This window comes from Saccostrea cucullata, unplaced genomic scaffold, assembly GCF_032062105.1.
Source record: "Saccostrea cucullata isolate Sc308-1 unplaced genomic scaffold, CSIRO_AGI_Scuc_v1 ctg1361, whole genome shotgun sequence".
In the NCBI taxonomy this organism is placed as follows: Eukaryota; Metazoa; Mollusca; class Bivalvia; order Ostreida; family Ostreidae; genus Saccostrea; species Saccostrea cuccullata.
Window position 1 is genome coordinate 261 of NW_026921704.1, and position 72,089 is coordinate 72,349.

At 34.2% G+C, this 72,089-nt stretch overlaps 2 protein-coding genes and 1 long non-coding RNA gene across 3 annotated transcripts; 2 read left to right on the forward strand and 1 right to left on the reverse strand.

Annotated features, from left to right (window-relative positions):
• Nucleotides 1-1,561: 1,561 nt before the first annotated feature.
• LOC134260602 (transient receptor potential cation channel subfamily A member 1-like) lies at nucleotides 1,562-23,210 on the forward strand (the record flags this gene model as incomplete). Its single annotated transcript, XM_062743152.1, has 29 exons — nucleotides 1,562-1,663; nucleotides 8,281-8,434; nucleotides 8,691-8,847; nucleotides 9,200-9,378; nucleotides 9,973-10,088; nucleotides 10,230-10,330; nucleotides 10,436-10,539; nucleotides 15,093-15,140; nucleotides 15,267-15,391; nucleotides 15,582-15,630; nucleotides 15,713-15,907; nucleotides 16,021-16,104; nucleotides 16,263-16,345; nucleotides 16,428-16,589; nucleotides 16,786-16,897; nucleotides 17,222-17,391; nucleotides 17,472-17,556; nucleotides 17,653-17,790; nucleotides 18,076-18,146; nucleotides 18,340-18,529; nucleotides 18,766-18,882; nucleotides 19,584-19,750; nucleotides 21,362-21,422; nucleotides 21,538-21,606; nucleotides 21,703-21,876; nucleotides 22,045-22,113; nucleotides 22,258-22,371; nucleotides 22,449-22,570; nucleotides 22,839-23,210. Coding segments are annotated over 29 exons (3,466 nt in total), but the record flags the coding sequence as incomplete, so codon positions are not given.
• Nucleotides 23,211-28,107: 4,897 nt separating this feature from the next.
• On the forward strand, nucleotides 28,108-30,341 carry LOC134260604 (dnaJ homolog subfamily B member 1-like). The gene is made up of 2 exons (XM_062743153.1): nucleotides 28,108-29,054; nucleotides 29,743-30,341. Exons 1-2 carry the CDS (start codon nucleotides 28,209-28,211, stop codon nucleotides 29,974-29,976), a joined length of 1,080 nt encoding a protein of 359 aa, XP_062599137.1. The 5' UTR covers nucleotides 28,108-28,208; the 3' UTR covers nucleotides 29,977-30,341.
• Nucleotides 30,342-47,360: 17,019 nt separating this feature from the next.
• Nucleotides 47,361-52,174, reverse strand: LOC134260601 (uncharacterized). Its single transcript, XR_009990577.1, has 3 exons — nucleotides 51,848-52,174; nucleotides 51,412-51,596; nucleotides 47,361-47,620 (listed from the first exon to the last, which is right to left on the reverse strand). It is a non-coding gene; the product is annotated as an uncharacterized LOC134260601 (long non-coding RNA).
• Nucleotides 52,175-72,089: the final 19,915 nt, after the last annotated feature.

Genomic DNA, 72,089 nt, shown 5'->3' on the forward strand with positions numbered 1-72,089 from the left:
CAAAATCTTACGCGTGAAAAGAAGAAAACACTTGCTGTGGCCTTCAACTCAACATTTGATATATCGACGACGTATTGTCAATTAACAATGGTACATGTACTAGTCTAGTAAATTCCATTCCTATGTCGATACGATATATCCTGGTGAGCTTGAGATAAAAGACACCACAGAGTCTGACATATCTGTTTCATACTTGGATATTTTACTTGAAAAAGACATTAATGGAAATCTAACAACGAAGCTCTATATGATAAATGTGATGACTTTTAACTTTTCTATCGTTAACTTCCCTTACTTATGCAGCAATATACCTTCATCACCTGCATACGGCGTTTATATATCTCAGTTGATTCGATACACAAGAGCATGCTCTACGTATGAACATTATCTAAAACGAGGTAAATTATTGACAAGCAAGTTGATGAAACAAGAATATCAGCAGTCTCGTTAAAAGTCATCATTTCGAAAGTTCTATGGTCGATACAATGACTTTGTCAGCAAATACAAGTTATCATTGAGTCAAATGCTGACTGACGTTTTTCATACCAATTGTTAGTCCATTATTATACACTGAATTGACGACGGATTTTTCCGTTATTTCCCGATCATGACAAGGAGCACACGACGGGTGTGACCGGACGGCAGGGGATGCTCACTCCTCCATGGCACCTGATCCCACCTCTGATGTTTTGGAGGTCCGTCTTTGCTCTGCTCCTCTTTTGTTTTATCTTATGGATTTTGATATTGAATACTGTTCGTTATCTCCATATCTTCATGCTGGAGTATCTTACATTTCCTGGATGAGTGTTTATTATAATAGTTTTTATTTTTTCGGTAATGAAGTTCATTCCAAAGTAACCGCAAGCCCTTTCATACCACTGAAAAGTGCAAAGGTGTTTTATCTAGGGATGCACATCACTATATTAACGGTTTAGCGTGAGACTTTGCCTTGCTTAAAAACAATGTTCAATCAGATGAGCGCTGAATCCGAATCCGAGTCGATAAGATACTTTAATTTGGTTTCCTCCTCATGTGCACTCATGAACCATTTTCACACTGTACTTTAAAGGGTATACTTGTATACTAGTTATGTTGCTTCTGCAAAGACTCTACATATCTGTAATGATAATTTAAATGACCAATCAATAATCATTCACCCCTATCCTCCATGTTTAAATTTATAATACTGGCACTAAATGTTTAATGCTAAGAAAGGAGGCTTTTACCTGATGGTGTATTGACATTAATTTCGAAATCTCGTCGAGCACTGGCCATTTAAAATGATATGGCCCATTAAGGTTAATCAAGGTTTATATCATGTTGTGATTTCCACACGCTGATTTCAAAACATTAACAATACCATGGCGCGCGCGTGTCCATAAAACTGGATTAATTTCTAAAATGACTTAGTCGGATAAGGTCACAAAACAGACCGAAAAAATGACCTGAAAGTTGGAGGAATATTTCTTTTTTGGAAATTTTTTAGGAATTTTCGGAAACTATTTATTAAAATTCTTGGTTGACCTAAATCGAAATATGGAGATGTCTGATGTGGAAACAGGAGGCTCGCCTGTGATGTCAGAATAACGGTCAACGACGAGAATACAGGGGAGGAAGACACGGCCATCAGGAGTAACCAAGGGTCACCGACCTCCTCACCAAGGTAAGATACAATATGCAACCTTTCATTTTTCGCTAAACGTCCCCATTAGGGAGAATTCATTTCTTTTGCGAATAAGGAAAAAGAATCTCTGAATAGTTGTTGAACAAAAAGTGCTCAAAATCCTAAGAGCTTTAAGATGAAATCCAGAAAAAGGGGCTGGACACACAAATAAGGGGCCAAGAGGGGCTAAAAGTCTTTTTTCGATAACTCTTTAACAGTCAATAATTTGTAATACATTACTGAAGTAAAAATGTTTATCTCAACAATCTACAACTGTATATTATGATTTTTGTGTCGTATATTACATAATTAGGGGCCACAAGGGGCCAGAAGGCTAAATCTTTGACGCTTTGTATCTCAAAAGTGAGAAATATTTTGATAAGTAATATTGAACAAAAGATGTTCAAAATGATGTTCTGAACAATATGAAACCTTTCATTTTTCGCCTTAGATAGATGTTATGAAGAAAAAGGGCGATCCCTAATATTAGGGGCCGTGAACGTAACCTTATTAGGGTCTTCCGTCTTCAGCGGAGGGGCCATTCGATTTGCTTCAAATTTTCACAGTCGATGCGTTGTCATCTGAAGGTACTTCCGGTCGGGAGTTATCGTACAGATCAAGCTAGAAAGCTGAAATTTTTAGTGATGATAGGAGTTTGCAAACGATATTTTCCGGAAGTGCCTAAGTACTGGAAGGGAGGGGTCAAGACACGTTTTATGGGATGAGACATTTTCTATCATATCTTTTAAATTATAAATATTTCTTTTGCGAATAACTCGAAAACGAAAAAGAATCTTGAAAGGGGCCAACAGTTGTTATAACTCAAAAAGTTCATAATCCTGAGAGATTTAAAATGTTATGAAGAAAAAAGGGCTGATCCCTAATATTAGGGGCCGTGAGGGGCCAAAAGTCGATTTTAGAAGTCTTTATTGTTCAATGTCTTTTTACAGAATATGGAAAATCATTACTTAAGAATGAGAATCTCAATCAAAATCTGATCTATCTCAGTTAATATTTTGTAATACATTACTAAAGCAAAGATCTTTATCTCAACTCGTTAAGTCTCGCAACGAGATCGTATCTAGTTATTATTATTATATGTTCTGAAAGGTCTTTCGTCTTCACGGAAGGAATAAGAATTTCTATTGTTTCTTATTAGGGTCTTCCGTCTTCAGCGGAAGACCCTTAATATTTAGTTCATTCTGAAGGTTTTTTTTTACCTATATATTATTATTATTATTTTTATTCTTTTTTCTTCTTACAAAAATTTGTGCAGAGTAGAGAAGGGTTGCTAATTATATCTTTTGCTTTTAGCTCAAAAACGAATAAGAATTTGCAGTTGTTCAAATTTTCACAGTCGATGCGTTGTCATCTGAAGTTAATTCCGGCATAATTATTTTTTGGAAATTCACTTCCTAGTTACCTTTGATCAAAATTTAGAGGACCTCCTTGTCTGTGATGGAACTCAAAAACTGATCAAGCTAGTAAAAGCTGAAATTTTTAGTGATGTAAATCATTATAGAGGACATACACGAATTAACAGTTATTCTTATTATATTTTCCGGAAGTGCCTAGTATGGAAGCTCGAAGGTAGGGGTCACAAGTTTAAAAGGACACGTTTTATGAGTGATTTTTTGAGACATTTTCTATCATATCTTTTAAATTATAAATATTTTGGAGCAACCAAGTTTATGGAGGCAGCTGATTCATTCTCAATATGATATCAAGAAAAATGTGCTAACTCATCAGATTAAGGGCTGAAAGGGGCCAACAGTTTTTATTCGATAACTCTTTTAATGTCAATATTTTGCTATACATTACAAAGATCATTAGCTTATCACAACCGTCTAAACAACTATATATTATGATTATTTATGTCGTATGGTACATAATTCACGAGTATAGTGAGGGGCCAGAGTGCTATAATATTTGACGCTTTATAGTATAAGGTAGAAATATTTTGATAAGCAATATTGAACAAAAGTTGTTCAAAATCATGTTCTGAACAATATGCAACCTTTCATTTTTTGCTAAACGTCCCCGTTAAGGAGTTGAAGGGTTGGCCCCTAATTATATCTTTTGCTTATAGCTCAAAAACGAAAAAGAATTTCTGAACAGTTGTTGAACAAACGATGTAGTTGTGCAATGTTCAAATACGAGAATACTGTAAGATGAGACGAGTGTTCTCCGAAAAGGGGCTGGGCACTCGTATTTAAAATTTTCATAAAGGGCCAATCAGGGGCCAAATGTCTCAGGCAATCGTTTTGAAACTCAATGTTTATTATCAAGTGTAATACTTTCAAAATAATTGTAATCACATAGAAAGCAAAAAAAAAGATCAGATGTACACATGTGTTCTCCAACCGTCTACAATAAAAGTTCTTTTCACAAGGATTACATAAGGTACTTACCGTTCAAACGTTATGGTACATAATTAAGGAAGCACACAGCCAAGTAGAATACAGAGATATAACATATACAACTTACAGTCATGTGATATTTTGCCATCATTCATCTTCTGATGTCTCTTGAATTTTATATATTCTATATAAAAAAAAAATAACGATTGTCAGAGCATTTAATACTTGTATATAAGTATATTATTCATTTCATTAGATTGTATAAATTAAAAAAAGGGGGTATACAAAACATTCTTTCGAAAATGTTTTTGCTGAGAAAGTTCAACATGATTTATTATCTCATAACACCCAGCTCTCTGCAATGGCCTAATTGAAAAGAGGGAAATATCAGAGTTCTTGCTTACAATACACAAAATAAGATCTTCTCATAAATTAATTTCCCAAGCTTTTATCATAGGAAAGAATGCCAATTAACAAGTATGAACAGTTCAGTACATCTGCCAGATTTCTTTTATTCAAAAATGTTAAAAATCTCCTACCGATTCTAAAAAATAATGAGTGGGATGTACCGAATTAAGGTCTTCCGTTTCCAAGGAAAGGACTGGTTAGCTTATGGACTCTACATATGCTATTGCTTGCAATAGCAGACCTAGTTATTATTATTTTTCTTCTTCTGGGTACTTTTTTGTCCGGGAAGATCTTGTAAATCCGAGGTATAAAACCTTTTTAGGGTAAGTAGACATGTTATGCAGATTTGCGGAATCAATATTTTTACATTACCAATATAATGAACAAAGATAAAATTTTATCATAATGTAAGGATACAACAAGATGGCATGGTCAAAATACAATCTATATATTATGGCTTTCTTATCTTTCTTGTTTCGTCATAATCTTTTGAAATTTTGAACATGATTAGGATCTACAGCATGTAAAAGCACATGCGCGTGTGCTGTAATCTGATTGGCTAAAACTTTAAATGGCTATAATCCTTTGTTTTTTGACGAAATATGCATTACGATATCCTAAAAAGATATAGAAAATATTCATGAGAAACAATAAGCAATTTTCAAAAGATGAACTTGGATAAATAAAATGATGTAGTCATAATGAACAGTATGCGAAAGTGCATTTTTTAATACTTTTGGATTTCTTTGATATTATTAAAATTTTAGATAGTGTAGACATTTAATTTTTATTTAAATTTCATTTGAATGGTATATATAATTTGAACCGACAATGTCTTTGCAGTTCTGATACCGTTATTCATCATATCTTGCTGAACTGTTTTCTCTTCAAAATTAAAATTTTAATTAACATGCGCAAAATTGACACAAATCAAAGATTCAACATGAAATAAAAATCAAACATTGAGTATTTACATACATGTCGTTAAGAAGAACAAAAAGGTGTTTTATTTGGATTATGAAGCATAAACATATTGGTATACTGTACAAGTAACAGAAAAATTTGTCATTGCATTTAGTATTTTAATTTATAATCAATTTTTCAACTGAGCAGGAATATTTTATAAAAGATTATTTAAAGAAAAATTCAAAATATGTAGAGTTCTTATATTGACGACCAAATCATAATTTTTAATTTTAAGACAAAATCATCTAAAGAGAGAAAAGTGGTCAATATAGGTCATTTTATTTTGAATTTTTCTTTCAATATTCATTATAGAAATGTCTGGTTCAAAAATGCATGCTTTGGGAGAATCAATTTCATATTGTATAAACAAAACAACTCACAAGGTAAATCATAATGTTAGATATCAGATTTTGTCAACAGACTACAATCATGCTGAACAGTTCCGTTAATGAATTTCTAGAAATGCTTCATTATCGTCGCAGAAGGGATGTATCGATTTCATAGCTATTATAATGTTCAGAACTGTACAAACTTTTGAAGATGAGCCCGAATAAATAAAACTAATTGAAATCAAATTACGGTATTTGAATAAAGACTTAATTTTCACGAATTGCGATCTCCTTTGTGTGTTGTCAGAAGTGGTTTTGGAGAAAATAATTTTTTTTGGACACAAACATTAACTGCAATAGACAAGTATGAGAAAAATAATTAATTCAAGGTAGTCCCATCCCCAGGGTCTGAAAATCAGCAGTTAATAATTGAAATCATTTATACTCCTTAACGAAGTAATGTGTATTTACCCATACTATTGCTTCAAAGTTAGTTTATTAATGATAATCATATTATAAAAAGAATATAATCAAATCTGAAAGATATTTTCGCGAAACACAAATATAAGCACCAACTTCGCAGTTTCTCATTGATCAACAAAAACAAGTTAATCTAAAAAAATATATAGAGAATAATACATACCCTTTTCCATATCACACCCTGTATCAACCCGAGACACCAATATCAGCCAGAGGGCCGAAGGCCCGAGGACTGATATTGGTCGAGGGCTGATACAGGATGTGATGTGGAAAAGCGTATGTATTATTATGTTTATTACATACTTAGTAATAAAATACAGAACACAGTTGTTCACTTAAGTTAATAATCATGCACAGACTTCTAACAATGTATGTTTGTCTCATAGGGTTTGGGTTTGTAAATTCTACGGTCATGTACTTTATTTCAAATGTCCCCTATCCGCAATCTGAAAAAAAATCTACTATTATTTGTTTGTTACATTATCCTAACATTCAAAAAGTTAATATTTAGAGAATTATGTAACCCTCAAAATATGTGTATGATCACAAGCACTGTTTTTTTAGGTTTAATTTTCTAAGGGTGTGATTTTGATCCGTATCAGCCCTGCAAATCCATGTCAGCCCCGCAAATCCATATCAGCCCTGCAGGTCTGATACGGCTATTGTGACGTCAGCCATATCGCATATGCAAAAACCCTGTATTTATTACTAAGAATGTAATAAATAGGTATAAAGGCTTACGGAGAACATCTTTAAAAATATACAGTAAGAAGTTCTTTACTTCGTTTTTGTTTTTTAAATTGTCCAAAAAAGTTTTAAAAAAAGCATGAATCATACTGAGATAAATGAAATGAAAATTGTTGTACAAAAAGATTTCAATTTTAAGCTCATCTTGAAACTTTTAAATCAAAGTTATTTTTCCTGGCTGAGGAGCGGATATCCTCAAAGGAAATGTACATATAGCTAAAAAAAAAAGATAATGATTATAAACTAGGCTGCAGACGTAAATAAGAATGGAATAATGTAGTGAGTCTAATTAAATAAACAGGTATGGGATAATTGAAACACTTAACAATATACTGCTATTTTGATGCCAAATTCTCTAAATCGGCGTCGACACTTAACACTACTATCAAGTAACCGAAATGTAATGGTCATCACTTTAAATATTAATATTCTAACACCCTGTCTTGATATAAAATTTGCAAATGTTAGGACAGTTAAATGGAAATTGAAGTGTATTTAACAATTTAGAGTTGGGATGCCATTTGCTTCTGAAGTGAAAACCAAGCCTCAGAAATCAAACAATACGAAAATCATTAACAAATTAATCATTAATGCAAATGTAATCTATAAAATGGTCCACCACCTGTAAAGACTAGCACTCAATCTCTCATTTAATAGCATGTTTGGTTTTATAAGTGGACTTTATAATCCATTCATTTTCTTACACAGGCTTGTATATAAACATGCGTCAGTGAGTAATTCAGATTAGTGTTAGTCCACCTATTATCATATCATTGAGTCTTTTGTCAAATATAAATGCTTCCTGAAATGTCATAGAGTTTGTGAAAATGTTTCAGGTCGTATAAAAACGTTTATTGGCATAACCCAGGGCAAAATACAAATGAAATGATTGTTTACATAACCCTAGAGATGAGGTTCTCCCAAAGAAAAACATAATCGCTAATGGCTTTTAACAGTCATATTCGTTATGAATGATCAACATCCAGAAATTGAAATGCCTTCCAAACATTGCTATCAGCAGAGTTATTAACGCCTTAGAGCCTTGGAAATTAATATTTAAGTGTATATCAAATATTAAATGTTACAAGGGTTCCTGCTATAGAATACTGACATAAATTAAACAGTTTAGAAGAAATACAATCGAGATCTTATTGTTGGTACATGCACATTATCATCTCATTGCACTGATATATAGTCTTATTATGGTGTCATTCCTCTACAAACTTTCAGTTTATCTATATCTCCTGTAGAAACAGAAGTTACTTATCATCAATCAAATGTAATAAATACCTAAATTATGGAACCAGTAATCTTGTCTTTTTTCCAGAACGAATGGATATGTTCATATAGAGGGTCCCCAGATGGAATCGCCATCTAAGAGTCGACTACGTCAGGTGGTGGGGGCGTCCACTATTTACCCCGCCTACAAGAGAGGAGAGAGCGTGACGGGCGAAATGTTGACAGATATGTCTGTCTGGCAGGTACAGACACACGGACAAACCAAAATATCAAAGGGTTCTATTATATCATAGGATAGATAATTATGCATAGATCATAAGTTAATATGTTTTTATTTCACAAAAAATAAAATAAGATAAGAAAAAAATACACACAAAAGGACAATGAATTTTACAATTCTTTTTCTTTATCTAATACAACCACTGCATTCATTGTTAAGATTGATTAACCCTCGTAAAATACAATTTCATTCTGATCACTCAGCTTATTTTCGTTTAGGCAATACGAGATAGTAGCACCAAGGCTCTGGACTGGATACTGACGACAAAACCGGAAGTGAAGGGAGAACGAGATTACCACGGGAACACTCTCCTCCTAATTGCTGCTAAGTACAACCTGATTGAGTCGGCGCGTGTGTTGATATCCCACGGAGCCGGTAAGTGGTCGGAGAATCATTGAGCCTTTAAAATTCTACTGCCATAATCCATAAGCAAGATGGATCCATCCAGCCTTTAATGACACATAATAAAATTTCAGAATAAATTTTGCACAAAAAACTGTGGTAATTTAAATGTCAATGGAACTTATTTGAAAATTTAGAAAAAATACTCCAATAATTTTAAGTGATGTTAAAAATACAGAAATTAAAAAAAATTCTTTTAATACCCTTTCCTACCCCTATCAATCTGTTTACTTTTATTTAGAAAAAATGATCCCTGTCCCTGTTACAATATATACTCGTATAGTCTTCTAATTCTCGTATTTCTATACCTGCATATATTTTGTAGACATAAACGAGAAAAATCGAGATAGTGGAATATCTCCCCTTCATGAAGCAGCCAAGTATAATTCTTTGGACGTTGGTCGACTATTATTAGAATCAGGATGTGACGTCATGATACGTGACATCGACGAAAAGACTCCATTACATCACTCCGCGAGAAGAGGCCGCGATAAAATGTTGGAGGTAAATTGCAGCATAATCATCGAGAGGGAAAAATAACTTTTTCATATTTAACAGAATGTGCAGTAAGAATAAAATTTATTTTCGACAAATATTTTTTCCGATCACTTGTACACGCTTTAATGCCGAAATTAACGTTTCTGAATGAAGAAAACAAATTAAACATTTTCACACATCTGTGATCAAAATTGTTTTAATGCCTTTTAAAGCATTAATAAAAAGAAATTAATTTAAATAGATGAAACACATTATGAATAGTTATATTAAAAAATGAAAAAAAAAATATTGGGTAAAATGTTCAAACTCCGAGGAAAAAATATCGTTCCTGTGGATTTGATTTTGTGGGTAAAAATTGAAGAGCTATGTATCTAAAATTTTGCATTTCGTTGATGGTATGAATCCGTGTGTCTCTTCAAACAAAAAACTACAAAAAATGAACTCCTATAAAAATCAATTATTTAACAATAGTCGTCACGTAAAATGTGTACGCATAAGTGAAACAAATAATTTAAAATTTATAAATTAACAAAACAAAACAAAAGATCAATATAACCATTATGTATATACATGTATACAATGATTATGCTTCTGTTTTAGCTTCTTTTAAATACTGGAATGACAGATATAAATGCCAGGGACGAAGACAAAATGACTCCCTTACACGAGGCCATCATTCAGAAACATGAATCCACAGCTACACTGCTGGTAAAAGCGTAATTCTAATAGATTTATATGAAAAAAACTCATACAGTGTATCTTAAATAGAAACGTTTGTATTGGATGAAAGTATCTCAAAAAATTATGAATATGCATTTACTCGTATTTAAAATAATTTCACATCAATAGATGAACAGCGGGGCTGATGTCACGGCGATGGTTATAAATGGTCTCACACCGTACATGTTTGCGTCTGCAGTAGAATTAATTGATATTATGAACCAGATTTGGAAAATAGGTATCAAAAGTTTAACAATTTTTCCACTATTAAAAACTCGTTGTTCTGTTTATAAGTTCCTCTTGTGTTAACTTTTCACGTGTCTATATTATGTATTTTTGATAGTAATGAAGAAAAGCGGCAAAGCAAGTGCTCAGGCAATGGTGAATCAAAGGGACCTGTGGGGTGGTACAGCGCTACATATTGCTGTCGACAACATGACTGTGAAGGTACTGAAAGTCAGAATCAAACCACAGCCTGACACCAAATATTAAAACCATACTTCATTCTAACTCCATACTTCTGTAATCACTCTCCCTTAAGATTCCAAAATCCCATGGCAATTCCCTGCCTCTCCCTGAAATTCTCTTACATGTAATCCATGCGTGCCATCAGGCTTTACAAGATGCAGTTAACTCATTTATTTCTGCAGAATTTTCTTCAGATTCACATGCATTTCTTTACTGTTAGATTAATCTGAAATGCTAAGAATCTTAAACAATCACTGCAAAACATAAAAAGTACAAAGAAATTGCAAAGTACTTCAAAGAAAATGTTTTGGGTAACTAATGCCTTAATTTCTTTTTTCACGAAACCTTAAATGGCAACAAAAACATATATATTTAACATCCTTTTCCAAAGAGAAATATCATGGGAAGCCAGGGACTTTGTCAAGGGACATTAGAAAGTAAACAGAGACGATAGGAATGGTGGGAATGGCAGGGGAGGTCAGGGAGTGGACAAGGTAGACAGGGACAATGACAGGGGAGGTCAGGGAGTAGACAGTGTAGTCAGGGACAATGACAGGGGAGGTCAGGTGTAGACAGTGTAGTCAGGGACAATGACAGGGGAGGTTAGAAGTAGACAAGGTAGTCAGGGACAATGTCAGGGGAGGTCAGGGAGTACCAGTGTAGTCAGGGACAATGGCAGGGGAGGTCAGGGAGTAGACAGTGTAGTCAGGAACAATGACAGGGGAGGTCAGGGAGTACCAGTGTAGTCAGGGACAATGACAGGGGAGGTTAGGAGTAGACAGTGTAGTCAGTGACAATGACAGGGGAGGTCATGGAGTAGACAAGGTAGTCAGGGACAATGACAGGGGAGGTCAGGGAGTAGACAAGGTAGTCAGGGACAATGACAGGGGAGGTCAGGGAGTAGACAGTGTAGTCAAGGAAAATGACAGGGGAGGTCATGGAGTAGACAGGGTAGTCAGGGACAATGACAGGGGAGGTTAGGAGTAGACAGTGTAGTCAGGGACAATGACAGGGGAGGTCATGGAGTAGACAAGGTAGTCAGGGACAATGACAGGGGACTACAGGGAGTGGACAGGGTAGTCAGGGACAATGACAGGGAAGGTCATGGAGTAGACAAGGTAGTCAGGGACAATGACAGGGGAGGTCAGGGAGTAGAGAAGGTAGTCAGGGACAATGACAGGGGAGGTCAGGGAGTAGACAGTGTAGTCAGGGACAATGACAGGGGAGGTTAGGAGTAGACAGTGTAGTCAGGGACAATGACAGGGGAGGTCATGGAGTAGACAAGGTAGTCAGGAACAATGACAGGGGAGGTTAGGGAGTAGACAAGGTAGTCAGGGACAATGACAGGGGAGGTCATGGAGTAGACGAGGTAGTCAGGGACAATGACAGGGGAGTTCAAGGAGTAGACAAGGTAGTCAGGGACAATGCAGGGGAGGTCATGGAGTAGACAAGGTAGTCAGGGACAATGAGAGGGGAGGTCATGGAGTAGACAAGGTAGTCAGGGACAATGAGAGGGGAGGTCATGGAGTAGACAAGGTAGTCAGGGACAATGACAGGGGAGGTCAGGGAGTAGGCAGTGTAGTCAGGGACAAGGACAGGGGAGCTTAGGTAGACAAGGTAGTCAGGGACAATGACAGGGGAGGTCATGGAGTAGACAAGGTAGTCAGGGACAATGACAGGGGAGGTCAGGGAGTAGACAAGGTAGTCAGGGACAATGACAGGGGAGGTAAGGGAGTAGGCAGTGTAGTCAGGGACTAGGACAGGGGAGGTTAGGGAGTAGACAGTGTAGTCAGGGACAATGACAGGGGAGGTCAGGGAGTACCAGTGTAGTCAGGGACAATGACAGGGGAAGTTAGGGAGTAGACAAGGTAGTCAGGGACAATGACAGGTTAGGTAGTAGACAGGGTAGTCAAGGACAATGACAGGGGAGGTCAGGGAGTAGACAGTAGTAGTCAGGGACAATGGCAGGGGAGGGCAAGAATAAACAGTGTAGTCAGGGACAATGACAGGGGAGGTTAGAGAGTAGACAAGGTAGTCAGGGACAATGACAGGGGAGGTCAGGGAGTAGAAAAGGTAGTCAGGGACAATGACAGGGGAGGTCATGGAGTAGACGAGGTAGTCAGGGACAATGACAGGGGAGGTTAGAGAGTAGACAAGGTAGTCAGGGACAATGACAGGGGAGGTCAGGGAGTAGACAAGGTAGTCAGGGACAATGACAGGGGAGGTCATGGAGTAGACAAGGTAGTCAGGGACAATGACAGGGGAGGTCATGGAGTAGACAAGGTAGTCAGGGAAAATGACAGGGGAGGTAAGGGAGTAGGCAGTGTAGTCAGGGACTAGGACAGGGGAGGTTAGGGAGTAGACAGTGTAGTCAGGGACAATGACAGGGGAGGTCAGGGAGTACCAGTGTAGTCAGTGACAATGACAGGGGAGGTTAGGGAGTAGACAGTGTAGTCAGGGACAATGACAGGTTAGGTAGTAGACAGGGTAGTTAAGGACAATGACAGGGGAGGTCAGGGAGTAGACAGTGTAGTCAGGGACAATGGCAGGGGAGGGCAAGAATAAACAGTGTAGTCAGGGACAATGACAGGGGAGGTTAGAGAGTAGACAAGGTAGTCAGGGACAATGACATGGGAGGTCAGGGAGTAGAAAAGGTAGTCAGGGACAATGACAGGGGAGGTCTAGGGCTGTATCAATATATCGATATATCGATACGTATCGATATTCAAGAAAAATATCGTATGGAAAAATAACTTCCAATACGTATCGGACAGACAGTTTTTCTTCTAATTCTGTGAAAAAGAAGGGAATTTCAATCACCAAAGATTATATTTTACTTTTTTGAATTAAAACTGTTCAATAATGATATAATTTGTAAGGAAATAACACAGTTTTTATAATTATAATAAGATACAAAGAGAAAATTATTTGAACATGTTGCTTTTACTGTCATCAAAAGTTTTAGTTTGAAATGTTATTTGTAAAGACAATGAGACGAAAACTTTAAAATGGGTAATAAAACACTTAATTGTTATGAAATTTATGCATTAAAATGATTTAGAAGCTCTTTCTGATGGACTTGTCTTAGAATCCAATATATCGCATATCGCTTTTAAAAATATTGTATCGTATCGTATCGAAATTTTTGGCTCAATACACAGCCCTAGGGAGACAATAACAGGGGAGGTCAGGGAGTAGACATTGTAGTCAGGGACATTTGAAGGAAAGGGCAGGAGTAGACAGTGTAGTCAGGGACAATGGCAGGGGAGGTTAGGGAGTAGACAGTGTAGTCAGGAACTATAGCAGGGGAAGTCAGTAGACAGTGTAGTCAGGGACAATGACAGGGGAGGTCAGGGAGTAGACAGTTTAGTCAGGGACAATGGCAGGTGAGGTCAGGAGTAGACAGTGTAGTCAGTGTAGTCAGGAACTATGGCAGGGGAGGTCAGAAGTAGACAGTGTAGTCAGGGACAATGACAGGGGAGGTTAGGGAGTAGACAGTGTAGTCGGGGACAATTGCGGGGGGGGGGGGGGTCAGGGATTAGGCAGTGTAGTCAGGGACAATGGCAGGGGAGGTCAGGAATGGACAGAGGCATCGACAAGGGACTTCAGGGAGTGGACAGGGTAGTCAGGGTCAACGACAGGGGAGGTCAGGAGTAGACAGAGGCATCGACGGGGGACTTCAGGGATTGGACTGGGTAGTCAGGGAATAGACAGAATGGTCAGGGTCAACGACAGGGGGCGTCAGAGAGTAGACATGGTAGTCAGGGACAACAACAGGGGACGTCAGAGAGTGGACAGAGTAGTCAGGGAGTAAACAGGATAGTCAGGGAGTGGACAGAGTAGTCAGGAAGTAAACAGGATAGTCAGGGAGTGGACAGAGTAGTCAGGGAGTAAACAGGATAGTCAGGGAATGGACAGACTAGTCAGGGAGTAAACAGGATAGTCAGGGAATGGACAGGGTAGTCAGGGAGTAAACAGGATAGTCAGGGAGTGGACAGAGTAGTCAGGGAGTAAACAGGATAGTCAGGGAGTGGACAGAGTAGTCAGGGAGTAAACAGGGTAGTCAGGGAGTGGACAGAGTAGTCAGGGAGTAAACAGGATAGTCAGGGAGTGGACAGGATAGTCAGGGAGTGGACAGAGTAGTCAGGGAGTAAACAGGATAGTCAGGGAGTGGACAGGGTAGTCAGGGAGTAAACAGGATAGTCAGGGAGTGGACAGAGAAGTTAGGGAGTAAACAGGATAGTCAGGGAGTGGACAAGGTAGTCAGGGAGTGGACAAGGTAGTCAGGGAGTAAACAGGATAGTCAGGGAGTGGATAGAGTAGTCAGAGAGTAAACAGGATAGTCAGGGAGTGGATAGAGTAGTCAGGGACAACGACAGGGGACGTCAGGGAGTGGACAGGGACAACGAAAACTTTATCATTCCTCATATTATTTTCAGCATAATTAAGTGCTTGCTAATATACTTGTGTACATGTCCTTTGACTATTGTAGAATTAACAATGGAAACTAAGATAAATTGACTTTTTTGCAGTCAGTACAAGAAATCATCAGACATGGTGGAGAGCCCGATCCCAAAAACGTAAGTCATTTACAATATACCAAAGATGGAAGCATTGATTCAATTTTGCTGTGTAAAACAGACGATTGTGATTGAAGACAAATTGAAAAAAGAATGCCAGTCAGTAAAACGTGTATCTGGTTTTAGGAGACCGGACAAACCCCTCTTCATTTGGCCGCCATCAATGGTCATCTGCAGATAACAGAGGCGTTACTGACCCACGGGGCAGCGGTTGGGCCCCGGGATAAGGATTCCTTTACTCCCATTCATAGGTACATGTACTACAAAGGTTTGAAAACAAATAATATATCCAAAACAGGGGAAAAAACAGTATTTCTTTGAAAAATAATTGGTAGATGGGAAAATAATAATATAAATGGAATAGCTCAACCAAGAATTTTCGAAATGCTAAAGATGTGCTTGCTACTTAAAATTTAATTTTTATTTAATTTTCCATTATAGAGCCTGTTTGTATAATCGTTACCTGGTGGTCTCCGCGATAATGAACAAGGTACATCTCAATGATCTCAATGATTAAGCAGGTATTCTGAGACAAAACAATGTTAAACATATGCCAGTTTTTTTTTCCTTAGGGCGGGGACATCAACCAGAAAACCAAAGAATCCCTGACACCGTTGATTCTTGCCTGCTGGAAAGGTCACCTTGAGACGGTGGAGTTCCTGCTGACCAATGGTGCTCAGATAACAGCGGTAGACAATCTGATGAAGAATGCGCTCCACTGGACAGTAGAAAACGCCCACCTTCAGGTCCTGTTGTACCTTTTAAAGGTGAGAATTATAACATATCTTTCATAGGTGAAATAACATTGTAATGTTATAGTTTTGAGAGGAGAAAGTTGGTTAACGTTAAATGGATGAGTTTGTCGTTTTTTGCTCTTTAGAAATGCGACTGTGTCATGATCGAAGCTTTGGATTTCGCAGAGCAGACGATTACGCACTATGCTGCCAAACTTGGAAATATAGCGGTACTAGCATGAGTTATACAAATCATTTAAGATGCGACCTAAAAGTTATAAAGTTATTGCTGGCTTAAAGAATATTTTTCTTTTCGAATTTTGAAAGATGCATGTTTAGGTGTTTAGGCTTCACCATGTATGCCAACATTTCTATTGACATTTTACAGATTTTACAAGCCTTGATACATAATAAATGTAAACTAGACGTCCGTGACATGGACGGAAAAACTCCCATCCATATAGCAGCAGAGTAAGTTATCAAGAAAATCATTCAATGTCAGAAAAAAATTGACGCGTTGCAATTATTTTCGTAACTTCCTGTGCATTTTTAGAAACGATAACGAGGCTGCCGTGGAGGCGCTGTACAGCGCCAGCAGTTCTGAACTGAATGATGGCGACTCGGACGGACAGACGCCTCTGATGCTGGCTGTCAAGGAAGGACAATACAGCACAGTCAAACTTCTGCTATCTTTAGGGGCCGATATCTCACACAGGTTTACATATTACAGGATCAAATCACTAACAATACTGATGGTGGTGAAGGTTAATTACTATATATACAAAGAATTGACAGTATTTTGAAAAAAAATACGTTTAATTTCAAATGGAAGATTCTTACATCGCTGTAAAGCTTGGTATATATCATTGTGATTACATCGATTACATGCATGACGACCTTTGACCTTTCAGGGACGAGAACCTGTGCACCGTATTAGGTACTGCTGCCCGTGAAGGTCATGTGAAGATAATGAAACTTCTGTTGGATCATTATGCTGATATGAACGCTGCGGATAAAGCAAAGGTGACCATCCAAAATTGGTTTAACATTTACATATATCAGTACTGAAAAAGAAAAAGAAAACGTTACAAACGATACAAATGTCCTCTACAAAAAATTTGAAATTGAAAATTTCAAATTTTTGTAGAGGACACAAATGTTCAACCTTATTGTTCCTTAAACATTAAAAGGAAATTATTCTCTTGTGCAGAGTATTACCTTTTTTGAAAAATCAACAATTACAGATGATACAATATCATTTTATTACTCTTTTGATTTGTTATTGATAGAACAGAACATTTATATCTCTGCAATTTCGTCATCATTTGTTTTATTTTTCTTGGTTAGAATACTCCATTACACATAGCATCTAGCAAAGGCCATGTTGAATGTGTTCAACTTCTACTGGACAGGAAGTCAGACGTATTATCCAGGAATAGTAACGAGAAATCCCCGCTCGATTTAGCCTTAGAAAACAGACACCCCGAAGTAGCTGTAGCCTTTATGAAATCAAAACGGTTAGCCATACTGTAATATATTATCACTTCTTTATTATTCTGATCAAATTTAGAGAATTAATGTAACTTTTTTGACATAGATGGGTGGACATCGTTGGTCTAAGGGACTCTTGTGGTAAAACACCGGTGGACGCAATGATTCAGAAATGTCCTGACTCATTTTTGGTAAATCATACGTACACAAATCGACAAGAGATTGTAAATTTTAATATAAAAGACTTGATATCAATTTCTGTCTTTATGTGTGTCATTGTATTACAGATTGTTATGGAGAATTGTATACAATCTACCGGAGATTTCCCGGATAGCATAGACTTTACACAAAAACTCGACTTCCGGTTTATTGACCCAGGACCGGAAGACGTAATGTGTAAAGAGCGAAGATATTTTGCATACGAGGTAAGTAAGGAAAATTTGATTTTTAGAAAATAGCGTCTGATCGAATTAATTATCAAAATTATTTTCTTTGTTGAGTGAAAATTTATTGCATGCGTTTAAAAGACATATTTGCATTTCTAAAGAGAACATTTCAGACTAATTTTATAAGATAAATAAGACCCAATAACGCAAAACTTCGGCAGTGTATGTTAGTAAATAAAAGTATATTATACTTCGGCAGTGTATCTTAGTAAATAAAAGTACTTTTTGAAATAGGATAATATACATGGCTGTTGTACTTTGCAGACCATGGTGAAACATGGCCGAGAGGAGTTATTGACACATCCTTTAGTTCAACAGTGCCTATTGTTAAAATGGTAAACTAAATTGAGGTTTGAATCTGTCCTACTAGTAACGTCAAATTAGATGCCGCTTATTTCTTCAGCAGCTCTCGCTCTCTCCCACATTCCTGAAAAATGAAAAGAACACGGAAAAATAGTAGACAGATTTTGACATTTTTGTTAGAATTATGAGCTTAAAATTTATACTTACCTGTAATGATTTACTTAGGAAGAAGTTTGGTCGGCCCGTGTACTACCTGAACGTCCTGCTGTTCGTGGTCTATCTAACCCTCATCAATGTCTACTGCATCACCATGCCAAAAATCACCACCAATCTACTGGACAGTGTCCGACGGTGTCCGATCTATCTAAACGCTACACAGTTAGCGAACCAGACCCTGGTCAACTATTATATTCAGGTGTGAAACGTTAGAACAGAAATATTACGGGGCAAATTCATATTGAACTGCTGAGCAGAATTGGTTATATAATTTGAAATACACATGTATTGTTCAAATGAATAAAAGATATTATATTTTATTAAAAGTAAAGATCTACTTAAATTACCTTTAACTTCTATAGAAGATTTTCAAAACAATTAAGGTGGTGAAGTGAGATGTCCACATTGTATAACAAGATCTGTTTTTATTTTCAGTATGGCCAGATTTCCAACATCTACATAGAAGACGAGGGTCTCACGATCGTGTTGTCCTTGCTTTTCGCCATAATGCTCTTCTTTTATATAAGGGAGGCAATCAGTATCTACGCAAGGGTAACGTATCATATTAATTAATCTAAATATTCTTTTATGCTATAGTCAGTCAAAACAAACAACCATGTACCAATCTTATATTCACTTGAATATCAAGTTTCAGAGTTACGGCCACTACATGATTTTCATACTTTAGTACTCAGGTGTCCAGTAAACTTTGACATTTCAAAAAATGCCCTTGAGCAAAAAACATGATTTTGGATCAGTTGCAAAAATAGTTAAAATACGATATGATTTTTCTTTTCTCCATTTCTTTTTCTGAATACATATACAATTAAATTCTGTTGTGATTTCATTTTTTAACGAAAGGTGTATGTTTATTTTTATAAACTTTAAGCCCAACAGTAATTTATTTTTTCCCACTTACTATAGAATCACATATTTTCGTGGGGTCAAATTTACGAGGTTTGAGAAGAAATATTGACGTATGGGGATTTGATTGTGTGGTTTGAGGAGTGTTGAGAAGTAAAACATTATATGTTTCAAATTAGGTGCTGATCATGAATTCATGCATGGGTCTCTTTTGACCTCGAAAACAGCGAAAATTAGTTACGAATATTAAACGCCAATGAAAATTATTTGTAGTCATTTTACAGTATATTCTAAATGTGATTATTATTTTTCTCGACTCTGTTGTGTAGCGTTTACGGTACTTCCTGATTCTAAATGTGATTATTATTTTTCATGACTCTGTTGTGTAGCGGTTACGGTACTTCCTGATTCCGTTTAACTACGTGACCTGGGTTATGCTGATGGGGACTACAGCGTCCTTGAACCCCCTGAACTACGTCCCGTGTGAGAGTCAGTGGAGGGCGGCCTGGATTGCTACTCTGTCGGCCTGGGTCTGCCTAATCTCCATCCTCAGGGCGTAAGTCGTCATTTTTAATTAAAAAAAAAAACAAGATGTGTTTGTGAAAAAGGATGCCCCCATATGACAGCTCACAGCGAAGGAAAAAGTTACTCAGATGCAAGCCAAACTCCAAGGTCAAGCGTAAGAGTAAAAAAGTTAAATATTTTCAAATAAATAAATGTGAAATATGGCATATCCCCAGCACCAACTCTTCAAAGGTTCTTAACATATGCTAAGTTACTGGTTTCGACTAGAAACATTACATCCATCTTTTGTTCTACTCAAAGAAGCATACTCGGTCTCAAAAAGCCTCTTTTTAGAAAATAAACCATCATGGTTTGCATCCATTGAGACAATTTTGGGTCATTTAACTGCTTTCAAAAATATTGACTTATCAAAATATAGTACTTGTTCATGTAAAAAGTCATCATGTATTATAAGACAATATTTTATAAACCAATGGTATAGAGAAAATAGGCAGCAAAATGATGGTAAACTAAGAACTTATTCCATCTTCAAAACCAATTTTGGAAGAGAACACTATCTCCACATTGTCAATAACTATGATCAGAGGAAAAATATAACTAAACTTCGCATTTCTGCACATCAATTAAATAGTGGAAAGGGGAAGATATGCAGGACTTCCCCCTGAATCTAGAAAGTGTTCTCAATGTAATATACAGGAAGTTGAAGATGAACAACATTTTTTGCTCATTTGTCCAAAATGCAGCAATGAAAGGTTGCAATTAATGGAAACAATATCAAAAATCAACCCAAACTTCTCTTCTTTGACACCTGCTGAAAAACTTATATGGATATTGAATAATGAAAATAAAGAAATTTTATGCTTACTTGGAAAATTTATTTCTGAAAATGGTAAAAGAACCAATGTATAATTACATAGATTCTGTCATCATGTTTATGCATGCTAAGCCATTTAAATTTATACATGTATAGCATCACATTTTTGTATTGTTTTGTGATCATTGACATTCCTCTGGACACTTGTATTATGTATGATCATTGACACTGAGAACAATGTTATTATGTAACTTGGTCATTTATATAACTGTTAAAAAAAAATTATATTGTTAAAAAAAAGAAAAAGAATGTTTAAATTGAAATGCCTCTCGGGGCCCTTGATTGGTAAATAAAAATAATATCTTGTATTTATTTTTAACCAAGGAAAGTTCTTATCACAAGAAATATACATAGTGTTTAAACAATAAATGACTAACACTAGCCGTTCAAAGATATGTCCAAGGTTTCAAGTTTGGTGAAGTTTTGCATCAGTGGGTCAAACGGGAAGGTCAAGAGATCAAATACGTTGGTGCCAAAGAAAAGGCATTACCACAAGGAATACACATGTGGAATAAGAAAGCCGTACAGCTCAAATCACTGACAGATAGACGGATGGACTGAGCAAAAATCTTCCTTTACGGGGACATAACTAGGGCAGGATATGCAGTGTGAAAAAAATCTCCACACTTTGCGAAAAAAAAGAAACAGAGAAATAGAATTTGTTAAATCTTTTAAAATTAGCCTTCAAGTCTAACATTAACTCAGGTGAGTGTTTTTGTCTGAGGTTCCTTGTAAGACTGTTGACATATTTTTTTTCTGTCCTTGTAGACTTGACGTGGTGGGGATATACTTCGTCATGTTGGAACAGGTGTTCCATTCTCTACTCAAGGTACAAATCAAAAAGCATCGGTTCTGTCCATTTTATTGTCGGTAAAGTATTATTCCTCTTTAGTTGATGAAAAAAGATATAAAAGCAATAAGGATGTAGACTCATTCTCTTTCAGGTGTGTGTGGTATTGGTGCTATTTTTACTGGCCTTCTCTCAGGCGTTTTTTATCACAATGGCACAAACGGTAAGAGAAAAACCAGAACTCAAGTTGGAATAAAATTAACAGTAAAAAGATTTAGAAAAAAACAAACTTACGTCACTCTATAAATCTTTTTTACAGTCGGGCTTTAAGAATGACCAGCCCTACCCCCTGACTGTTCTCTCCATGACCTTGGGGGAGATTAACTATATTGACAACTTTATGAGTGGTGCTGATGCTGCCTTCTATGTGGACAACCTTATTCTATTCCTTCTCTTCGCTCTCATCATGCCGATATCACTGATGAACTTGTTGGTATGTCACAGACTTTTGCTGGATTCCAAAGACTGCTTATATTAATGATTCGTGCTAAGCAGGTTTTATCTAATTAAAATAAAAAAAAAATACTGTGATGCAAAGACTTTCATGAAGATTAAAAGATTGTTAAGTTATATATACAGACAATAAGTTTTTCTGATACAGATAGGTATAGCTGTAGGGGACATAGAGGCTGTACAGAAGAAAGCGTACATAACCAGACTCTCAATACAGGTATCACAATGTCAAACAAAACAAAATATACACAATAATAAACCTGTATCATCAGAACAGTGCATGTTGATCAAAGTCTTTATTAATGGCTGTATTACAATGTTTCACAGATCTGAAATTGACATGAATATTTTCCTATTTCAGATTGACTTTTTATGCAACACGGAAATCACTTTTCCCAGATATTTTCAAAAAAAGTTTTATAAAAGGAACCTGACAGTCATACCAAATAAAAATATTAACTCAAGATTTAATAGGGTAAGAATTTATTTCATTTCTCTTATATCAGATATAATTTTAAGGTACCATACATTTTAATTACTTTGATTTTTCAGTTCTATAAATTTCTGTTCGGTGAACCACATAACAGCCACACCTTTATAAAAGAAGAGAAACCAGATTATATTAAAGAGACTGTACAAAAACTACAGGAGGATGTCAGAAAAACAAAGCAACAGTGAGTCACGTGATCATTCTAAACCTACTGAAACAATTGTTGGTTGTCGTAACAGTGACAATGTTTGTCAATTGTCGTTAAACTATAACAAAATAATTCTTCCATTTAATGCAAAATAAAGACTCAGATTTACATTTTGGTTTTAATGACCATAATATTTATAGCCAGCACTTTTTTTCGTACAAGTAAATTATACATCTGAAATGCTTTAAATACAGTGGTTTTACGGATCAAATTACGAATGCCAGTTTTTATTTCTGTTGTGTAGACTGGCACAAGCGACTTCGATGCAGAAGCAGTCTCTGGAGTTACTGAAGCAGATGTGTGACCAGCTTAATGTCCATTATAAACTGGACAATATCTCACTGGTAGAATCTCACAAGACGGACATACACAGCAGACTGGACTTCCATTAGTCACTTCACAAACTCCAGATAGTCACAGTAGACTAGACTACAGATAGTCACAGTGGACTAGTCTACAGATAGTCATAGAAGACTAGACTACAGGTAGTCACAGATGAGACTACAGATAGTCACAGTAGAATCTCACAAGACAGACATAGACAACAGACGGGACTTTCATTAGTCACCATTCAAACTTCAGAGACTAGACTATAGGTACACCGTATTCACAGAAGTTTGGACAACAGCTATATAGTCAAAGAAGACTGTTCTACACCTTGTAAAATTAAAGTAGACAAAAGTAGACTATACAGAAATATTCACAGGGCACGGGATTATAGACAATCACAGATCACAGTACACTAGACTAAGATAGTCACAGTAATCTGAACTTCTATTATAACTACTGTACTATGGACGTCAGACAGGCAAAAATGCTCAGTTGTTGCACATTATTTATTCAACTTTTTTCCTTTTTTTTTTTTATTATTTATTAATTGTTATTTGCTTTAAACATTACATAGTTGTTTAATATGTATCTGTATCAGGTGATGAAATAAAAATCTTATTACAATTCAAAATTTGTTGTCTTTTATACTCTAAGTGACGTAAGAGTTTTCAGTTTTCTTTCCCTCTTTGGATTTTATGCATTAAGTCAAATGCTGATTTACGTTTTTCGTACTGATTGTTAGTTCATTATTTATACACTGAATTGACGACGGATTTACCTGATTGTGACAAGGAGCACACGCGACGGGTGTGACTGGTCGGCAGGGGTTGCTCACTCCTCTATGGCAACTGATCCCATGCACTTGTTATGTTTTAGAAGTCCATGTTTGCTCTGCTTCTATTTTGTATTGTTTCATGGTGTTTTGATCTTGAATACTGCTCTTTATCTCCATATATGCTTCACTTAGGTTTTTCCATCGTTAATGTTCCTTCTTTACGTAGGTCTAATACCCTTACCTTCTTATAAAGTATATTCTCTTCTCCAGAGCATACTCCAAGTATGATCACTATTTAAACCGTTGCAGCTACTTGTGTAAACGTTCATGTTACAGGGATTTCAACAACCTTGTTTAAAGTTAGGAATTCGTAAATTCCATTGCTGTTCAACAGCAGCTACAATGACCTTGTTAGGAAAATATAATCTATAACTGGGTCGAATTTTGGTTGATTTGTTTCATACCAATGCTAAGACCTTTGTTTTATAGCTGAATTGACTGCGGAATCCTCTGTCTACCTGATCGATACGTAGAGCTCACGGCGGGTGTGACCGGTCGACAGGGTATGCTCACTCCTCCTTGGCACCTGATCCCACCTCTGGAAGTTCCTAAATAAATGCCAATTCATAGATTGGTATTGTATGATGTTTTATGAGATCATTATTCGTTATCCTTTACTATTTTCTTTTGGTTGAATCCACCTTTTACTTATATTACATTTTTCTTGTGTCTTAAACACTTTTGCAATATTCAGTTCTCAAAATTATGATCTCAATGTTTTGTAATGTAAGAATGCACTTTCAGATCGTTTTAGTTCCAGTGCAAAATTCTGAATTGGTGTACTTTAAAGAAAATGATAAAACAAAATAAAGCACTATTAGCTGAAACATTTATACAACATTTGGGCGTAAATTAAACAACCCTATACTGTAATGTCGATCATAAGTGTGTAATACAAGAAAACTGAAGAGAACTAATTTGCTGACTTCAAATAAAATTTGATAAGATAAATAAATTACTATGACTCACATTTAAATGTCGAAAACTACATCTGTAAGTAATCTTCAATTAACCTACTTTAATTTAAACATAAAACAGGGGCGTAGCAACCGGGGGGCCTGCCCCCCCCCCCCACTTTTTTTTCCCAACCTTACTTATACTATACGAAATGTTAATTGAAAGCCTGGTTGGCCCCCCTACTTTTAGTGATGTACCGAAAATGTAGGTTTAGAATTGGTACTAAAAGTAGTTGACAATGAGAAAAAGTTAACCTAACACAACACCCCCCCCCCCCCCTACGGCGTAGCATCGTTTTTGAAAGTGACAGTGACTGGTACTCCAGTATATTATTCTACTGTGAAAAACTTAATATTAATTTGTCCCTTTGTAAAAAACTAAGTGAAAACAAATTTAAATTGTACATGAAAAGACAACTCAATAATAGTTTTTTAAACACTTGGAACGATATTCGTACCAATTATTTGGAAGGCTTTGGTAAATTAAATACATATTTTAAGTATAAAAGGTCTTTTTATTTTGAAAAATACTTGAATATGAAAAACCGAGACAATCGGGTAATTCTCACAAAATTCAGAATTAGTAATCATTGTTTAAGGGTAGAAACGGGTAGATATGAAAGGAAACTTAATAAATGTGGTAAAAATGAAATTCTTCCCAGGTGTGAGAGAATCTGTCGTTACTGCACCTCAAGTCCAACTGAGGATGAATTGCATTTTTTGCTAGAATGTCCACTTTATAATGACTCAAGAAGAGAGTTTTTAGATAAAATCTTTAAAACCTTTCCTAATTTGATACTGCTTAACAATGTTGACCTGTTTACATGGATTATGTCAAATGGAGATTCTGAGTTTGTTGTTTTATTATGCCAACTTTTAAATGCAAATTTTAATAAGAGAAAATAACATAGTTCAATATAGGCATATTGCAGATATTATACATAGGCCACTTATAATGTACATTCTATACATCCTAAAAGAAGATAACTAACTCTCTGTTCATTATACAATGTTTGTTTTGTTCTGTTTTGTATATGTATAACTGTGATGATTTTGGACACTGTTCTGTATGCTCCACTGTGGGCCCAAATTGGTTGAATAAATATTCTATATTCTATATTCTGAAAGTGGGGGGGGGGGGCCAGCCAGAGAAAAAAAAATTACTTACCTGAAAAAGTTGACAAGCAAAAAAGAAAAAAAAAGTTGCCCAAAAAGTCGAAAATCGGGGGGGTGGGGGGGGGGGTGGGGGGTGGGGTGTTGTGTTAGGTTAACTTTTTCTCATTGTCAACTACTTTTAGTACCAATTCTAATACTACATTTTCGGTACATCGCTGAAAGTCTAAAAGTGGGGGGGGGGGGCCAACCAGGCTTTCAATTAACATTTCGTATAGTATAAGTAAGGTTGGGAAAAAAGTGGGGGGGCCAGGCCCCCCCCCCCCCCCCCCCCCCCCCCGGTTGCTACGCCCCTGTAAATGTACGCTTCTCTCCCATTCTGGAGAGAGCTACATGCGGACTCTGAACCGTGGCTTGAGACGATGCACTTGGACCGATTGGAATCAAACCAAAGCTGCTGGAGATGAATTAGCAAAATTTCACAAGTTCTTTTATTGCAGCCCGGAGGACCGGGTTGCTCTATACATATAAGTTTAAGTGTTGGTGTATGGAGATTCAGGTGGGAGAAGTTATTCAGAATTAAAGGTTTTCTAAACATTAAAAAGATTGTTAATTAGAATGTTCTTTCTCTTTATAAATTACGAGATACATGATATATATACTTCCATAAAGTGAATCTGTAAAAATATATATGTTTTATATTTAATAAAAAACTTTAAAACACTTTTCAAATATTTTATTGTATTGACAAAAAGAGACTTTGGATTTTTATATTTAATATATAAAGTTACTTATCATTTACCATCGAAAAAACGATCGACAGGTCCCTTTTTTAGAACATCGAATTTTACTTATCGTATAAAAACGTACTTTAGACAGTTCGTGTTTTATATTCTTACAATTTATATTTTATGCAGCCAATATTTACTTGAGGAATTGATAAAGTTTAAGAGGGTATCGTTTTGTTCGATTTTCATCCGACTTTAATTAAGTTTTCAAAACATTCTCGACTATCGATCTATCATTGAGACGCATGTCTTTTCCACACATGTCGAAGCGGTTTGATGATCAAGACTCATTTCCATTGTTTACTTAATTTATTTCCCGGGGGCGACAATACTGATGGTTACATCAATGTTTTCTTGTTTTTGTACTAAATACTGATCTTCCCTTTTTCATATGAAGAAGTTTGAGACATCCAGCAAAATACGTCAAATAGATTACTATCAAAAGGAATAGGGAGGATTCATGGAGCAAGTAGTCCCTTATCAAGTCATCATCTCTGGATAAAAAATAGTGGACAATTTTATTTATTTATTTTTTTTTGAAAAAGGGGAGCTAGACAGAAAAAAAAAATATTGACTACTTACCTGTTTTTAACCCTCTGGCAATCGTTTATCAGTTTTATTGATTGGGATTACATAAAAAAAATAATTGAAAATATCTTGATATGATAATTAGAATTTATGCAAATTGTATATATATATAAAGAACTTCTTCATAGTTTTGTTGATATACCGCAAATGGATTAATTTCACTGTACACATTTCTGTAAAAGACGCGCACTAAGCGTAGAGCAGAAAATCGCGCAAAATAATGTCAAAGAAATTGTGACGTCGTTTTAATCTCGCAGTGACGTTATAATTTCTGTACACTGACGTCGCAGCCAGAGGGTTAATAAAACTTGGTGAATCGGGGAAGGGGTTAGGATCCAAATTCTTTTCATCATGCACACATTTATCTATACCATGATTAAAAGTCATATATGGCGTATTTCGAAAAGTTCAGTTAAGTTTAACAAAAATGTACCCAGATTGTCCAATGCATTGTTTTAAACTTCTTGATGATGTGGAAGTGCGGGTACATTTTTGAAATTACTTATTATGTTAGTTTTTCCATAGACCGAAAGTGCATAATTTTCTTCAATATCCGAAAAAGTAAAAATTTTGACCAAAAAAAGATTAAAGAAAGATGTTCTTAGTACAAGTTAGGAGCGGATCAACATCTATTTATAAACTATTTATATCAGTTGAATAAAAAAAAATCATCTTGCTATTATATGAATAATATTTTAATCCTATATATAGCCTACATGATTGTATATATTATATACATCCATAAAACACGTAAAAGTTTGATCCATGCATGAGCCGAGCTATAGTGCTACTGATTGTTTTTATCGGTGACTCCGTTACCTTGTCTATTTTATTTTTAGATCAGGGATCTGACGTCATATTCTAGTAAATTCTAGGTCGTCCGAGAATTAGCGAGACTTGTCATGGGAAGTTACTAAACGCTCTGCAGGTTGACGATCAAGATCAGTTTTATAGAGCAGCGAGTTTGTTAAGAAGGGATTTTTTGTGAAGTGCATTAGTGAAAAATGGGGAAAGACTACTACAAAATCCTCGGAATTACTAAAGGTGCATCGGAAGATGAAATTAAGAAGGGCTACAGGAAAATGGCGCTGAAATATCACCCAGATAAAAACAAATCGCCGGGAGCCGAAGAAAAATTCAAGGAAATTGCAGAAGCATATGACGTACTGAGTGACCCAAACAAGAAAGAGATTTACGATAAGTATGGCGAGGAGGGACTGAAAAACGGACCCCCTCCCGACAGTGGTTTCCAAGGATCCGCGCCTGGTGGTGGCAACTTCCACTATGAATTCCAAGGGAATCCGAGAGACACATTCCGTATGTTCTTTGGAGGGGACGATCCATTCGCAAGCTTTTTCGGAGGCGGTGGTGGCGGACCTGGACGTGGATTTGGTGGTCCCGGTGGTGGTGGCGGACCACGTATGTTTCATTTCGGTGGCCCCCAGGGTCAGGAGGACATGGATGTTGACGATAACCCGTTCGGGGGCATGGGCGGTATGGGGGGCATGGGTGGAGGGCGACCACAAAGAAAAAGACAGGACTCCGCAGTGGTGCGCGAACTACCAGTGGCGCTAGAGGACATTTATAAAGGTGCCACGAAAAAGCTCAAAATTACTCGTAAAGTGCTAAATAATGATGGACGTACAACGAGAACAGAAGATAAGATCTTGACAATTGATATAAAACCCGGATGGAAAGCAGGAACAAAGATTACATTCCCAAAAGAGGGTGATCAAACCCCCAACAACATACCAGCTGATGTTGTCTTTGTTATAAAAGACAAACCACATAGTATATTCACAAGGGAAGGCAGTGACATTCGCTACAAAGCCAAATTATCGCTCAAAGATGTAAGTAAACTTTCACAATATTAAAAGCTGAATACTTGAAGTCTGTAAATATATTTCATTTATAAATAAAAGCTGTTTTTCAAAATCTTACTGGAGTAAAATATTGATTTTAAAATCTTGTTAAAGATTGAGTAAAGTATAATTTGAAGAAGGTATATGTACAGTGGCTCTACACAAGAAAGTATACTTACATTTAAGAAATAAGGTATCATTTTTTGAGTTTTATTGAGATGTAAAACGGGTTGGTCACGTGATCAAATCCCATAAAGCCCGAAGGGCTTTATGGAAGATTTGATCATGTGCCAACCCATTTTACATCTCAATAAAACTCAAAAAATGATACCTTATTACTTATATTTACATTTGTGTCTTATTCATACTTTATATTTGCCTGATTGTTACTTTTAACGCGTGAAATGCGGTAATTTTTCAAACCCAACGGCATGTATGTAATCCACTAAACACGCGTCGACCCTTTATGACGTCACAGAGAAATTACGTCGAACGTTTATCCAAACGCACATCTATGACCTCTTGACCCCATACCTGTATTTACACAGTTATAAAAACGCTTGCTTTCAGTAGTGTTATATAAAGGAAAACACTTGCAAATGTAAATATTATGTAATTATAATTGAATTAGAAAATTCATTTTCTCTATGATTAATGCTGATATATTATTTTGTAGGCTTTATGTGGAACTACTCTACAAGTCCCAACAATAGATGGCAGGAAAATCCCCCTACGTTTACGAGAAGTTGTGAAGCCTCATTCGGTCAAGCGGATACAAGGCGAGGGATTACCTATACCAAAACAGCCAGGAAAACGTGGTGACTTAATAATCGAATTCGACGTTGTGTTCCCAAACCAGATCACGAACACTGCAAAAGAAATTCTGGCGGACTGCCTGCCGTCGTCGTGAATGTAAAGAACACATATCATAAAATTTTATGAATATTGTTTAAATGTGTATGTATGTAGAAGGAAAGGTGGAAACCCCCAGACAATGTGAGAGTATTATGTAGACCTACACAAACTCGTTAACATAAGACACTGATAAACCATTGTGGTGTATCAAGACATTGTGTATGTGATATATTGCTGCAGGGATTGTGTGCTATATTCAGGAGTGCCAGTGTATGCACTGCATCTTATGCTTGAGTTGTTCTATAAGTGCTGATGAGTGTTTATTTATGGCTGTGGGTGTTCACATTGCCTTGAGATGCTCTGTTTTGTTTTTAAGAACCAATTATTATGATGAGAAAATGTATAAAAATGTTTCTGGTAGCATGTCTTGTTTTCTTTTTTTCTTGAGGTGAGCACAGATGTGAAGTGCTTGAAGTGTCAGAAATGCCTATAATCAGATATGTAGAATTTTTCTTCAGTGATAAAGGACAGGACTGGCATGCAAGATATTATTTCTGAGTAGTTCACTAGTTGTACTTTTTGCTCAGTTTTGGCTCTCCAGACTATCAGATGCATGTAATGAACTTGTATTGAAATGTAGAAGTCAACCATGAAAATATTTAAAATTGCAAACAAAGGACGAAGTGTTACATGCAAATATCATACATGGTTTTCATTGACTTCCGAAATGAACACATTTTAAATCTGACATCTATAGATTCTGCTATTTTGGTTGATCAGCTGTATTGGATAAAAGTTAAGGGATCTGTTTTCCTATGCTACAGTACATCATTGTTGTCAAACTGATTCAGGCCATTTGGATAGGTCATTCCTACAGTAATTACTACCAAGATGATTTGAAAGAAGTCTGATCACTATGGAATGGGGCGAGACAATAGAAACTCATACTTGACCATACTGCTTAAGATGGTGGTCCATGACAATCTAATTTAGTCATCTTTGCAAGTTCAAGATTATCTTCACAAGTTCAAGGACACTGACAGGTAATATGATAGTGACTGTGTTCTAAGGAGAGATAATATTAAAAAAGTCCGAGATATTGCTTACGATTTGGAGGTGTATTCTGACCTTCACTTCGGAAAGTAAAATGTAAGAATTATTGTCCAGTTCACATTAGTAGTTTTGTAACTGAAATACTTAAGATCCTTTTTTACACGTTGCTTACAAATTAAGGATGCATGCGAGTGGTGACCTGGCTCAAGTCTATTAGCTTAGAACATGAAGATAAGTTATAATTTTGACTTGAGGTCATTTTGGCGCGTTCAAGGACACTGATGGTTAAGGTGTAAAATCTATTAAAAACCCAATTTGAAGCAGGATTAATCAAAATCTTCTACATGAAAAAGAGTCTCCTGCTGTGGCCCTCAATTTGACATTTAGATGTATACATGTCTGTATATTGAACAAGTTTTAATAACCATACCTTCATTAGTGTTTTCATTCCTAAATCTGTTCAGTGTATGTCCCTTTAAACTCAAAACAAGCAAAGTCAAAGAGTTTTGGTTCCCTGCTTTTGGTGTTCACAAGTAATCACCAAAGCATTTTTTTTAAATTAGGTCAAATATTATTAAGGCCAAGTTCCTAAACATCTTGTCTCAGGTAATGCAAATGTCAAATATGATAGCCCTATCTCTTCTCAATTAAACATTAAAAGCAAAGATAAGATTTTTAAAAGAAGGTCAAACTTTATGATAAACGTGATAACTAAATTATTTCAATTGTCAACCCCCATAGTTATGTAGCTGTATATACTTTTATCATCTGTATAGAAATTTTGTGTCTCAGTTGAGCTGCATAGGAACAATTTCTATAACAAAGCAATTGACAAATAAGTTGATGAAACAAGGCCATGGACCTTCGTACAAGCATAAATTTATCATTACCGACAGAATGAAGTGTTCGTAGTTTGTAGGTAGGATTTTGAAGTTAAAAACTTCAAAAAAGCTTATTCTTGACATATAGGTTATCGATGATTTAATTATGTGTGTGGTTTGGTGAAACCACAATGATTGGGTGTGTACAATTCCTTGTGTACAGTATATCTGACTTGCAACTGTGTATTTTCACAACCAAGAGCCATAATGTAAGCATTGGCATAGTGCGGCCATTAGGATATAGACAATTATTTGTTTTGAAGGTTAAGCAATATTTAAAGCCTTTTGTCCAAGAAGCCAGGCAGACGCATCCGACTTTATGCTTTTTCTTATTATGCTTTCAGTTATGTGATTTCAGTTACAATGTCTAGTGTAGGAATAGCTTGTTATTTTTACTTACATACTAAAATACATCATAAACTGAAGTAGATAAACAGTTTTCCTGCTCTGTGATTAAGTATAAAATTATGTCATGTTCTCATCACTAGAAATCGGTAATAGCAGGAAATAAAGGGAATGCATTAACACCATACCAAATTATGAATTCCCTACGCATTTGAGGCATTTTCAAGTATTATGAATTCTTTGAGCATTTGAAAATTATGAATTCTCTAGGTATCTTTTACAGGGGTGAAGAAACTTTTATTCAAAGACGAATACACTGCAGCGGCCGTTAGGAAACCTAGTTTCCCGATAGAAGACAGAAGTTCACGTGTCAGAAATAAATATTTAGGTTAGAGTTATAATAATCCAAAGAGGTTGATGTCTTCTCATAAGATGATAAGGGTGATATTTTATGATTAGAGAAATAACCTGACGACGAATGATAAGTATCTTAGCATTCATATACTGACTAGATCGAGTTTTCTGATACATGTGTTTATGATAGGTAGTGGCTATACTGAACCTTTTGAAATTAAAAAGAAACTGTATTGGTCTGGATAATTTTCGAGCAAAATTTTACAAGATCTGTCCTCATGGAGACGAGAAGGCGCGATTTGTTAAGACGTGATGAACTGTTGCTTCTGTCTAATGAAATAAAACGTTTTCGGGACCCCGAGGATATTACATGTACAATACATGGATTCCCGCCAACTGAAGAGCAGACGATGAGTGACAAGCGGGGAACCTGGGGATGACTCACGCGCAGATGATATCTTTTTTCATCTTTAAAATTCATTTTTGTACATCTGTGACTTCATAGGAAATAGAAAATTTAAGGGTTTTTTTCGCCCAGCGTTTAATGTTGCAAACACAAAGAATGTTTTTATCCCCTCCACAATTCTATAGGATGGTTTACAAGAACTCACACTTAATAAAAGTATTATATCATAAGAAAACAAACTATCATTTTTTACTCATCAAAACATGTTTTCGCACTGCCTTTTGCCAAGTGCAACTTCTTCAAAACACTCAGTATACTTCAATATTATACTCAGTATAAGAATTTTTAACTTGATTTGTCAGCATGATTCAATCTCAGAATACTCGAAAAAAAAATTTTTGAATTAATTTAAAGAAATCACGAAATCACTAAAGGATGTAAAAGATATAAAACTCTTTGTGTCTAAGAATAGAAAGTATATTCACTGCCAGTGAAGTCATCTCCGTGAGTGATTAGCGGGGGAGATCAGAGTTAAAGCACGTGCCAGTTGCAATATTTATTTCCTGACGCGCGTGTGAAGTCATGCAGTGTACATTATCGTTATGATGACGTTTGTCGGTAAACGCTTCACGAACCGTGTTCGATATAGTGGGATCGAACATGTATGCACTCTAAGTTTTGTTTTTCTTTGTTTACTTTCTTCACCCAGACTCTATATCTACTGTAACGATCAACTGACCTATACAGATTTCTGACGTATCCTTTTTGTACGTAGTGCTGCATGGCAAAGTTCACACAGGTTGGCCAATTCTTTGGGTAAAAAAGAAATTGTTTTCAATGTTCACTGACGAAATCAAGCGATAATATATCGTTCAAAAAAGTACCTCTTACAAACAAGGAATACTATACATATGTAGTTATCTTTTGCAAAGGTAAATATATAATTTCATGTCTTTAAATCATAACCATTTGTTTCCTATTGTCTTGGTCTGTAGGACAGAGCTGACACCCCTTAATGGTCACAATAATTTTTCCTAGTAAGATACACAAATATTTCACACATTTGTGAAACCTCATTGTTGAAACAAGTGACTTTGCACGTATTTGGTTGACGTTGATGAATACCTGGTCACTTATTAGATAGCCGCTCCGTGGTTCGTTCAGTGCGGTCACTTTTGCCGGAACTTGCGACTCTGGAATTTTTATAAAATAGTTCATTGATGCTCCCCCTCATCAATTAAGGTACCCTAATGAATATTCCCCCGCACCTAGCTGAGTCTGTCTTAGGACCTTCCATAACATTATGATAAGCTGCCATAGGGAGGCATCAGTGTTTTACAAACACGTCTTGATTTCAACTGTTTTGATTATAACTTAGACTGTACGTTAGGGTTATGAATACCTAAATTATTTCAATTTATTTAGAAAATGTAAATCAATCTATGTAGATGATAGAATTTTTTAAGATAAAATAGACCGGAATCATTCACCTCAAAGAACCGATATACTAATGTAGTAGATAGATCCCCTGTTTCACAGAATGAAAAATGTGTTTGTGAAACATCAATGCCCCGTATGGCAACACAGCGAAGATTAATCTTTTCTAAATGCAATTTAAATATGATAACACCCAAAGTAAGGTCTTCTCACAAGAAATACAATTGTGAAATATGAAAACCCTAGCACCATCTTTTCAGAGGGGAAAGTTTTAGAAAGGTAGGTCAAGCTAGTAGGATACCATGCATCTTACATTACTACATTATCCCCCTCCAGAGAATGAGGTGTCCTCATCTATTTTGGAGTGCTGACACTCGTGGGGTGAAGTTCTAGGGGCAATCCCTCTCACGCGCCAGAGAACACCAGGGTCCCAACGTGGTCGCCAAATGAAATAGAGACAATTTTGCGACTCTGCTGGAGATCGAACCCGGGGCCTCTGGCTTGCCAGTCCTGTGCTCTACCAATTGAGCTAAAGGGTTAACATTCTAGCCCAAGCTAGGTCTTGTCGCAAGGAATAACACAAGTGAAATATGAAAGTCATAGCTCTACTAATTAAAAAAATATAGGCATGGTTAATGTTATGGCGGACAAACAGACAGATAGATAGACAGACTGACAAACAGACAGACGGATGGATAAGACAAAACTAAATACCCCTGAATATTCGAACGGGGCATAAAAATAAATATGTTCCTATCTTACTTTTTATAAAAATTAAGCAGGAAATTAATATGCATATAATGAAAGTACAAAAACTTACACATAATTAAATTCTGCTGAGGTGGGAAAGGTGTTAATATGCAATTAAATAATTATCACTCTCACACTGAACTGTGATTAGATTGAAAGTGAAATTATTTCAGCTAATACAATAAGAGAACGTGACCTGTTAATCAATTCAACATTATCACAATTATCACTCATTGCTTATTAATAAAACTTAACGAATCAAATAAATATTAGATACATTTACTAACAAGCAAATTCAAAGAATTGTGGCCCCCCGCTTTCAGTGTCTTTGTGGGTGAGATGCCATTTTTTTTAAATGAAAAATAGTTTCAAATATGAACGCCCTATCATATGTCATTTAGCAGTTATCATCGAAATGATTTTCTTTTTGAAATAAGAAAAGTCAGAAATCATACCATGCTTGAATATATCTTGTCACAGGTAATGTACATGTCAAATATGAAAGCCCTATCTCTTCTATGTCTAAAGTTATAAGGAAAAAATAACATTTTTGAAAAAGTAGGTCAAACGTAAAGATCAAGGTAACAGGATCAAACATAGTGTATTTAGAAAGGTCTTATCACAGGTAATATGCATATTGTATATGAAAGCCCTATCCTTTCTTATTCAAAAGTTATGGCCAATTCAAAGTAATGTTTCATTTTTTTAAAAGTAGGTGAATATTCAAGGTCAAGGCATCAAAACTCATAGTGTATTTTTAAAGATCATGTCACGGGTAATACACATGTGTAAATTGAAAGCCCTTTCTTTTGCCATTCAAAAGATATGACCAAGGTTAAGGTTTTTGTGAAGGACGGAAAGAACTACAGACTGACAGACTAACAAACTGCTAGATTGACAGACGAATGAAATTAAATGTTCCCTCGTTTTCGCGAAAGCGGGCGACAAAAGACTATAAAAATATAAAAGAATATAAAAAGACAGTTTTTGATCAAGTTAAAATTGAGAGAATAAACTTGGTCTACATAGATTGGTATTAATTTCTGTGTTCGTAACTTCCCAGTAAGAAGAAGGATATGGAGATAACGAACAGTATTCAATATGAAAGTCCATAAACAATACAAAATAAGAACAGAGCAAACACGGACCTCTGAAACATCAGAGTCTTTGGGATCAGGTGCCATGGAGGAGTGAGCATTTTTTCAACCCGCCGTGTATCGTTGTCATGATCAGGAAATAACGAAAAAATCCGTCGTCATTTCGTTCCAAAATAATTGACTAACAATTGGTATGAAAATTTTCTTTCAGCATATGAAATCAATGATAAATTGTATTTGCTGACAAGGTCATTGTATCGACCATAGAATTTACGAAATGATGACTTTAAACGAGACAGTTCATATTTTTGCTTCATCAACTTGCTTGTCAATAATTTACCTCGTTTAAGAAATTGTTCATACGTAGAGCACGTAGAGCAGTAATTAAGAAACAAAAAGTTTGACTTTAAAGTATTAATATCAATGTAGAAATTAACGAAAACGAACGTTTACCTATCTTCATCATCTTGTTAAAATTTTAATTGAAAACAGGACAAAAAAACCCATGGCGAGATCAGGTGTCATTGAGAAATAAGCATCCCATGACACTCACGACCTAGAGACGATGAATTGATCAGGTGAACAGAGCAACCATCGGTCACTCAAAAGTGTATGAAAATGTTATTGCGGCATAGTACGACATAACTGCGGAAAGTTTTCTGTTGAAAAATTGAAGTCATCTCGTTTGTCATAAATTAATCTGAAAGTTGGCCTTTATCGTTTATTGTCATCCCTGTATGAAAAAGATGTGTCAGACTCCCTGATGCCTATTTAGTGTAAAGGTTTATATACCTAGGTACTGATAAACGAGATAGGAAAATTAATATGCCATATGTATGGCACACCAAATTCACAAAAATGAGATAAACCTAGTTTCACAATTAATAAACTAGGCTTATCGACTGTAAACTATAGTTTACAAACCGTAAACTATAGTTCACGATTCTTTAAGTATAGTTAACGATTCGTTAAGTATATAGTTTTCATCTGTAAAACTATATTTAACGGTTGCATGTTAATTATAGTTTACGAATGCTAATCTATTACAATCGTAAACTATAGTCAAGACTTGTTAATCATAGTTTCACAAATCATGAAACTATATTTATCAGATCGTTAACTATAGTTAACGGTTTGTAAATAATAGTTTACAAATCGTGAAACTGTATTTATCAGATAATCTATATTTTGCGATCGCAAATGATTGTTTTTGGTGTTAAGTATAGTTTACAGTTGTGAAACATAGATTATCGCGTTAACTATGGTTTACAGGTGTAAAATATAGATAAACGTAGTTAACTATAGTTTACAGTTCGTAAATTATAGTTTACAACCGATAAACCTATTTTATCGATTGTGAAACTATGATTATCTCATTTTTGTGAATTTGGCGTGCCATACATATGGTTCTACGAGTTGAGTTCAACTTCAGCTAATGTACATGTATCTCTGTTGATTCTATAGGCGAAGTAATTTCTTTGTAAGGACTATTTCTAAATCAAAACTGGCTATTGACAAACAATTTGATGAAACAAGGGTATCTAGATACTTGTTTAGTAAAGAAAACTTGGCGTCTCCATATGAGTTAAAATTTCTCAAGATGGACGTTCAACAACATGCAACCAAAAAGAGAAAATCAGATTTAATGAGAGAAACACTTGAAACATAGCAAACACACAAAAGTAAAATAAAGTTTATGTAGTACATGACATATTTTAGACTAAATACCGGGTAATAGGAAGATTAATTTGTTCCTTGTTTGGCTCCGGTTGGTATTTCCGATTTCAAGAAATCCATATATCATCTGCGAATTAATATTCAGTATTTCACAATACATACTTTAGAAACTCCTTATATTCATTTTTAAACAAAGAAATAATAACCTTGTTAAATCTTTATCTTAGTCAGATTATTTTCTAATGAGAAATGCCACTCATTGCTTTATTCATAATGACGAGGACACCGTATGTGAATCACGTGACCCGACCCTGAGAATATTAATCCCGGTGGTATCTGTGTGTTTTATGGTTAGAGGACGTCAGATTTTCTCACAAATTCGTTGAAAATTATTGTCAAGTTCTTATTTCTTTGTGTCATAAGACACATCAGATTACACAGATTCATATAATATAAGATATAACAACAAGAGTGAGCATAATCAATGAAAAGCAAGTTAACATTGTAGGACGTTTTTTAAAGGTAACCGTAATGAAAAAAAAATCAAACACATACATTTCTCTAATGGAAGTTTGATATAGAAATTTTTTATATGAGTAACCTCTTCTGAGTCCTTAAGGACGTATTCTTATGATACGGGAAAAAAAACGTGCATTAAACTTTTCAAATGCTTATATTTTTCTGAAAGTGTAATATCCAAGGAATAATTTAAAGACAAGAAAAGTGTATGTTAGTGTTCATCTAAGAGAGGTTCAACCCTTTCAACATAGGCCAAAAATAGAGCATAGGAAATTTCCTTAAAAATGCTACTAGACAATAAAATACCTCATAAAACTTATAAATATAGTGAATTAAAACTTAATTTGGCTTAAATTTACTTGAAAGTATTGCAAAGTTGATTTTTTAAACAAAATATGAGCAAATAAATACCAATTAGATAACTTGTACCCAAAAATTGTTGCTCACCCATGTCAAAATTAGGCACATTTTTCCCTATAAAATTGCTCGAAAAACCAAAGAAAAACATATTTCTACAATTAAACTTTTTAAGAAAATTGTTGTACAGTTTCTTTAGGTATTATGGCTTCTTTTCATAGAATGAAAAGTAGGGGTTAGTGCACATATAAGAAAGTTTTGATATTTTTTATATACCCCATGTTTCTTTTTCAGCATTTAATGAAAATAAATCAAGCATTTAGGCATCAAAGTATGTGTTTTATTCACCAAATATTCAACATTAGTGTGATAATTTCAGGTAATATTTACAATTTTGTTAAGAAAAGATTTTTATGAACAAAAAGTAATCAATTAACACATAAAACTTCACAATAGTCTGTTGGATGTCCTCTCTTTCTCTTGGCCTGGGTTTTCCAGATTGGGTCCTGGTTTGTGGTGTTGGATGGTGGCTTCACAGGGATTAGTCAAATCCAGTCCCACTTTCTCAATCTGATTTTTATGGTTTTCTCCATCTGATTTTAGTGGTTCTTAAACCCTGCTCTCTTCTAAAAGCCTTCATTAGTGATTCTTGTGAAAACAAGACTTACCTGTAAAAAATTATTTTAGAAAAAAATTAGATTATAATTTACTGGTAATATCATTGTTCAAAAATGTAAAATCATTATTTTGTCTATCTGACTTTGTTTTTATGAACCCAGGCCTGTAGTTTAGACTAAAATAATTTCTACATGTTCCATGATGTTTCAGAAATATTCCATTTTTTTAACCCGCATAGGCAAACACACATAGAATGAAGCGACCTAGTTTCTTACCAATGTAAACAGCTAAAAATTATAGAAGTTATCTTATTATTTTCTTACGGTATGTCTATAAATTTGAGATAGAGATTCTGCATTTACAATATCAAAGGTAATTTATCATATACTAAAAGCTAAAGTTGTAATAAAAAAGATAATACGAATGTTGTCGTCTGCACGCCTCTGGAGACCTTAGGCCTAACGTTACGTACATGTAACATACTATGTTTGACTTTGCAATGTGACAGTATACTATGTATTTTGAAACCTTTGTATCTATAACGCACAAACATTGCTATTTTCAATAAGTTTGAAAGCATTGTAAACCTACATTTTCGCTTTTCCACTGCGTCAACACACTTCGGCGCTCTTGGCTGGCATGTTTGGGTACCACATTCGAGAATGTTCCTGTAGGCTTAATTGTGATCTCGACAATTTTTTAAATGTTTTAAAATTTCTGTCGGTTGGCTCTCTCAATGGAGTGCCATTCGGCATTCCGGTCGCTTTGAAACGGGCGATCCCGTTCTTATTTCCCCTCTTGATGTCGATTTCACTTGTCGACTTTCATATAGGCCTATGTCGTAAATATCGTAATTTTGCACACGTGTTGTTCATTTATACAACATAGAAAGATTTTTTTATTTAAAAATAAATATAGTTAAACATATAAATCATAAAAACTTTAAAAACTTCGTTGTAAATTGTTATCAGTTTGAATTTTACGACATGTCTAAGTACGAAGACCCACTTGGGGTAAATTGATCAGAAGAATTCATCCTTAAACTGATTTTTCGGTTTTTAGTCCAAGCAATTTTTCAATGTCAATTTTCTGATTTCTTAGAATTAAACATTAAGTTTTACCAATTAAAGAAAATTTGAACTTGTAAACAAGGAAATGTTAAAAATTGTTGTTACTATTTCACCACAGTTGTTCCCCCTTAAAAAAACAAATATCACAGTTTATAGGCAAAGTCGATTCAATGTTTTTGTCAACCAATACAATCTGTCGTTGACTCAAATGTTAAATGACAGTTCCTTAAGGTTTTCATGGTGTATTGTCTACGTTTTTCTTTTATTGTTGTCCTGCTTACCATATGATGATAGAAAGAACACTCGGCAAGGAGTACGTTCTTCTCCATGGCACCTAATACCACTAGAGGTTTGTGTTTGATAACATTAAATTGTAATGTTTTTATGGACTTTTTACAAAAAAAGCACAGAGACTTCTATTTTTTACTTGTAAGCTTAAATAAAGGATATGGAGATAACGAACATTATTCAATATCAAGTCCATAAAACAATACAAAACAGGAGTGGAGAAAACAGGGACCTCAAAAACATCAAAAGTGGTGTCAGGTACCATTCAGTGTATAAATAATTGCCAAACAATTAGTATAAAAACGTCATTCAGCATTTGACTCGATGAAAAATTGTATTTGCTGACATTTTTAGGCCATTGTATCGACCATAGAACATACGAAAAGATGACTTTATACGAAACTGCTGATATTCTTGTTTCATCAACTTCGTTGTCAATAATTTACCTCGTTTTAGAAATTGTTCATACATTGAGCATGTTCTTGCGTATCGAATCAACTGAAATAAATAAACTTCGGATGCAGGTGATGAAGGGAAGTTGACGATAGAAAACATAAAGTCATCACGTTTATCATACAGTTAGATAACCATTAACGTCTTTTTCAAGTAAAATATCCAAGTATGAAACAGATGTGTCAGACTCTGTGGTATCTTTTATCTTAAGCTTACCAGGATATATCGTTTCGACATAGGAATGGAAATTACCATTGTTAATTGACAAAACGTCGTCGAAATAAATAAATGTCGGGTTGAAGACTACAGTAAGTGTTTTCTTCTTTTCACGCATAAGATTTTGCATAAATTCTTCTTCATGTGAATACAAAAATAGGTCTACTGATAATGGAGCGCAATTGGTACTCATGGGAATTTCCAATAAATTGTGGAAGACCTGGTCTCCATAAACCACATACATATTGTCAATCAGAAACTGAAGCATCTTTTTGATGTCACCTTCAGAGAACCTGTGTATGTGTGTAATCAGAATGTAGTTAAACAAAATAATTTTACAAATGGCCATTGACCAGGTAAGTAAATTTTTGAGTTCCATTTTTATTGAAAAGCAGCTGTCAATCATATCAAAAAGCCTGGACTCAAAAGCAATATGAGCTGCATGTTTGACATCGGGAAAAAATGATGTAAATTTGTAATTAACTATTTAAATGACCGAAAAATAGAACATTTATAAACTTCTGTTGTTCATATTTGCTATGAAAGAACTGTTAATACGCTTTAATTGAAGCAAAATTGAATTATTGTCATCTTGTACAATAATGATGTCTTATATAATACTGTATATTCTGTTGTACAGAAATATTTCTTCTGAAACATTTTTAAACTTTAATTTGGTTTTATTGATCATAACGGTTTAGATTACATACATATTAATCATAATAACGCAATTTACCAATTTACCAGCAAAATAAAATTCTCAAAAATGCAGCTCATATTGCTTTAATTTATCGTGGGGAATGGTTGTGTATCAAGCTGAAAAGTCGTATGTTTTTAAGGTGTTGATTTTAGTGAAATGACTGTGAGTTCAAATTGTCCAAAAGTTCTTTGGAACTACTGAGTATCCAAATCTGATTCAGTCCACTTCTTGAATAAATTGTTGCAGAGTACCCTTGAAGGTTTTTTCACTACTGTCAATATCTTGGTGAGGAGTAAAGAAAGAGGCTTGGTTGAACATGTATTGGAACCCGCAAAGTATCTTTGTCTGTAAGGATTCTTAAGAAGTTTCGGAATCCAATGTATGTATGGTAGTTTAATTTCATTTGGGTTCTTTTGGTTAAACATTGGGATATGTATCTAAAACGTTTTTTAAACAGGAAACAATAATGATTTACCCAAAACTGGTCAAAGATATCCGTGCAGTGTTGAAAGTATTTGATAAAATTTAGTACTTCCTAGAAAACTAATATAGGGAAAAGAGGAAACGATCAAAATCAAACGGACATTTTATAAATCTTTTATTACCTTCTGGAAAATTTGTTTTATTCCAGAGGTCAATTTTGGGACAGAAAAGATTAAAATTAAAATATTTAGGCTTTTTTTTTTCGAATATTCAACACCAAAATATAGTCTTTAAAAAATCTAACACCTGGTTCATCCACATTTTTTTTCCTGAGAGATCTTTGAGAATTTTAAATACACGTTTTTTAATTAAATAAGTCTGTTCCTTGAATTATTGTGGTCATACAATGTAGCTCTTCTATATACAAAATATTTCGTGCCTCACTCATTAATTACATAAAGGTACTTGGACACAGATTTGAAGTTAATTTTTTCTCTATAATATTATGACATATTTTAATAGCATTTCACACAAAAGTTAATTAAAAATCTTATTTCAGTTAAAAGTTATTGAAATTTCAATTTTTTGGGCGGGTTTGATTGACACATCTTTGCACTTTCACAAATTTTAACTTAAATTTTAAGTTTTAATACTTGTCATTAATACATAACAAGTTTGCCACTTTTCCTAAGGATTAACAATTAAGTTAAAATTATGCTATACTGAGTTATCTTTTCTTGTAAAAAAGCTTTTTTTTTTACACTTCAGACATTGAAATGAAGGATAGGAAGATAGCGATCAGAAATTGAAACAATGTAACGGATGAAAAAAAATTCTATAATCGTACAGCTAATTAATTAGAATTAATAATTGGAATGAAGTCAGCATTTGATTCAAAGATAAATTGTATTTGCTGACAAGGTCATTTTAAGCTAGGATTCTTCTCTGGTTTCTGACTAGATGAAACATTCAAAGTATATTTGCTTATATGTCTTATATATTGAGGCGTAAGGAATTTAAAAGACCATATTTTTCTTAAATCCCTCACAATCACAATTGTACAACTTTAAATAGAAATGGTAAACTGCGTTTGAAATTTAGCAGGGACTATATTTTTGGCGTAATGTTGGCGTATGAAAATATCTTCTTTTCTACCTCTCAAATTATAATACATAATGCATTTAGTTATACTTTTTACACAATCTAAGACTTGGATACATTTTCAAATGTAAATTAAATTAATAATGAGGGACTAAACTTTAAAAATATATCAAATAAATATGATTTTTCGAACAAACTAGAACTTTGTTAGCATTTAAACGCTTCCTTTTCAAAGTGCAGATTTGAGCCAAAAATCCATAAAAAAGTATTTTTTCTCTCTTAGTAAACGATCAAAACTTTTTGTTTTTGTATCATTTTGTACATTTTGTACATTTATAAGACAACTTTATTATATGTGAAAATAAGGAAAAGTTAAATATAGGAAGCATATGAAAATAACTAATATATCCTAAAAAATTAAGAAAAACAGAGAAAATTCGGATTAAGCAATATCCAGTTAAGTTAAATTATTTATTTTAACTTGGTAATATCATGCTATAGACCCGATATAGTAATATAATTTTATGCAAAAAGAACAATCTTTAAAATTTTGAAATAGAAGTAAGTATCACATGATTGGAAACAGTATTTTTGTATTCTTTATGTCAAGGAAAAAGATAATGACCTTGACCTGACCTTGCCCCTAATATAAAACGGTCAAATTTATTTTCACTGATACTATCACTTACTGATATTGTTTTCTTGATTCTGTGAAAATTTCATTAATTTTTAAATATAAGAAATACGAGAAGAATCCTACCTTAAATGAGGCAACTAACTTTCTTGTTTTATCAACATGTTTGTCAAAAATTTACCTTGTTTTAGAAAAAATATATTTTCAAGAAGTGATGTGAATCATATGTGGAAACTCAAAAATTTCATAGAACTTTTGGACTCTTTAAAATCATAGGCATTTTACCAAAATCAACAGCTTAAAAACTTATGAATTTTCAACTTTATACACAACCATTCCGCACGAAAAATTAAAGACTAGGCTTTTTGGTATCATTGGCGGTCGCTTTTTCAATAAAAATAGAACTCGTTATTTACTCACCTGGTCATTAGTCGTTTGTAAAATTTTTTTGTTAAAACACATTCTGATTACTCACACACAAGTACTCTGAAGTTGTCATAAAAAGATGCTTGAGTTTCTGATTGACAATATTGATGTGGTATATTAAAGACCAGGTCTTCCAGCAAACTACTGGAATTCCCATTGGTAGCAATCGCGCTCCGTTAATAGCAGACCTATTTTTGCATTCATATGGAGCAGAATTTATGCATAATTTATACGTGAAAGAAGAAAACACTTGCTGAGGCCTTCAACTTAGATTTAGATATTTCGAGGACGTATTGTCAAATAACAATTGTAATTTCCATTCCTACGTCGAAACGATATATCCTTGTGAGCTTGAGATAAAATATATATCACAGAGTCTGACACATCTGGTTCAAATTGTCCAAAAGTTCTTTTGAATTTTATAGCATCCACTTCTAATTTACACCACTTCTTGAAAATATTGTTGCACAGTTCTCTTGAAGTTTCTCCTTTATACTTTTAATTTCTTAGTGACAAGTAAAGAAAGAGGCTTGTTTAAACATTTATTTAAACCCTGTATGCATATTTGTTTGTAAGGATTCTTATGACGTTTTTGGAATATATAATATATATATATATATATATATATATATATATATATATATATATATATATATATATATATATATATATATATATATATATATATATATATCTGGTAATTTGATAAAATTTTGATTCTTTGGGATCTTAAAAATTTTCAAAACTGACATATGATTTTGAAGAATTTCCTCCTTAAAAAGGGAACTGTGAGTATATAAGTTTGATTACCACTTGCAGAATTAATTAAATCCCAGTTCTTCTAAAATACAATTGATATAATGAGCTTTACGAATACAAAGTTTTTACCTACTTTGTCAGCGCGGACCAGTACATACTGATCATGTAATTTGTCATCTAATTCATTTTTAACCTGTATTATTGAACACAGAAAGATAGATGTTTTCATATTGCCCCTCAATCTTTCAATACGTAATTTTAACATGAGTAAGTGTCAACGTCTGCTTTTTCATGTGTTCCACATCGGCTGGCGTAATTTTCATTAGAATCCATAATATAAATGAAATTCCAAAGGATCGGGGTTGCCTATATTTAGCACCTTTCAAAATAAGTGATCTAAGGTACTCATTATTAACTGTATTTACATCACCTGTAATAACGTGTCCAGCAGGACTATAGTTATAGGGCAAAGAAGATCATGATCCGATGGATGACTATGCTTCAGATACTCAATATCATGAAGGCCATGAAAAGCTTTCTTGTAATTGAAAAGTTTGGAAGCAATAGTTGATGTCAATTTGTAGGAAATACAAAGTGTAGCCTGTAACTTGAAATATGGTTTAAGTCCAAGAGAAAGCAAATACAATTGCACTGTTTCCTAAAATAAGGATAAAATCTTCAAATTTTTAAGCCAATGTTACGAAAAAAATGTAAGTTAACAAAATTCTCCCGTACGACCATAAATTATTTCTGTTCCAATGAATAATGAATTGGACAAATACAGGTACTTTAGCTAATTTGACTGTAATGTTGCATATTTCATAAATAAGAATAACGGAATATTAATATAATTGAATTGGACATAAGAAAAACGATTTCCTATATAATTATTCTTTCATTGCGTTTTGAAACCTAGAAGTTACCAGGGGACAACCTATGGAAGGTTGAGTCCAGGTTTTGTGGGGCTGTTCCAAATAGAAACCTTTCGGATGATAGCAAATCACTGAACGTAGATAATGGGTAAAAGAAGGTGAGACTGAAATTATCGTAACGTTTGTTGTTAGCAATTTTGTAATTCCAGTTTTTTTAAGTGCTCACTTAAAGATAGTAAAAAGTAAGTCATTATATATAGTATTTTTTTTGTATAGTCAAATAAATGCTTATGAGCATTATAAGAGCAAGTAAATTTGAAGAAAATTGACATTGCCACGGTAACAGTCAATAACAGCCAAACACTTCTTTTAAAATAAGTGCGTGGAATTCACTCTTACCTTTTTTGCGTTGTACTTGAGGTAATGATTAGTTGATAAAGGGTAAAAAAATTAAGTTAAAGTTAAAGTAGAAATCGAACATATCAATACTTTTTAATCTGCATCCTTTATTCCACACGGTAACCTCCTATTCCATGGAGTGAATGCTGAATAAAAAGTGCACTTCACCAGAGTACAGACCGGAAGCATTTCTTAGCAGTCCGGATTTCTTTCTTTACTTCATGTATTGAATAGAAACTTGCAAATTCAACATGTAACGTTGTAAATTAAGTGGTATTAAGTAGTAGCGCGATTTGTTTTTGTTTCTCTCTTTTTGTTCTTATGACTTTATAACCTTTTTCTTTGTCTGGAGAAAGGGACAGGACGTCCCGAACATTTGACACTTTTTATTGTTCGTGTCGGTTGTAATTTTTAGTGCCTTAGATAAATTTCCATCCGTGACTTTCTATTAATTTGTAGATCCAACACTTAGGAAATATATAGCGTTGTTCATTTTTTTAGTGATTTATACATATAAATGAATTTAAATGCCTGTCCCGATTTCTTTTATATCCCGAATATATAAAAAATGATATGAAATTTATTTGTGTCATTTAATGCCTATAAACGTTCTTGCATTGCAACACAATGTAAGGAAATGCACTTGCGGACTGGATATAAAAATATGCAGCAGTTAAAAAACAGAACAATGTCCTGAACGCTTTTCAAAAATTAAATAATGTTTTAGAAATTGTGTTGTTGCCCCCCCTCTCTCTCTCTTTCTCTCTCTCTCTCTCTTGAAAGTTGAAATTTAAATCACTTTATTTCTTCTGAAGAGGGTGCTGAGTTTTTTTTTCCTCGTCGTCATATGGTGAGGATTGTCATCTAAAAGGTTAAGACTGGGATACATTCAAATGATAAATAATAGACACACTCAAATCATAAATAACAGACCATTTCAAATTATAAATAATATAGAAACATTAAAAATATAAATTATAGAAACATTCACATTATAAGTAATAGACATTGGCACATTTTCAACTACTTTTCAGTATCTGCAATGAACAAGTTTTAATTTAGAAGTATTAAATTTAGAAGAAAAAGAACAAGATGTGTTTCTCAAACACTGATGCCCCCGTATGGCAACATAGCGAAGATTAAACTTTCTCAAATTCAGATCAAATACCCGGTATGTTCGTACCTAAAGTAGGACCTTTTCACAAGAAATACAAATCTGATATATATAACACCCTAGCACCATCTGTTCAAAGGTTATGACCAGGCTTAAGGTTTTTAAACGTACGGAAACCCTGGAGTCAAGGTCAAATGGTCAAGGTTGTTGGTTTCTAAAGAAAGGCCTTTTTTAAAAAATACATATGGCAAGGATGAAAGCGCTGGTCCTAACCGTTCAAAAGTTATGGCCAAGGTTAAAGATTGTAACAGTAGGTCAAACTTCAAGATCAGGGTCAATGTTGTAAACATCTTAATATCCAATGAAAGGTCTTCTCACAAGGATTACATATGTGAAGTATGTAAGCCCTAGCCCTTACCGTTCAAAAGTTATGACCAAGGTTAAAGTATTTTCGTAAGCACATAAATCTCCAAAATTGTTAGTTTCAAACGAAAGGTCTTGCTACAAGGAATTGATATTTGAAATATGAAAGTCCTAGTGTCTACCGTTTAAAAGTAGGGCCAAAGTAAGAGTTTGGATTTTTGTGTAAAAATGGGTCAAGCTTCAAAGTCAAGGTCAAAGGGTTTAGATTCTTATTCAAATGAAGTCTTGTCACAAGAATTAAATATGTGAAGTATGAGAGCCCTAGTTCTAACTCTGAAAAATATAATCAAGTTTGTATTTTAAGAGAAGGTCAAAATTCGAGGACAAGGTCAAAGGGTCAAACTTCTTGGTATCAAATATAGGGTCTTCTCACAAGGATTACATAAGTGAAGTATGAAATCTCTAGCCCTTACCGTTCAAAAGCTATGGCCAATGTTAAATTTTTTTCATATGTATGGAAATCTCTTAGGTGAAGGTCAAAGATCAGAGTTGTTGGTATCCAATAAACGGTCTTGCCACAAAGAATACACATATATAAAGTACAAAAGCCCTGATATCCACAAATCAAAGAAATGGCTAAATTAAAAAAATTGAAATTTCTGTGCAAAAATGGGTCAAGGTCAAGGTCAAAAGGTCAGATTTGGTGGTACCCAAAGAAAGGTCTTGTCACAAGGAATACACATGTGAAATATGAAAGCCATAGCTCCACATAGTTTTAAAGTTTTGATATGGTATATGTTATAAAGGTCTGAACAAATTTTAATAACATATTTGAAGATTTACTGTTCATAGAAAATTACTAAATTAATTATTGTCAAGAATGGGTTATAGGAAAATATAAACAGGAATCACAATTTAAAACTTATTAAAAGCAGATACTCTTTTTAATAAAAATCCCCTAAGAAAATCCGTATTTAAAAATATAATGAAACGAGATCGTGCCAACGAATTCCTTAAATAAATTAACATCCTCTACCTTTTCAAATGAATTGTAGTCATAATGCTTCCTACTCCTCTTGATGACTTTCATGACGATGATAATGGCGATGAACAGGGCCCCAAATAATACAATGACCGGGAAAGACGAAACTTATGTTAAGTAAATATTGTCAGAATGCTTGTAATGTAATGCTGCAAGAAAGACTTGAATTACAGTTGGTTGGTATATCTTAATCAACTGAATATTAATATTAAACTAAATATGAGAGAGAGAGAGAGAGAGAGAGAGAGAGAGAGAGAGAGAGAGAGAGAGAGAGAGAGAGAGAGAGAGAGAGAGAGAGAGAGAGAGAGAGAGAGAGAGAGCATGCGTACAGCGGGTTTTGGATTGATTAGAGAAAAGTAATTACACCTTTAAAAATTTTCTTACTCAAGATTGTGAAAAAAGTCCCATACCTTTATTTTTTTTTTTTACAACTCAGTTTTTTTCAAGGCGATCTAAATGCCTGTGGTTATGACATTATTATTGGATCAATCCTTGTAATGGCACCTGATCCCACATCTGATATTTAAGAGGTCTTCTTTTCTCTGTTTCTTATTTGTATAGTTTGAATGGATACCTGAGCTTCATTTAAATGTATGGATATAACGTTCAGTAATCAAGCTCAGAAGTCCACTTTCGAAATTTTTGGGGTCTGTGTTTTATGTCGCCTTGCATTTTAGAAAATAACAGTCATTAGATTTTTATGCCCCCGTAAACGAAGTTTCGGGGGTATTTAGTTTTGTCGTGTCTGTCTGTCTGTTTTCCGCAAAAACGTTAACCTTGCCCATAAATTTTGATTCAGTGGAGCTATGGCATTCATATTTCACATGTGTATTTCTTGTGACAAGCCCTTTCTTTGGGTACCATCAAATGTGACCTTTTGACCTTGACCTTGGAGTTTGACCCACTTTTACACAAAAATTTTGAACTTTTACTTTGGCCATATCTTTTGAACAAAAGAAACCAGGGCATCTATACTTGACATGTGTATTTTTTGTGAGAAGACTTTTCATTGGATACCAAAAACCTTGACCTTTTGACCTTGAGCCTAGAGATTTCTGTACTTATAAAAAATCTTTAACCTTGACTATAACTTTAGAACGGAAAGTGTTAGGGCTTTTATTCTTCACATATGTAATTCTTGTGAAAACCTGCTTTATTGGAGACCAAGAACTTTGACCCTTTGACATTGACCTTGGAGTTTGACTTACTTCAAAAATACAACCTTGATCATAATTTTTGAAGGGTTAGTACTAGGGCTTTCATACTTCAAATATTTATTCCTTGTGACAAGACCTTTCATTTGATACCAAAACCATGACCTTTTGACCTTGACCTTGGAGTTAGACCCACTTTTACACAAAAATTGCAAACTTTTACTTTGGCCCTAATTTTTAAACGGTAGATACTACAAATTACATTTTTCATATATCACTTCTTTTGGGCAAGACCTTTCATTTGAAATCAAGAATTTTGACCTTGGAGATTTCCGTACTTACGGAAAAACTTTAACCTTGGTCATAACTTTTGAACGGTAAGGGCTAGGGCTTTTATACTTCAAATATTTGATTCTTGTGAGAAGACCTTTTATTGGATATCAACAACTTTAACCTTGACCTTGGAGTTTGACCTTCTTTTTACAAACTTTAACCTTGGTCATAACTTTTGAAGAGTAAGGGCCAGCGCTTTCTTACTTACCATATGTAATCTTTGAGACAAGGCCTTTCTTTAGAAACCAACAACCCTGACCCTTTGACCTTGACCCAGATTTTGTCCTTCCTTTAAAAATGTTAACCTTGGTCATAACCTTTGAACAGGTGGTGCTAGGGTTTTTTATTTCACATATGTATTTCTTTTGAAAAGGCCTTACTTAAGGTACCAACATATTTGATCAGCATTAGAGAAAGCTTATCCTTCGCTATGTTGCCATACGGGGGCATCAGTGTTTCACAAAGACATCTGGTTTTGTATGATTATGGTAGATTTTATGTTACTCTTTTTTCTGTTATCACGATGTTGCTTGTTTCTATCGTATTTTTCTGAAGTATATTGCGTATAGATTAAAAAATACAGGTTGCTGTAGTTGGAATATAAGACTCAGATTAAAATATATTTTTACTCATAAACAATTCAACGTACTAAATTTTTAGTGTAATTTAGAGTGATACTAGATTCTGTCGTTGTAAATTCTTCACTATTGGTAAGGAACTGTGCACTGCTACTGAAGTTAATATTCTGTTTTTTGTTTAAGGTAAGATGCCCGCCAAATGATGTATCGGAGTCATCAGAAGTTGATCCGCTCTTTTGTAAGGTATAGGGTACATCTAAAATGTTTTTAAAGTTCGTTACCAGTTTGACTGAATTAAAATTTTGCTTTAATATGATATACTTTTCGATCATCAATAACAATAAATTCAAACTAGACCACATTTCAATGAAGTCTTTTTGGACGTCAGTCTAAAAAGACATTAAAAATTGCTAGAATTTGTGGGGTTTTTTAAAATTAAAAAAACTTTAAACAAATTTTTTACTCACAATCTAAATACACTTACATTGTCCAAATAAAACATCTTACCTCTTGATCCAATAGAAAATACTCTAGAAATCGAAATAAAAAATATGAATTTGACGACACAAGCAGACATTGCCATTTGCAATGTGTAATAGTATCGAAAGCTACGAGACGTTTGATCTAAACAGTTGTGAAGTTGTGAAATAACTCATATTTTCTATATCATTAGCATTCAGAATAGATCGAGGTAAAAACAATCAAGGTTTAAAGTGCAGTTGAGATAATGCACTATTCCACTTTGGATGACACATTACACAAGGAAATATTATACAAAAAAGCATTACCGTTTTTAATGTATTTTTCGCTAGACTGGCCTTGCATGTCTGCTGATATCCGTCAATGAACACCAGCTTATCCATCGGATCCACACATTGTAGTGGAGTCAGCTGAGGGCTGCCGATTGATTAATGGAAGTTAACACTGGGATTTACATCCGGATTTCAATCTTGATAGATGGAAACAATTTGCTGTCCAATAAAAATGGACTGCAAGACATGGATCATATACATATGTTTCTTACCGAAATTCAATTAAAGAAAAATTCTAGGCTTAAGAATATTCATGATATATAGGTTCGTTAACATTTTCTGCACCGATCTGCTGACTTTGACTTACTGATAGTACTTTCATTGTAAAACTGTTAAACGTTATCTCCAATTGGCCAATAGTTTTGTCATCTTCAAATTAGAAAAATTGGATGTCCACCATTTTGAATCGCCATTTTGAACCCTTTAACGCCATTTTCATGAAGACCAGCATATTTTTTCAGATTAAGCATACTCGAAATGATTAAAAAACTATCCTGGACCAAATAATAATTATTTGCCGTTAGAAGTTTTTTTCTATAAATCGGACCAGACTATATATATATCAACGATGTACAAAACTTATGCCGGTGAAGGCTTGTTCTATCTTTTAAAACATAGAACTAGTCGCTGAATGGCGTTTTTAATTGAAGTTGTTAAGTTATCTGATATATACTGCAAATTCTTCCTATACTTTTAAAGTGTTTGTACCATAGAATTAATGATTACTTTGTTATTTAAGTATATGTATAAGAGAGAAAGGGGGAGTTTCGATAAGGCCATTTTGCGGCCCCTCGAGAAATGTTATGAAATTGTGATATGTTGTAGATAAATGTCTTATTTTCCTAAAAATATGAAAATAATTTATACTGCACATTTTCTGGTCACGTGATAAATTAAAGTTTAAGTATACCCCCTTCCCTTCATTTTAGGAGTAGGCATATTTAGAACGAGATACTGAAGTTTTTTCAACGTCAAATCATAAATGAAATGTGGTAAATGTGAACAAAGACATCAAATAACCAATTTCTATATTAATTTTAAAGAAAATTAGTAAAATTTATTTTTTATGAATGTTTTTTAATTTGCAAGATTTTTCTCGACTTTTAATTGTAACTTTTCTTTAAAAGAATGAGAATTTAACTTATAAAAGATTTATATACAGTTTAGACAGAAACATTTAAATGGGGAATTTACTGTCAGTTTATATTTTAACATAATAATCAATTTATAACAGATTTCCCGTCTGTAGGGAGCAAAGGTAAAAAAAATAGACATGAGATAGATCGACTTTGAGTGTAATATACAAGTGTTTAGAAATGTTTGCTATACATTTTCATCAACTAAAATTATAATTATAACTATAATTATGATAATAATAATAATAAATTTATTGTGAAATTATACAGTAATATTTTATTATTGAATTTAATTTTAAATCATGCTTTGAAAAAAAAAATTCGTACGATTAAAGAAATGCAAGTACACATTTATATTATTGTAAAAGTATATTCAAAAGAATCGCAATTGCAATGCTCATTGTATTTTAATGTATAAATAATATTCTGAAAAATCAATATATTTTATCAAGATAGCAATTATTTGTCCTTAACGGTAAAACCAGAGGGACTACAGTATAGTTTCCGTCTCGTCTGTCTAGCTGTCCATTCCTCTGTCTGTCAGTCTGTCCCATTTGGTTTACCGCACTTTTCTCTATGATGGTTTGCTTGCAAACTTTTATTTGATAAACTTGTTTTTAGTACTATATTGATATGATTTTTTTTACCTAAGGAGGGGTGTCAATTTTTTACCCGAAATGCTTGTAAATATTGTGCTAAGTTTTGGTAAATGAGTTAACCTCGAACCGGTGTGGGGATTTTTTTCCCCCAAAAATGCTTGTAAATATTGTGCTTAGTTTTGCAAAATGAGTTAACCTCGAACCGGTGTGGGGATTTTTTTCCTCCAAAAATGCTTGTAAATATTGTGCTTAGTTTTGTTAAATGAGTTAACCTCGATCAATTATAGATCATATTTGTATTTTGTAAATTGAAATTTACATGTTTTTAATTACAAAAATCAGGTTATACTTGCAGGTAGAAAACTATAATTAGTAATGCAACTCGAATAAATAGCCAGATGATAAAAAGAAACTTAAATAGATTGAGTGTCTCCATTTCATTCTGAAAGTATGAAGTATTTTTTAAAACAACTTAAAGATGCACATTATGTTCTCAGCAACTGAATCTAAGTTCTTGCTTCACCAATTTTAGTTACATATAGTAAGTGCTTGTCCAGATCGCAGTTCAAAATACATTTATAAATGCCAAAGATGATAAATCACAAATTCTGCAGAAACATTTAAATCAATATTTATAGTCTTTAAAAAAAATTACGTTCCCTACTTAAATATCAACCATACGTAAAAAAATAACGAACCTCCTCTAGCAGATTGGAGCAAAGGTTTCCATTCGAAAAAAAAGGCTAATGTGATATTTTTTCTGATATATTTTTGATTTAGAACGTTAAGGAATGAACTCGTTTTCACTTCATTCGTTAAATCAGTCAGAAAATAGAGTAAGATCTGGCATCTGGACCATTTCTGGTAATGTGCAACCCTAAATGTATCATCGGTGCACGTTTAGTACACCTTTTACTCTGAGCATACATCAATGAAATGTAAGTCAGACCCAGCATCCGAACCAAGTCTAGTACTGGGCATCCGAAGATGCACCATGAAGCATGTCTTGTCATTAAGTATTGCTAAGAAAAACTTTAACTTACTTTAAAAACATTGACCTCGACACATATTAGCTTAAAACACAGCATCTGAAACCCGACAGATGACAAGGAATTACTGAACAAGGGACTAAATGATATAAAAAAATATCTGCTTGAAATTTTTTTTTAACTGGGAGCGCCAATGCGACGGTATTAAGAAAACTCCCCCTGTTCCGTGTAGTTGAACTAAAAATATGACGTTAACGTTATATGCTGGCGACGAAATAAGTATAGAAATAAAGACAGTATCCGAAAATGTATTCTAATGTTAATATTTTCAAGAATTAACTTTGATTTTAAAAATGTGCTTCTTTTGGCTAAGTATTTTAACCTGGTGTATGATCAAGTAACCAGAAGGTTCTAATTCAAGGTATTCAAATTTAAGACAATTTTCAGTTTTTGGATATGAAGTGCACACGCGACACTCATCATATTGCAAACTATTAGTGTGCATTTGTGTATGTCTAATAACTGGGCAAAATTATGTGTCCCTATATATATTCTAAATATCGATTTATAAATGCCACCCTATTATATTTCCCCATAGGCCTAATGTTAACGCATTTGCGGGTACATCTAAGTTTGTGTCGGCTACGGTGTAAATTTATCTCACATTAACTTTTAAATATTAATAACAAAAAATTAAGATATTCATCTTAAATTCTAAACAAACTTTAAAAAAATAAATTGAAATTTATGTTTACGAAAATAAGTGGGCCGAGAAACGACCTTATCGAAATTTGGATTTGGTCGATGCAATGACCTTATCAGCAAGTACAATATATCATTGAGTCAAATAATGAGTGCTGTTTTCATAAAAATTGTTAGGTCATTATTCACTTATTAAAGTAATTCCACCCTCCTATGATGTCATAGGTTTTTGCAAAAAAACTGTAATTAGTTTAAATTCATACCTAATAGAACAATATTTCTTGAAAGAATGCTTTACAATAGGTGTAATGATAAATATTGTTAAGTTAAAGAATTCAAAAAAATCATATTTTCTATATTAAATCAATTATTCAATTTCTAAAAAATGTTGACAAGGGCAATAACTCCTTCTAAGGTCTCTGCATTCTGGCATTTGCTTTATTGTACAATAGTTTCCCTGATATTCACAATTCAAAAGTATCTTTTAAGTAGGAAGTATTTAGGAACACCCAACATCAGAGTTATGCATTTTAACCACTTTTTACATATTTTTCATAATACTGTTCATCCAAAATGTGTAATTTTTTATGTTGACATACACTTCTCATTATTTGTGCCTCGCACCTTGAATAATATGTTGACCTATATATTTTCTGCAATAATTGGAAAGTTTAAAGTATATTTAATGAAAATAAATGCAGTTTTTGTACTTTGAACCTATAAAATTGTGAGGGTGGAATCACTTTAAATCGTCTAAAGATTTCCCGTTTTCCTATATGTATGACAATGAGGACAGGGAGAGTGTGAACGGTCGACATGGGTGCTAACTTCTCCATGGCACCTGATCCTTGACCTCTTATATGTTTTAAGGTCTGCTCCGATTGTGTATTGTTTAAATAGCACTTTGAGCTTGATGAATAGTCGTTATCGTATTATTTTATTTGAATTGTTTTTAAAATGAAACTTATATGGTTTAATAAAAGTTAGGACAATGGGTTGTTGTTATATACATATAAACCCCTTTAAAAAAATATATGAATGATATCTAGCGACGGACAGACCCTGCAGTGCAGGTAATTTGAATAGAAAGAACTGAACACTTCAAGATGGGTAATTTGTTTTAGAAATATATAGAAAATGGAAAAACAATAAAAGAAACATCTATCAATTCGTTTTCACTTAATTGGAAGTGATAAAAGAATTCACCGTACTCTGCGTATAGAAAGACTGTACTGTACATGAACGATGTTATGGTTCAACCAGATAAGATTTGTAAAAGTATCTTTTTTATTTGTAAGGCTCATCAACATAACCTTAGTTCTGAATAAAAACTTGATTCAATTTTATGTTTGGAAACCCATCTTTTACTCACTGCTTACTTTATAAGGATGAAAAAATGCAAACGATAGTAGTGTTCTCCTGCCTACCTCCAAGTCAATTTTCAAAAGTTTAAATATTCAAATGAATTTATATATACATATATATTGATATTTATATGGACTTTTATAAAACATTTCTTTATTTGTGCAAACAAAAGAGATAATTCTAAAATGTTGGTAAAACTCGTGATTTTTACTATAGAAATCATCGGAAAACAACATTTTTTTTAAACCACCCCTTCCACGTACAAAAAATCCTTGTTATGGGGGTAACATGGACTGTCATTTTACAAATTCATACCAAAGATCAGCAATGTCCAGGAGATTAACAACTGAAACATTGTATTTAACTAATAAATATGTTTTATTTTATATGCTTAAAACATAAGAAAAGATTAAAGAAACATTTATTCATGTTTAAGACTATTTCAGAATCCGATTATACTTTATAGCCCGATTTTGGTGGAAAATATCGTCCACTCCCCTTATTTCAAGCGCTGGAATTAGGGATATGTTACTTATTAGCACTGGTAATAAAATAATTAATAAATACTATTGAACTGTTCTTTGTATCAAACAAAGATTCCATGGTCAAATTGTCATCAATCTTTATTCAAATTGTTGCAAAATGTAGGCGGGAATCGAGAATTAGCTTGCTTAGGTCTTCTTGAAAATCACATTTCTGAGTTTCATGCTAGGATCTTGAAACATTCCAGTTAACCACGGTGATTTTGATCTATCCTTTCTGTCTGGATTCCTAAACTTCATAAAAATCCTAACAAACTTATGACGCACTGTCGGATTTCATAAAAATCCTTACAAACTTAAGGTTGCGTTTCAGTAAATGCTCCATGAAGCTCCGATCTTTAATCTTTATGGAAATATTGAGGTGAAATATCAGACAAATTGTGCTACAGCATATTCTAGAAGTGATATAAATCAGATGTGGATTTCCCCCTCCATCCTCCAAAAAAATACAATTTTCTTAAGTTAATGACATCAAAATATTTGACTTTCCTAAACTTTTTATACAATTTCTTGCGAGAAAAGAAAAACTAGGCTTTTTGATATCATGAACGACTGTTTATTCAATTGATATTGGAATCAACCAATTTTCGTATTTTGTATAACCCCATCAACAAAATATCTTTCTCACAGAAATAATCTTTGAATTCTTCACAAAAAGAACTCTAAAAATAATTGATATTTCAGGTGAAGTTTATCACTGGCAACAGCTATATACTTTTTAAAAACCAGGTCTTCCAACAAAATTTTGGAATAAAGTGTAGAGAATTCATATGTTTTGATGTCACTGACTTCTGAAAAATTAGTTTATTTGAAATTTTTCTAGATGTTCTTTGCAGTGTTTGTGAATCCATATTTGATTTACACTACCTTTTGAATGTGCTGACTAGGTAATTTTGTTAGGAATCAAAATAGCTTTAATTTTGCTTTTTTACCAGCCAACCCTTATTTGCAGAATTTATTTAATTAAATCCTATTAGAAAACTTCTACGTGAAAAGAAGTCAAACACTTTCTGTGAACTTCAACTTGAATATAAGAATAGTTCCATTAATATGTCGACTCAATATATCAAAGTTAAGTAGAAATTAAAGATACTAGAGAGTTTACCACCTCTGTTAATGTCATTTCGATGTTTAACTGATTACAGACGATGTTAGTATGCGACTAAATTGTACGACAAACTAAATTACTTCATTTACAATCTTCAACAGTCCATTTTATTCTAACCTTAACTACTGAATAGTCAGCTACATGGTCCATGCACAGGAATCATGGTTGGTGTACAACCGGTCAATACTGATTGCTTACTCCTCCTAAGCACTTGATCACACCTCTGGATGTTCCGTTGGTTCGCCTTTTAAGTCTTTTTCGTGTTTGTATTGTTTGTCAATTTTCTGAAAACGATCATTGATTGTTATCTTTATCTTTTACATTTCACATTGATTGATTGATTATTTGATTGTATAGTGTTTTAACGTCTCTCTCGAGAATTTTTCACTCATATGGAGACGCCACCACTTGCTGGTGGAGAGCTGCAATTTGTGTCCTATGCTAGGCACTCAGGGTCATTGAGCTGGGAGGGATCTTTTTCGTGCCATCACCTACTGCGACAGGGGACCGGTCTTCACGTCCCACAGTGGGATTCGATCCCGCGACTTAAGGATCGACTTCTTTCTTTGCGACTGTAGAGAAGACGCTAAAACCGCTGCGCCACGCGGGCGACCATTTCATATTGAACTGTTTCCTTCTGTCCTATCATGACAAGGAGTGTGACCGATCGACAAGAGACTCTTTCTCAATAATTGCACATGGCATAACTTAATCTAATGATTCTAGTGATCTGTGTTTGCATTGCTCCCAATTTATCTTATTCTAATGGACTTTATTTGATTACTGTCTGCTGTAAGTCATTTAATTAGAAGAAATGTTCGTCTTAAAACCATTCAACACCATAATGTAAAGGTACATTAAATATAAAATATAAAAATAATCCTGTCCTACTCGTAAACTAAATTCAAAATTCAACTACCTGACGTATCATTTTATTTACAATAAGAGTTATCCTCAAACATGAAGTCATATTCGTATAGAATAAAATATATTCAGTGAAATATAATAACCAACGTACGATATATAAATAACAAAAATCAAGTCAGAAAATATAAATGATGTTATGTAATTAAAATCAACGGATATTACGATTGCTACATAAAAAATATACATTTTGAAGGTGTAACGGCCTTGTTTTTTTTTAATTTCGCCCAAAATTAATCAAATTCTAAATACTGATTTTCATGAATACTAAAAGAAAAAAATGATTTGAAGTAAGAAGCAGGGCTTAATTTTTCAGGAATTAATTTTTATATCTAATCATGATATGAAGAGAAAACGACACAGTAAATAGAACTAACAATAATGAATTATCACAGCATTAAATTAAACATTAGGTATAGATCTATAATAAAGAAACATAATTGGTGTCATACAAAATAACATTAGAAACATAATGAATAATGCTTTGAAAAACAGAATATCAAACTATCGCAATAATCTGTCAATAAGCAAGAGTTAAATTTTCTTAAAAATTCTTACTTTCCTTTTCATCAGATATAAATAATGAAAATACATTACATGGTACATGAGGAGCTACATGTTTTTTTCTTATTAACAAAATAAGTTAAAAAATGAGTGCAAATGTTTTTTGTTGGCAAAAGAATGAGTGACTCAATATGTGCATCGTTGAAATAAGGTAAACAATAGGAATCATTATAACGGAGAAAAAATTCTCCGTATAGCAAGAAATGGTTAGGGTATGGTAAAAATAAAAAGAATATTTGTTTGATATATTTTTTAATGTTATTTCTCCTATTACAGGTCATGACGCCCTAAAAATCATCACTTTTAAGTCAAAATAAGAAAGTAATGGCGAAACATCACATTAAGGTATGAAGACATAATCAGGACTCTGCTTTCAAAAAGAACTTACGACCAAATTCAAAAGTATTCTTAGCAAACTATTTTCTTTTTTATCTGCAAAAGATTTATAATCTAAGTTGATTAAAATCTAATAAAATATTTTTAGAAAGCAATTTAAAAAAAGAAAAGATATAAATCAAGATATTAAATACTGTTAACACTGTTTACATTATTCGAAAATTCTTTTGTAAAACTTTGATCAGTAGTACACACTTTTTGAAATGAAAGTAGAAAAAAACTAGACATATTTTCATAGGACATGTGTATATTATTAATGCAACATGGGAATCTGTATTGTATTCATAAGCAACTGATTAAGTCTGAAGGATACCGTATGACCTAATTGGAAGGGGGGGGGGGTATTTATATTAGGCGGATCATCAATGACCATTTACTTTGGTAAAAATAACTATGATGAATCCTATTCCATCTCTTTGGAATGCTTTACTACTTAAATTATGATATAATTCAAGCTATCAATATTGTTTGATGAAAAAGCTCAAGTATATCAAGATGAGGATGTTTAAATCAATCATTACAAAGTTGACGTACATCCCCTACCAAACTAAATACTCATATATATATAATACAAAAATACATTTACATTTATAATGTTACCCAACCAAGGATCAAATGAAGCGCTTTTTTGCATGATATTTTGAACGTTATTTGGCACATGTCATATATGTACCAGCTGTGATCCTAAATAATTGCTGTTCAAAGGATTTGTTCATATCACCATTCAACTTTAAGGAAAATTCTTTACAGATCTTTTCATAATTTCTGTCAAGATTAATATTCATGAATGTTGGCTGATAACACTATTTTTCATAAACAACTGAATCATATCAATGTCTCCAATTTTGTAGGCAGCTTCTATAACTGAATTACCATCACTATCTTTGATACTCAACAAATATGGATATTTATTAACTAGGTACCCACAAAGTTCATACTTCTCATTTTCACAAGCAATATGAAGCATGCATTCACCATTATGTGTCAATGCATTAATATCCAGCCCTTTTCTGACTAGATAAGTAACTATTTCTACATTTCCACCACAACAAGCTGAGTGTAACACAGTCATTCCTTCATTGTCTCTTTTGTCCAATAACTCTTTAAAATTATCGACAAGATATTCACACATTTTAAAGAGACCAAAACGACAGCAAAAATGTAAAACTGTTCCTCCGTTTCTGTCCACAGACTTAGGATCAATCCCTTTTTCAATCAACAGTTTTACAATTCTAACATTGCTTCCGTAGAGGGCAAAGTGAAAAACTGACATATTGAATCTATCCCTGGCTTGTATTAAATGTGGATGATTATTAACTAAGTACTCACAAACTTCATACTTTCCACATCTACTGGCAATATGAAGAATACTTTGAACGTCATTGGACACCGCATTGATATCCAGTCCTTTTCTGACTAGATAAGTAACTATTTCCACATTTCCACCATAACAAGCCGAGTGTAACACTGTGAATCCTTTATTGTCTCTTAGCTCCAATAAACCTGAATAATGGTTGACGAGATACTCACACAATTCTAAGTTACAAGCAGAACAGCAAAGATGTAAAATTGTTTTTCCATTTATATCGACTGATGTAACATCAATTCCTTTACGAATTAGCAGTTTTACAATTTCAACATTGCCTCCGCAGACTGCATGATGTAACACTGTTTTATTCCATTTATCTCTGATATGTAACAAATGTGGATGCTCATCAAGCAAATACTCACAAAGATCATACTTCTCATTTTCACAAGCAATATGAAGCATGCATTCACCATTATTTGTCAATGCATTGATATCCAGCCCTTTTTTGACTAGATAAGTAAATATTTCCGTATTTCCTCCACAACAAGCCCAATGTAACACAGTCATTCCTCCATTGTCTCTTTTGTCCAATAACTCTTTAAAATTATCGACAAGATATTCACACATTTTAAAGAGACCAAAACGACAGCAAAAATGTAAAACTGTTCCTCCGTTTTTGTCCACAGACTTAGGATCAATCCCTTTATCAATCAACAGTTTTACAATTCTAACATTGCTTCCGTAGAGGGCAAAGTGAAAAACTGACATATTGAATCTGTCCCTGGCTTGTAATAAATGTGGATGATTATTAACTAAGTACTCACAAACTTCATACTTTCCACATCTACTGGCAATATGAAGAATGCTTTGAACGTCATTGGACACCGCATTGATATCCAGTCCTTTTCTGACTAGATAAGTAACTATTTCCACATTTCCCCCATAACAAGCCGAGTGTAACACTGTGAATCCTTTATTGTCTCTTAGCTCCAATAAACCTGAATAATGGTTGACGAGATACTCACACAATTCAAAGTTACAAACAGAACAGCAAAGATGTAAAATTGTTTCTCCATTTATATTGACTGATGTAACATCAATTCCTTTACGAATTAGCAGTTTTACAATTTCAACATTGCCTCCGCAGACTGCATGATGTAACACTGTTTTATTCCATTTATCTCTGATATGTAACAAATGTGGATGCTCATCTAGCAAATACTCACAAAGTTCATACTTCTCATTTTCACAAGCAATATGAAGCATGCATTCACCATTATTTGTCAATGTATTGATATCCAGCCCTTTTTTGACTAGATAAGTAACTATTTCCGCATTTCCTCCACAACAAGCCGAATGTAACACAGTCATTCCGTCTTTGTCTTTTTTGTCCAATAACTCTCCAAAATTATCGACAAGATATTCACACATCTCCAAGGTACCAAAACGACAGCAAAAATGTAAAACCGTTCTTCCATTTATGTCCACAGACTTAGCATCAATCCCTTTATCAATCAACAGTTTTACAATCTTAACATTGCCTCCAAAGGGGGCATAGTGTAAAACTGTAATATTGAATCTGTCCCTGACTTGTAATAAATGTGGATATTCATTAACAAGGTACTCACAAACTTCAAAATTTCCGTTTCGACAAGCACAGTAGAGAATGCTTTGACCCTCATTGGACAGTGCATTGATATTCAGGCCTTTACTGACTAGATACATAACTATTTCTTTATTTCCACCCCAACAAGCCGAGTGTAACACTGTCATTCCGTCATTGTCTTTTGTCTTCAATAAATTTGAATAATGATTAACGAGATACTTACACAATTCCAAGTTACAAGCATGACAGCAAAGATGTAAAATTGTTTCTCCATTTATATCAACTGATGTTACATCTATTCCTTTACGAATTAACAGTTTTAGAATCTCAACATTGCCTCCGCAGACTGCATGATGTAACACTGAGTTATGGAATCTGTCAGTGACTTGTAATAAATGTGGATATGTATTAACTAGGTACTCGCAAACTTCATACTTTCCATTTCTAATGGCAGAATGAAGAATGCTTTGACCATCATTGGACACCGCATTGATATCCAGTCCTTTTCTTACAAGATAAGTTACTATTTCCACATTTCCACCAAAACAAGCTGAGTGTAACACTGTAAATTTATTATTGTCTCTAGTCTCCAATAAATCTGAATAATGATTGACGAGATACTCACACAATTCAAAGTTACACGCAAAACAGCACAGATCTAAAACTGTTTTTCTATCTATATCGACTGATGTTACATCTATTCCTTTATGAATTAACAGTTTTACAATCTCATCATTGCCTCCACAGACTGCATGATGTAACACTGTTTTATTCATTTTATCTCTGATATGTAATAAATGTGGATATGTATTAACTAAGTACTCACAAACTTCATACTTCCCATTTATACTGGCAATATGAAGAATGCTTTGACCATCAATGGACACCGCATTTATATCCAGTCCTTTTCTGACTAGATAAGTAACTATTTTTACATTTCCACCAAAACAAGCCAAGTGTAACACTGTAAATTTATTTTTGTCTCTAGTCTCCAATGAATTTGAATAATGGTTAACGAGATACTCACACAATTCCAAGTTACAAGCATGACAGCAAACATGTAAAATTGTTTCTCCATTTATATCAACTGATGTTACATCTATTCCTTCATGAATTAATAGTTTTACAATCTCAACATTGCCTCCGCAGACTGCATAATGTAACACTGAGTTATTGAATCTGTCAGTGACTTTTAATAAATGTGGATATGTATTAACTAAGTACTTACAAACTTCATACTTTCCATTTCTACTGGCAGTATGAAGAATACTTTGATTATCATTGGAAACTGCATTGATATCCAAGCCTTTTCTAATTAGATACGTAACTATTTCTACATTTCCACCACAACAAGCTGAATGTAAAACTGTCATTCCGTCATTGTCTCTTGTCGCCAGTAAATCGGAATAGTAATCGATTAGATGATCCCAATGGTCTATTCCACCATAGCGACACACTTGATGTAAAATTGTTTCTCCATTTTTTTCGATGGATTCACTTTTCATCTCCTTATCAATTATCAATTGTTTAATTTTTTCATTACCACCCAGGACTGCATAATGTAATGTAGAGTTATTTTCTTTGTCATTGACATCTAATAATTCTGGATATTTTTCTAGTAAGTAATAACAAACTTCAAGTTTCCCCCAGAGACAAGCAAAATGAAGAATATTCAGACCATCATTTGACAATGCATAAATATCCAAACCTTTCTTGATAAGAAAAGAAATTATTTCTAAATTTCCCCCAAAGGCAGCTGAATGTAGCGAACTGAGTCCATAATTGTCTCTAACATGTAACAAATCTGGATACATGTTCACTAGAAACCTACACATTTCCTCACTACCCCCAGTACAGCATATATGTAAAACACTCACTCCTTTTTTTGTTGTTAAAGTAATATCCAAGCCTTTACCTAATAAATACTGAAAAAGGTGTACATTACCACTCAGAGCAACACAATGGAGGACATTTGCTCCAGTTTTGTCTTGGTCATTAAGTAACTTAGGGTATCTACTGACAAGGTACTTACACATATCGAATTGACCATTTCTACATGCAACATGGAGAATGGATTGGCCCATTTCATCTTTTGTATAGATATTAGGCTTCATGTCGCTCTTGATGGATATTAAATTTTCATTCTCAAAAAGACTTAGTATATATTCAAACATATCAATTTTTCCACTGAACGCTGCCATATGAAATAAACTTTCACCATGTAGATCTATATGAGAATCAATTAACTTAGGATACTTCTCAATAAGATATTTCACCATATCTAGTCTTCCGTTTTGACATGCATGCATAAGAATGGTGTGGCCGCTATCTTGATCTTTTTCATATGGATTAAGTTTAAACTTTAAGAGCAGGTTGAATGAATGCTTGTCCCCAGAGCCAGCTACAGAATGCAATACACTGGCTCCTTGACTGTTTTTCATATCAACAAGAAAGGGATATTTTGACGATATTTTTTCAATGAATTGCGTTTGTCGCATCAAACAGATTTCCTGAAGTAAACTATGCTTGACGTCACTCCATACAGGATTTAATGCTAAACCAATTTGATGAAGATCAACAAGCTCGCACATTCGAAGCAACAGCTCTAAATTACCACTTTGTACTGCATAAAAACACGTTTTCAGATCACATTCTGCACCAGAAGCTAAAATGAGATTAACAACATCTGGATGGTTGTTTAAGCATGCAACGTTAAGTGATCTATATCTTTGTCTTTCATCTGAATTTGGCAGCAGATATTCAACCCATCGTCTATTTCCTGCTCTTGAAAAATGCACCATCATTGAATCTCTTTTGATATCCTGACATGTTTTCAATAGTGAGGTACATTGTTCCGTTTCCAGAACATGCTCATTGAATTTTGAATCATTCCATAATTCTAGCAAAGATATTGACCTGTACCCGGCCACAGATCTTTCGGTAATTACATTTGCAATACGACAAATAACATCAGCAAATAAATTCTGTTCTATGATAATTTCTGTGCTGTTTGATTTTAAAGTTGTTGTAAATATCTGCAGTAAAGAATGATGGCAATTTTGTATCATTTTTTTAGGATCGGAATAAAACAGGTAATTAAATAGAGTTTCCTGCACAGAACTATGGGAAAACTGCAGGGAATTTCTAATTGAGTCTCGAATTGTCAAAAATCCATCAAAGCGGTAAATATTCTTTTGAAAATCATAGATAAAAATTCTTTCTAGACCCATGAAATCTAAAGAGTCATGTTTTTTATCTAAATCCGTATGAGGATTGTCGGAAAATTCAAAGTCAACTTCCCCGCCACTGAGGAGAATATACACGAGAACCGCGTTTTTTGCAGTCGGTTTCTCGAAAAGCTTGTCGAAGTAACCTGTCAAAATAATAACAGGATTTTTTGCTAAAGATAAAATATCTTCTTGAATATCCATGTGCTTTGCTAATTTACAACATTGAGGAAATCCTAAAGGTAAAGACATTTCAGAAACTTTTCTGGTAAAGTCTTTCTCTTCCATGTTCTTACATACATCATACTTGATGGCTAATTGGAGGATCTCATTCTCTTGCAAAGCATATGTCTTACTGGAGAGGTCAATCATTGATGACACAAAAAAAGTATCATCGTTCCCCTTACTAGTATATTCCTGCAATATATCACTTCTTACAGTAAGTATCAAATAGTTTGACCTCTCTGTATCAGCATCAAACAATGCTTTTGTCATCTCAAATGTTCTTTTAAAGTCATGAACATCATCACTGGATAAAGAAAATTCTCCAAACACGTTATCCATAAAAACCACTATATTATCATTGGCTGATAAGCTTTCATAAAAGTCTGTAAACGTGTAGAGTTGAAGAGGGTCCTTTCCCTCCTCCATCAACTCTTTTATCAAAAATTTAGCCATTGTGGATTTTCCAGTACCAGGATTACCCCCAATGACGACATACCCATTGATGCCTAGTAGGTCTTTTGCTTTTTCAAAGGCTCGAGTTCTTACAAATAGGGGGCTGATATCTTCATAATGCCTCGTTAAAGCTTTTTTAGTTGTTTCTAGAAGTAAAAAGAGAAACGTTTAATGTATTTTTTATAAAGACAAGAATCATTTAATTGTTTTCCTTCATCATTTCTGTAATTGTTTGATTTTTTATTAACCAGCTTCCTCATCCACTGAAATTATTATTATTTTTCTGATAATACGCTATAATGTTAGTGAAATGGAAATTATGCTGTATTACTTAAAGTGTACACAAATTAGTTATTTAAAGAATAATATGCTTTCCATGTAAGATATATTTGCAACTTTTGTTTGATTAGTGAAACATAAATGAAATGTTGCCTATGTTTTTCCCCTGAGTAAATTTTGAAAATTAAAATACCTAAATAATGACATATAACTTTTTAAAATTTTAAATCTGACAAACCAATCATTCCTGCAGCTGTGGGATCTACAAGAAAAGAAAATAAGACCCATGAATCAACATTAGACCTGACCTTTACGTCAAGTACGGATACAAACACACCTCTTAATCTCTCTCTCTCTCTCTCTCTCTCTCTCTCTCTGATTCTCTCTCTCTCTCTCTCTCTCTTAAATAATGGTAGATTTTAGTTATAATGTTTGTTTGTTGTTTAACGTCCTTTTCGAGAACTTTTCGATCATATGGAAATGACAACACTTGCCGGCGGGGAATCGCAAATTTTATTCTCTACTCGTCACTCTGTACCTATTAGCTGTGAGGAATCGGTTTGGTGCAAGCAACTTATAAAAATAATAATAACTTGATGAGTTTTTGTTCCGAGCAACGAATAGATCTTCCGTTGAAAATCTCGATAAAATATGATTTTGTCTGAGATATTCATTTAAAGAGAATGGCATTAAGTTTTCTTTCATTAAATTTAAAAGTTTCTAATTTTTGTCACGATATTCTGACCATCTTTTGCTCATTATGGACGTAAAGCATAAAAATATAGCATTTTGGCCCCTTGCAACCCCTTATTACGTAACATGTCACAGAAATTTTATAATATATTGTTGCAAATCGTTAAGATGAATACCTTTGCTTCTGTAATGTATCAAATATTGATCATTAAAGATATACATAAGCAATACCTTTGGCCCCACACATGACGGGGCCAGCCCTTTTTCTTGATACCATATGAGTGGTCTTGTGATTTTAAAGATTTTTTGTTCAACACCTATTCAGAGATTTCACTTGTTGTTGAGATATGCTAAATGGAAATATTTAGGGGCCACCCCTACAAGTCTTTACTGGGACTGTTTTACAAAAATTCAAAGGATGAATATTGTTTAGAACATTATTCTGACCATCGTTTGTTCAGTATTGCTTATCAAAATAAATGTATTCCTCCTTTTTGAGATATAAATCCTCAAAGATTTGAAACTCAGGCCCCTTGTGACCCCTATTTACGTAACACATGATCCGATTTGTTTCGTATATTGTTGCAAATCTTCAAGATAAATACTTTTTCTTCAGTAATGTATTACAAAATTTTGATCATTAGAGTTAAAAATGAGACTTTTGGCCCCTCTGAGCCCTTAATATGAATGGTCAGTCCCTTTTTCTTGATACCAAATGAGAGATCGTTTGATTTCAAAGACTTGTTAAACACCTATTCGGAGATTTCTTTTTGTTTCGGAGATATGCTGAATGGATTCGAAATAGGAATGAAGGTATTATTTGACTTACAGAGACTTGGTTAAGACCTGGACAGAATATCAATGTATTCAAGTTAAATGGTTTCACCTTTCATCAGGTAGCTATCCTTCTTCTAGAGGAGGTGCATATGATGACAGCAATGCTCAGGTTCAACAATTGCGTTCATCTAAGGGCGGGGGTGTTGCCGTTTACACTAAAGAGATCGGACAAGAAAAACACGTTCGTTTCCTTCTTTTAATAATGTTGAGGGAATCTGTGTGAAATGTGTGTCAGAAGATATAGTTTTTCTAACTGTATATCGCCCAAACTCTTTGGATGTAAGTCAATTCTTAGTACAACTTGAAAAGGTGATAACATATTACAGACTGCAGAATAAATTCTTTGTTTGCCTAGGAGACTTCAATGAAGATGCAAGAACTGTTGGAGCTATTCATACTTTCATGAGTAATCAAGGCTTCAAGCAATTAGTTGAATTTATCAAAACAGAGGGGGGAACTGTCCTTGACCACGTGTATGTGTCGACATATATAAAGGCAAAGGTAGACAAGATACCGACGTACTACAGTTATCATGATGCAATTATGGTATCCATCACAACACACACAAAAAGTGCAACGTCGGAAGCAGTTATGTATTTGAAAAGTAAACGAGGTTTTCAATTGCCAAGAAATATTAATCCTTTTGTTAAAGGTAAATACCGGGTATCTGAAATGACTGCTACATCGAAATTATGAAAAAAGAACAATACCACATACATAATACGTATATCAAATAGGACATTAATAAAGGAAATTCTGTAAACCAACTTTTATTCACGACCACTTTATTTTGCAATATAGTGGGGTAAAGATTGCGATGAATGATTTTTGCGATCAAACCTTTTTTGGAACTTGTGTCAATGGACAAAGAGAATTAAAGGATCGGTTCGCAGCGAAAATAATTTGCACTGGCGAGGCTTTAGCGAACCTCATGATTATCTCGCACGCAAAAAAAAGTTGATTTCCAGTATACGTATACTATAGACGAAGTTTTTTCCATGGATACGTAATTGCGTGGAATCTCAATTTCTTTTTAATCCACGGGTTGAAAATCACGCGGATTTCTTAGACTGTCAGAATATGCCCCACATTTATATACTGAAACGCAAAAGAAACGCAACAAGCAGTAATCTACAAATGTTTGATGTTTTATGTCATGATTTTTAAAAGCGAATAAAGTAAGGTTAAACTCGCTTTTCAGAACATCAGTTAATTAGACACCCCCTCCCAGCCATTCAAGTAAAACGTACAAGATTGTCAAATAAACAGCAAATACAGCTTAATATCAGTTATGTTATTTGTACATTGACATCAAAAGGGTCGACAGGTCGACAGTTGACACCTCTTACTAATCAACAGTGTCACTACAAAGGTCGACAGGTCGACAGTTGACAACTCTTAATGGTTAACCTACAATGTCACCACAAAGGTCGACAGTTGACACCTCTTATTAATTTTCAATCCCATCTGAGATATTAGGGTTAGTTTTCAAATCCACTTGAGAGATAAGAGTATTCAAACCCGGCTAAGAGATTTAATTTAGTACATGAACCCCCTGAGAGATTAGGGTTAGTTTCGAACCCTCTTGAGAGATTAAGGTTAGTTCTCGAATCCACCTGAGAGACTAGGGTTAGTTCCAAATCTAGAACCCACCTGAGAGATTAGGGTTAGTTCCAGAACCCACCTGAGAGATTAGGGTTAGTTCCAAAACCCACATGACAGATGAGGTTTAGTTCAAAAACCTACCTGAGAAATTAGGGTTAGTTATCGGACATGATAGACTAGGGCTGTTCCTCTATCCAACCTAGGGGTCAACCAGTCGGCCTGCCGACCCATCTACCCGTCGACTTGTCAACCCGTCGACCTGTCAACCCACCGACGTGTCAACCTGTCGACCTGTCTACCCGTCGACCTGTCAACCCGTCGACCTGTCAACCAGTCGACCTGTCTACCCGTTGACCTGTCAACCAGTCGACCAGTCTACCAGTCGACTTGCCAACCCGTCGATCTGTCAACCAGTAGACCCGTCGACCTGTCTGTCAATTTGTCGACCTGTCAACCCGTCTTCTGCTGGAAAACATCTTGTAATTTCCTTTTCATTATCCAACAACGCGCATTAACCTAATTCGAATTTGGCGCATGAATCCGATTATAATGCAAGGTGCATTAATTCAAATTTGGCGTATGAAAATATTTTTATCGGGACTACTTATCCAAATATCCTAGTTGAGCCAAAATTCTTTAAAAATCTTCTTCTAAAGAATGACAAAGCCATAATTGGTCATATTTTTCTAGAAGCATTCCTAGGTAGTGTAGATTCAAGTTTCTTCAAATCATGTCCCCCGTGGGTAGGGCGGAGCAACAATGGCCGACCAAACTTTTACCTATCCTGCCCATTCATTAGCCACCTTTCCCGACTTAGTACACGTCAATATAATGCCGTTTGTTTTTGTATTTATTCTCTTTTACCTTTGCCTTAGTATTTCGTTCCCACTAATTAATTTCTCGAATTTGAGACACAGCAAAAATATTTTCCATTGACAGCAATGCACTTCCAGATATCTCAAAAAATATTGCGAATTTGTTATACAACAAAGAAGCAAAGTTGTTCAAAATTTTTTGTAAAATTTATTTTGATCATCAAAATATGTCCTATGACGTCACTTCGGGCAGAACCGGAAGTATTCAGAAAATGTATATTTTTGCTTTTCTTGTCACGATTTTGGGAATGTTTGTCACTGGAAGCATAAAACTTAATTTTCTGTCCGTCGATGTCACTTCTGGTGAATCAGAAAGTAGCAGAAAATGGCGGATTTTCAACATAAATTTGAATGATTTATATCATTTAAGAAGTCATTTATCTTTTTTAAACAAAATAAAAGATACTTCCGGTCAAACAGGACAAAAGACCTACTCGTGGCTTTGCAATGAGCTCGGCTCTAGTTGTTATATGTATTTATAAGGCAGTTCACAGTTAAGGTTA

Bases quoted from the DNA above. Each gene is read 5' to 3' on its own strand.
- LOC134260604 (XM_062743153.1), top strand. From the start codon at position 28,209: ATGGGGAAAGACTACTACAAAATCCTCGGAATTACTAAAGGTGCATCG. The intron at 29,055-29,742 runs GTAAGTAAACTT...ATTATTTTGTAG, and splicing joins CCAAATTATCGCTCAAAGAT to GCTTTATGTGGAACTACTCT.